The sequence below is a fragment of the Silurus meridionalis genome, chromosome 10, assembly GCF_014805685.1.
Source record: "Silurus meridionalis isolate SWU-2019-XX chromosome 10, ASM1480568v1, whole genome shotgun sequence".
In the NCBI taxonomy this organism is placed as follows: domain Eukaryota; kingdom Metazoa; phylum Chordata; class Actinopteri; order Siluriformes; family Siluridae; genus Silurus; species Silurus meridionalis.
The window spans coordinates 12,249,973-12,310,920 of NC_060893.1; the positions used below are offsets into that span (position 1 = coordinate 12,249,973).

Below are 60,948 nucleotides of genomic sequence, written 5' to 3' on the forward strand. Positions count from 1 at the left end.
TTCTGACTGTCAGATTTGAAAATAAAGTTACTGTATAATGATTACACAGCCGCATGTGATATGAGAGTGTTGTCTAATTCATATGCCCGGTTATGACACTGATCTACAAATGAAATGGCACATGATAGCTGATATGAAACAGTTTAATTTAAGAAATAAGCAAGTCATTACATTTTATCCTTTGTCCTCTTGATGAACCATTTACAGTGACCTAGGCTTAGAGCACATCTTGACTCCACATTGCTTAAATTAGACTGTCACTAGTGTGTTTGTTTTGTGGACAGCACTGGGAATGTCACACCCTGGCAGTAATAACTGCCTAACAATTATCAATGAAAGCAACTAATAATAAACTGTCAAGTCTAAAAACCAAGCTCTGGAACAGAAAAAACACTTTTCTGCTCAACCATCTTTCTGCTTTTAAAATGCTTTAATGCTTGTAATCAATAATCATGTTATTATAGTAAGAAACAGTTCTTTCATTTCTTTAATTACAAAGAACTGTATTCCATGCTTTAGTAATCAGGCAAATATTTAATATTTATATAACACGGACACTTATCAATAACTGCATGGAATAGATCAACACCATTTTAACCCTGAAAGCCATTGAACATTGTTTGTAATAGCTGAGCTCTTGGTGAAAAACATTACAGCTCTTGCTCAAACTTGGGCAATGTGGTGAGAATAGAGGGAGCAGAGATAAGAATCTTTCAATGACATGTTCCATTCTGTTGGACAAAATGGAGTGTGTATTCCGAATAAAAAAAAAAGGTTTTGTTTAACAATAATCGTTTAAAAAGCTTATGAAATAAGTCCTCTTTTTAAAAGAATAGGTTTTACTGTTTCTCAAAGTTAGGGGTTCTTAAACAGGAAAGCCATTTGTTGTATGTGTTGTCACAGGGAAAAAGAAAAATAACTCTTATGAGTTCTAGATAAAATTTATATTTAAACATACATTTGAAAATGGACATTTAATTTTTTTAAAGCGCATAAAAAGCACAAAAGTGTTGTTCTCACATAGTTAATCTTAAAAACAATTCAAATATAAACAATTCAGTTTAGAATCACATACCAATTGTATAATCGTCTGCTATTTAGCTTGAAACATATTTAAAAAAGAAGATTTCAATTCTGAACTTTCCAGAACTACATGTAGAAATTGTCCAAAGTTTTCACAGGCCACCACATATTTGTGTGTATTACTTAAGCTAGTGCCTCTATGATGTATACAGAAGACAGAAAATAACTGTCATTTACTCAAAGTGAGTTAGTGTTAAGAATGAAACAGAAATGTAAGGTGTCAACTCTAGGGAATCAAGCTCTAGTTCTGTACTGAGACATCTCTGTTTGCCAGTTCTGATAAGATGGCATAGTGCTGACTCCAACTCTCTCTTGCCGACTTTACACCCAAAATGAGCACAAACTGTCAATTAACCTTTATAACTATAAACAAGGACAGCTATTATATGCAGAAAACATTTAGGAGAAAATGTATAAATTGCCACACAAAGATCCTGTGGTAGACATTGTGCCTTACTGACTAAGAGTCATCCATCAAACGTTCATCCGTCCATTCCAGTAATTAGTTGCCATCTTGCCATCGTATTCCCTATTTTAGAATATAATGGAAAAGAAATGATGCTATTAGGCAGATGAAAAAAATATCTTGACATTTGGACTAATACATACAGGGAGTGCAGAATTATTAGGCAAATGAGTATTTTGACCACATCATCCTCGTTATGCATGTTGTCTTACTCCAAGCTGTATAGGCTGGAAACCCTACTACCAATTAAGCATATTAGGTGATGTGCATCTCTGTAATGAGAAGGGGTGTGGTCTAATGACATCAACACCCTATATCAGGTGTGCATAATTATTAGGCAACTTCCTTTCCTTTGGCAAAATGGGTCAAAAGAAGGACTTGACAGGCTCAGAAAAGTCAAAAATAGTGAGATATATTGCAGAGGATGCAGCAGTCTTAAAATAGCCAAGCTTCTGAGCGTGATCATCGAACAATCAAGCGTTTCATTCAAAATAGTCGACAGGGTCGCAAGAAGCGTGTGGAAAAACCAAGGCGCAAAATAACTGCCCGTGAACTGAGAAAAGTCAAGCGTGCAGCTGCCAAGATGCCACTTGCCACCAGTTTGGCCATATTTCAGAGCTGCAACATCACTGAGTGCCCAAAAGCACAAGGTGTGCAATACTCAGAGACATGGCCAAGGTAAGAAAGGCAGAAAGTCGACCACCACTGAACAAGACACACAAGCTGAAACGTCAAGACTGGGCCAAGAAATATCTCAAGACTGATTTTTCTAAGGTTTTATGGACTGATGAAATGAGAGTGAGTCTTGATGGGCCAGATGGATGGGCCCGTGGCTGGATTGGTAAAGGGCAGAGAGCTCCAGTCCGACTCAGACGCCAGCAAGGTGGAGGTGGAGTACTGGTTTGGGCTGGTATCATCAAAGATGAGCTTGTGGGGCCTTTTCGGGTTGAGGATGGAGTCAAGCTGAACTCCCAGTCCTACTGCCAGTTTCTGGAAGACACCTTCTTCAAGCAGTGGTACAGGAAGAAGTCTGCATCCTTCAAGAAAAACATGATTTTCATGCAGGACAATGCTCCATCACACACGCCCAAGTACTCCACAGCGTGGCTGGCAAGAAAGGGTATAAAAGAAGAAAATCTAATGATATGGCCTCCTTGTTCACCTGATCTGAACCCCATTGAGAACCTGTGGTCCATCATCAAATGTGCGATTTACAAGGAGGGAAAACAGTACACCTCTCTGAACAGTGTCTGGGAGGCTGTGGTTGCTGCTGCACGCAATGTTGATGGTGAACAGATCAAAACACTGACAGAATCCATGGATGGCAGGCTTTTGAGTGTCCTTGCAAAGAAAGGTGGCTATATTGGTCACTGATTTGTTTTTGTTTGGTTTTGAATGTCAGACATGTATATTTGTGAATGTTGAGATGTTATATTGGTTTCACTGGTAAAAATAAATAATTGAAATGGGTATGAATTTGTTTTTGTTGTTGCCTAATAATTATGCACAGTAATAGTCACCTGCACACACAGATATCCCCTAAAATAGCTAAAACTAAAACTACTTCCAAAAATATTCAGCTTTGATATTAATGAGTTTTTTGTGTTCATTGAGAACATGGTTGTTGTTCAAATTAAATCCTCAAATAAAATTAATCCTCAAAAATACAACTTGCCTAATAATTCTGCACTCCCTGTAATAAACCTTTAATTGGAAGACTATTGAAAAAAATACATTTACTGTAGTGATAAGAGTTAGTTCATAGATGGTATAATAGTTAAGCATAGAAGAAAGCAAAATGCTGGTATTTGCAATAAGTCACAGCATATTAGCTTTGCATATCATGTTTACGCAAGGACAGCTGTTACTTAATTTCCAGCACATTATAGACATCCATATTACTTTGTGGTGTGTTCCCATAAACACACACAGACACACACAGACACACACACACACACACACACACACACACACACACACACACACACACACACACACCATTACGTAGATCATTAAAGACATGAATGAGCTCTTAATGTTCCTCTACCATACAGCTGTCAAAAACACAGCGGGATTAAACTCAGTCTGTTTTTTTTCTACAGAAATATAAAAAAAATGATTTACTATAATGATTTACTGTCTCCCCGGCAGTAGCAGCGATATGAATTAGTGAGTACATTTGTTTCAGTTCGCTGATCCAATTCCTTAGGACAGCAAGAAAATATGTATCCAAACCCTCCTTGCATTGATGAAATGTTGACGGAGGGATCATTGGTGTGTGTGTGTGTGTCTGTGTGTCTGTGTGTGTGTGTGTGTGTGTGTGTGTGTGTGCATGAATAGAAACAATAATAGACATGTTCTTGTTTAAATCCATTTTCGATTAAACTGATGTAATGTACATATTTTATCTTTCAGCAGCTGAATAAAAGCATAAAAATAGAAAAAGTGTCACTATCCTTTGCTATGCTTTCAACCCCCCTCTCCTTTCTTTCTATTTCCCAGTAGTGATTTTTCTGTAGCAGCAGAGGGCAAGTGCATGTTAAAGAGAGGTCAAGGGCATGTTGAGTAGAAAAGCTTCTGCTTTAAAATAACAAATGTACCGTCATCTGTACCATTGGGGAGTCATTAAAAATAATATACTCTGGCTTTGTGCTAGGTTAGGGACTTGCCTCCACTTCACTCTCTTTTCTCTCTCTCTCTCTCTCTCTCTCTCTCTCTCTCTCTCTCTCTTTCTGTGACCGCCGGTGATTATCACAGTGGCAGTGTTCCAGCCATATGGACTCAGGCTGATCTGGGCGCAGCTCTAATACCTGGGTGGTTAATTAGGGGGCTGAATATTGGGCGACTGCATGCTGATCTGAACTCCCTCCAGATTCAGCCACACCAAGAGCCCTTTTAAGTGGCACAAGGCCTCCAGGGACAGGGCCGAAATGGAGGGCTAATTATTTGAGATAACACTGAATAGGGAAAGGAGGATTGTGCATTTGAAAGGAAGGCAGACACCAAAAGAGAGAAAGCATGAGAGTTAGCAGTAAAGGTCAATGGTTTCTCATTTTCATGTAGAGTGTCAGCATCCTGTTATGCCTTTTTAAATGAGTGACAACAGATTGTGGGTTTTTTATAAACAGATTCACAGTGGCTTGGTCTATCTAACAAATGGATCTGCATTGATAGCAGATCTCTTTGCCCAATCTGTTTTCATTAGAAAGTACCCTGATTAATACAATTTATTTAAATGCACAATGCATGTGCAGTAAATTTAACAAAATTATTATTTTATTATTAACAATATAAATTGATAAATTTTATCAAAATTTGCGCTGTTGATGGTTTTATTCTTTCTTGCAGGCTTGTGTGATCAGTGTAATGAGCAGCAGACACCAAAAAGTTTCCACCAGTGATTATTCAGTCCTTTGTTTACATCCCAGTCTAAGGTCAAACACAGCAAACGATCTTTGTAAAGGTATTGAGTGCTAACCAAATGTGGTTTCCAGTTGCCTTTCATGTCCTGTAACATCCTCCCTGCACGTGTCAGCCATAGTAAGCACAAATAGGCAAAGTGACTGATATGGAGTTACTACTGGTGATTTATAGCAATCCTCTCAAAGTACTGAATAATACCAAATCACATTCATGACTAAACTATAGCACCAAAGTACAGAAAAAATTTGTGTAGAGTGCGAATTGGAATCGGCATGTTAGTGCCTGCACAGCTTCTCTCGTGTTCGCTTTGAAATTGACATTCAGCCGTCGCTGTATCTTGAGAAACTGCAAACTGTCTAACACAGTTATATGATTACTGCTGTGTCTAGAGAAATTGTACATACTTTAATACAGTTATAGGAGGTCTTAAGCTCGCCGGCGCTAAGAGAGGCTTATGTTTCTAGAAGCACAGCAGTAATCCTATAACTGTGTTAAACTATACCGCTTAAGGCACAGCAAGCAGTCAGCTCATAACCATGTTAAACTATATTCAGTTTCTTCACCACCACACACACATCTCCCACCACATTAGGTTTTGGGCTTAGCTTTCTTCAATCACACCCACTGAATTGTTTCTCACGATGCTAAAACTCACGAGTTTACTTCTATGGTCTATATGTTTATGCTAAAAGTGTAACATTTATGCTCGTGTAAAAGAAAAACACCTGCATAATACCAGCCATCATTTACTTAATGAAAAGGAAAAGTATTTATAATAAAAATGAAACATTGTGAATGTCATTTCCTTCATCTCTTTAATTGACAAACAAACAGTGATGGATGCAAATTTGCCTGAGCAAACTGTAAATAACAGCCATCATTCAGTAAACAGTCACCAATCTGGACATTTAGTCAGGAGTGCAGACAAGGCCTGGGAGTGCCAGCTTGGCTGGGCACGGCTCATTGGTTTTGGTGCTGCCCGGGTAAAGGCCTGGCAGCAGTGCACCCATCAGTGTGATTGAGAATCAGTGCCACAGCACCACTCAATTTATATCCAGAGACAGTGAGGGACCTCCTGTTATCTTCCCTTGATTAATGCCAGACTGATAATTAGCTGTGTTTAGCTGCAGTCCTGTCTGATATTACAGAGAGAGATATTGGTATACTTGATACATTTTTGCACTCCATATTACTGGGATTCCCTATTGTGATTTGCTCATTTTCATGATACGCACTTGGCAAAGATGTACAAATGTATGTCCCTGATGCAGAATATAGCATCTACCCAGGGTTTTGGCAGCGACTGAAATGATATGCTTGGATTGTTTGTTCTCATTTTCAGCGATATCTGATATCCAGCCAATCAAAAAAGAAAGGCAATGCAAAGGCAGACACTGAGAACTGTAAAAAAGCATTCTGAATCCTGAATTCTTATGATCAGTTTAAACTCTTGTAGTTATCGAGACTTTTATAATAATAATCCCAAAGACAGAAATAATGAAAGAACAATCTAAGAGAGGTAATTGGTAAGCAAGTCAATTACTTTTCGTAAGCTGTTTTATTAAAACAACCTTGACAACTGTATCCATTCATTTCCTTATTTAATTCTTTTCCTAGACTGCCTGTCTGTCTGCCTGTCTGTCTGTCTGTCTTTCAGCAAAGGATGCAGGAAAGCACTAGGTGATGGAGGAAGACCATGGAGGATCCATTTCCATGCACCATATGGAAACTCTGTTGTGTGTACAATGGAGGTGTGTGGTAATAGTGACCTGAGCCATATGTGTTTTAGAGAATTACAAACACTACAGAGCTGTGTGGTTTCCTAACACACAACATATGGAGGTCAAGTCTGAGTTGTTGGATTTAAAAAAACAACAAAAAAAAACTCCTACTCCACACACACACACACACACACACACACACACACACACACACACACACACTGAAACACAAATAGTAGCCAGCTCACCCTACATCCAGTCAATGAATCTCAAGGGATTGCTCTAATGAATTGCTCTATTGACACACTCCATGGTTTGCTTCATTAGTGAAGATGGGAGCTCGTTCACAGTAAGGGGAACAGAGCAGTACTGAGCTTTTTGTTATAGTTTTTTTTTTTCTCTTTATGTCACATTATTATTCTGCCTTCCTCTTATTTATTATAGGATACAATTTTTCTGTAGAATGTTGTTACTGAGGCATGCAATGACTCACATTATAATGTGGACGTGTAAACTCGCCAGTCACTTTAATAGCAACACCTGTACCCCTGCTCATTCATGCAATTATCCAATTTTGTGGCAGCTGTACAATGCATAAAATCATGCAGATACAATAACGCACTTCAGTTAATGTTTATATAAAGCATCAGAATGGGGAAAATGTGATCTCTGTGACTTTGACTTTGGCATTGTATATAGTACAGAACTGTTGGGTTAGTGTATTTTAGAAACTACTAAACTCCTGGGATAACACACATTTCTGAATGAGGAAATGTCTTGTTAATAAGAGTGATAGAGATAAGACAATAGCCAGACTAGTTCAAGCTGATGGGAAGTCTACAGTAACTCATACAGGCATCTACCTGAAAGTTCAACATCTTTGTGGGTCCACCGATGCTTTTATAATCACACTCAAAAACATCTGTGGACCCACAAAGATGTTGAACTTTCAGGTAGATGTGCCACAACAGTATAAGACCACATCCAATTTCCTTGCTGCCAACCAACAACAGGAATCTGTAGGCACTAGAATCAAAGAGCTGAAAAAAAAGACAATCAATCTTCAGCTGTTCTCATTCAATGAATCATCATAAACAATCATAAATGAGGTCATTAACCTTTATCTATACATCAAGTTGAAATAACCAGTGAGTTTGTGTGAAATCAGCTATACGTTAAACACATCTGTGTGCTTCAGCGGGGAGTAAACTGACAGCCACTCTCACCACCCCACTGTGGTTGTCAGACGGTTGCGATATTAAAAAGCAGCTGGATGGGGACGCACACGCCCGTGTGTGCTGAAGCCACTCAACATTTATGCAGCTAGGCTGAGTGGGGAGTTTGATGCTGGAGATGCTACAGTACGCTTGTCATTTACAGGCCTGCACATTAACATTGGCCATGCTCCTCCTGGAGCTACTGTCACTCATTCGCCATTATCACACACACACACACACACACACACACACACACACACACACACACACACACACACACACACTCGGAGTGTTCCACATGTGAAAGATGTCTCTTTTACTACAAACAGTGAGAAGAACTGAGTCACAGTCAGCGATGGCAAGAGGAGGCACTACAGATTCAGTGCGTTTCCGTTCCGCTCAAGTGATGGCTGTACTAAACATGCTGGGTGCTTAGAGAAGATCAGTGCCTCTGACTACACATTAACACTCCACAGGAGAGTGTTTTCTGTGGAAGCAAGATTCTGGGAACACCAAGATAAATGGATGATTCATGTCATTGTTTTCTTTCATTTCTCTGATATTGCTTTGCATTCACCTTCCTTTCAGGTGTCAGTCTCACTGCTGAATGGCTACATGATCCGGAAAATCTGCAATTAATCATGAATGAATATGAAGTAGAAAAAAAATGCTAAGATACCTTAATAGAAAGTTTAAACAGGTTCGTATCCCTACCTTAATCTATATTCTTTGATCATTGTTTCAAAAAGCAAAGTGCAAAAGATATAAATATACAAATATACAATATCAGAGATGTGAACACTGGAATATATATATATATATATATATATATATATATATATATATATATATATATATACAGTGAGGAAAGTAAGTAAGTATTTGAACACCCTGCTATTTTGCAAGTTCTCCCACTTAAAAATCATGGAGGGGTCTGAAATTGTCATCGTAGGTGCATGTCCACTGTGAGAGGACATAATCTAAAAAAAAAATCACAATGTATTATTTTTTTAACTATTTATTTGTATGATACAGATGCAAATAAGTATTTGAACACCTGAGAAAGTCAATGTTAATATTTGGTACAGTAGCCTTTGTTTGCAATTACAGAGGTCAAACGTTTCCTGTAGTTTTCACCAGGTTTGCCCACACTGCAGGAGGATTTTGGCCCTCCTCCACACAGATCTTCTCTAGATCAGTCAGGTTTCTGGCCTGTCGCTGAGAAACACGGAGTTTGAGCTCCCTCCAAAGATTCTCTATTGGGTTTAGGTCTGGAGACTGGCTATGCCACGCCAGAACCTTGATATGCTTCTTACAGAGCCACTCCTTGGTTATCCTGGCTGTGTGCTTCGGGTCATTGTCATGTTGGAAGACCCAGCCTCGACCCATCTTCAATGCTCTAACTGAGGGAAGGAGGTTGTTCACCAAAATCTCGCAATACATGGCCCCGGTCATCCTCTCCTTAATACAGTGCAGTCGCCCTGGCCCATGTGCAGAAAAACACCCCAAAGCATGATGCTACCACCCCCATGCTTCACAGTAGGGATGGTGTTCTTGGGATGGTACTCATCATTCTTCTTTCTCCAAACACGTTTAGTGGAATTATGATCCAAAAGTTCTATTTTGGTCTCATCTGACCACATGACTTTCTCCCATGACTCCTCTTGATCATCCAAATGGTCATTGGCAAATTTAAGACGTGCCTGGACATGTGCTGGTTTAATCGTGCCATGCATGATTTTAAACCATGACGTCTTAGTGTATTACCAACAGTAACCTTGGAAATGGTGGTCCCAGCTCTTTTCAGGTCATTGACCCCGTGTAGTTCTGGGCTGATTTCTCACCTTCCTTAGGATCATTGAGACCCCACGAGGTGAGATCTTGCATGGAGCCCCAGTCTGAGGGAGATTGACAGTCATGTTTAGCTTCTTCCATTTTCTAATAATTGCTCCAACAGTGGACCTTTTTTCACCAAGCTGCTTGGCAATTTCCCCGTAGCCCTTTCCAGCCTTGTGGAGGTGTACAATTTTGTCTCTAGTGTCTTTGGACAGCTCTTTGGTCTTGGCCATGTTAGTAGTTGGATTCTTACTGATTGTATGGGGTGGACAGGTGTCTTTATGCAGCTAACGACCTCAAACAGGTGCATCTAATTTAGGATAATAAATGTAGTGGAGGTGTACATTTTAAAGGCAGACTAACAGGTCTTTGAGGGTCAGAATTCTAGCTGATAGACAGGTGTTCAAATATTTATTTGCAGCTGTATCATACAAATAAATAGTTAAAAAAATCATACATTGTGATTTCTGGATTTTTTTTTTTTAAATTATGTCTCTCACAGTGGACATGCACCTACGATGACAACTTTAGACCCCTCCATGATTTCTAAATGGGAGAACTTGCAAAATAGCAGGGTGTTCAAATACTTATTTTCCTCACTGTGTGTATATATATATATATATATATATATATATATATATATATATATATATATATATATATATATATATATATATATATATGTGTGTGTGTGTGTGTGTGTGTGTACTGTCACTCAGTCACTATCATCATCTCACACACACACACACACACACACACAATGTGTGTGTGTTTGCGTGTGCATGGTGCTTTGTGATAGCTTGATATGTATGTTGCATTGTATGTGTGTGTGTGTGTGTGTGTGTGTGTGTGTGTGTGTGTGTGTGTGTGTGTTGTGCTTTGGAATGGCTTGATATCTATCCCAGGGTGGGTCACTGCCTTACTCTCAGTATACCCAGGAAAGACTCCAGATCTATTGCAGCCAAGTCTTTCCTTAACAGACCTACAGGATCAGGTCTGTGCTCACGTTACCACAGTTCTTTACAGTTATGTCTTAAACTTTTTGACATAAATGCCAGAGTAGGTGAGAACATGCATAGTTGCTAATGGGAGTTGGCCTAATGCTTTCCCCACACATTTCCCATCAGTATCTAATGATTTTAATGGTTAAAAGAAACCATTAAGCTAAATCCCATTAGGAATGATTTTTTTCAGCAGAGAATCTTTAATTAATTAATGTTTACTCGTGCCTTGGAGCCATTAGGGTTCATATAGTATAAAGCCTACATTTACGTAATGCACTACCTAAAGGGCATACAAGCCGAATATGGTAACAACTAGTGATCATTGGAGTTTGAGTGTCCCTTAGATGGCACTGTTTCTGGTGGCCTTTTGTAATGTGCAATACAGTGTAGCTATGTTGCTAACCACAGTGCTAGCATAATGCATTTTCCCACAGCATTGCTGCTCTTAAAGGTTAAAGTAGGCTTCCCTCTGCTCTAGTCCTCATTACTACATGAGTGCTAGCATTGACATTTTTTGGAAAGGTCACAGACACTTTCATGTGCTCAGCTTCATGTTTACTTTAAATGTAAGTAAAGGCCAGGGAGCAGCTGGCCAGGGGGCCAAAGGAGCCAGTGGAGATCAAGGTGAGTCACTGGGGTTTATTTTAACGACTCCGTTTGACAAAACTACTCTCTCTCTCTCTCACACACACACACACACACACACACACACACACACACACACACACACTGTCTCTCTATCTCTCTCTCACACTCACACACTCACACACACACACACACACACACACACACACACACACACACACACACACACACACATACTTTTTCATAGTGGCTCATAGGAAGAATCTTATTGTGAGGGGAGTGAGTGATTTCTGTATTGAAGATGAGAGCTCAATACAGATGGATTGGGGGATGGTTGTTCTCTTATTCTTCTCTGTATGGCACAGTTTTTGTAATATACCTCAAGTAGTGCACACCATTCACAGACTGTCAGTTCATTCTCTATAACTCACTGGAAAATCCAAAAGTGTCTCCCTTTTGAATTTTTAATAAAACCTATTTGTTCAATGTTCCTGCAGGGAGATGAGATTTCGGTCTCCAAAAGCATGCCACATAGCGCCTTCCTCAATCCTCTCTTAAGGGTGGACACCAAATCACTGTGTAGTGTGACCGCAGTTTGAATCTTAAGCACATTTATGCTAAATCCAGCCTCATTTCACAGGTATATTAAAATAGCACTCACACCTCTTTAGAGGGAAAGAGAGACAGATGGAGAAAAGAAGGATGTCATCAGAGTCCAGTTTCGGCAGTGCTATGCAAGAATAGGTGGGAGAAGGATTAAAGAAAGAGAATAAGCATACTGCACAGCACAGACTAGGTCAGGAACCTAATTTCACACTGACATTAAGGGCAATTTGGCCTTGGAAATATTTCGTCAAGCCTCTATTCAGTTGAAGAGTATAAAGCTATAAGTCTGCATTTTCTGAATATGAGATAGACAGTCTGAACCACGGTCATTTGAAGTGGATATAAATGGCGGTACTTATGTGCTGCAAGAGGTTGAGAAGAAGCGAGGTGGATCATAAAAGGAAGCGTGCACACAAGAGAGGGAAAAAAACATTCGTTGAAGAGAGTGATTGTAATGTCAGTAGGAAAAGTACAGAGGGAATTGAACATCTATGAAACTTTTTTTGCACCTTACTGTTAAGCTATCATCTAATGCCGCATGTCAAAATCTGCAACAGTTTGTCTAGAAGTGAACAACTGAGTAACTCGCTTAAAAAAACACCCATTTAACATCTGAGAGAGGTGTGTGAAAGGCCCTGATGGCACTCTATGGATTATTGATTTTTTATTCCCTTCCTGCCCAGAAGGGGCTCCATTTGAACAGCACCATTACCTCCATAACGATTAGAGAGCAAAAGTTAATTATGTAATTATGAAGGCAATAAGTGGCACGTGTGTGCTTGGCTGTGCCGGTGAACGCTTTAAACATTATCTCCAGCGTGCACGTCCCGGCAGACGGGGTGAGAGGAAGAGATTAGAGCAGCCGAGAAGAAACAGACGGAGAAACCATTAACTAATCACAACAATTTCCCTCTATTACATTCACCAGTGCCTTTACACAGAGAGCACACAAACACACATGCACACACAGGCAGCTTGTGTAAATACAAGTGATAGACAGCAGACTGGAGAATCACACACATCTTCACACACTAAAACTATTACAGGATAGAGAAATGCATACAGTAATCACACACACACACACACACACACACACACACACACACACACACACACACACACACACACACATGTATATATATGCATAACCAGAAAAGTAGCTCTTTTGAATTTAGATAAACTGTTTGTGTTAAAGTGAGCTCCAGGCAAAGAGAAGATTCAAACTCTTCAATCCTCCCATCTAGATCTGTCCAAAATGAAAGGTGAGGAGAGACGAAATGAAATGGAATAAAAAGATGAGTGAGGCCAAGAGCCAGATAAATAGAGTGAATGACTATTTCACCTTGACATAAAGAGACAGGACTGCCAGAAGCACAATGATTCTCTCTGCACCCGTCCAAGCCTAAATGGCGAGAGATAAGATGCTGCGATTTAGAATATGCATGAACTGGTGGGGTGAGGCCAGAGCAGTCACTGTCCACGTTGGACAGCTGCTTTGTAAATGCAGATTGTGAATAAATAAATGTGAGATCATGTTTATTCAAGTTGTAGGAGTGAGTGTAGGAAATGGCCTGGAGCAGGTTTGGCTTATTCCCGAGTTCCACTGATGTACACACATTCTCTGAGCAAGTGTGTTTGATTAATAGACTAATTCATTCAAATAGTTGAGTAAGCTAAATTAGACGGAAGAGACAGGGGAGTCTGTGACCTAAAGCCACTTATCATAGAGTGATTAAAACAGAGGCAAATAGTTGATTTATGCACATGACTAAACACATAGACACACAAACACATGCTTAAACAGGGCATGCACAGCTAGAACTTAATGACAGTGAAAGCTGCTACACCTCAAGAGAAGGTGTTAATTTTCAGAGAGCATGAGTTGTACATTTGTGTGTGTGTGTGTGTGTGTTTGACAAAGAGAGAGAGAGAGAGAGAGAGAGAGAGAGAGAGAGTGAGAGAGCCCCTGCAGAGGTGTAAATGTGAGTGTGTCAGTAGGGGCTCTGGCTCCTGTCAGCTCTCACTGCTCGATGGTTGACGTCTGCGCCAGAGCGAGCCATCATGTCCACCGTCTCAATGTGGCCCTGCTTGGCTGCCCAGTGGAGCGCCATCTGCAACGACATACACACATGCAGACTGTCAATCAAATGGCTGCTGTCAATCACACAGCCGCAAAGACTCATACAGGCTCTATATCCATCATCCCCTGGGTGCAAAACATTTATTTTACTTTTAGTTCACTTTGTATTACTTCTACATCATGGACAGCTACATTTTTAAAGATTGTATTTAAGTTTAGAATAAGGAAAATTAGAAACAATCATTTCAGATATAAGAAACCTGCTACATTAGATGAGTAGAACAGAATCTACTGCAGATATTTTCCATTGTATTAACACAGGAGTATCTAGAGAGCTACCTTCCTGCAAAGCTTAGCTAAAAAAATATTCTAACACACCTGATTCAGCTAATTATTATCATCAGGCGCTTCTCACTATTACAGCCAAGAGTGTTAGATTACAGTTGCAGCTAAACTGTGCCAAAGTAGCCAGAATTCCCAATGTCAATGTAAGCATGTATTATATGCTTAAACAATAGACTCAACATAAGTACATATTACAATTTATCAAGGCTACAACTGGCACAAGACACAAGCGTCACTCTATTACTAACTGATAAACAATAGCTGATAGTACCATTTCAATTGTGTATTGTAATAATCTGATTCACATTCAATTGTGGGTCAGCCTTAAAACACACATAGCTCTGGCCAGAAAAGTACAGCCACACCACAAACACACACATTCTCTTATCACTCTGTATGAATCAGTGTACAAGCTGCTTTTAACTCTATCAACTCTAGCACCTATTTTCATGGAGAAAAAATAGTTAAGCAACAAAGCCATCTCTGTTAAGCTCCTCTCTCTCCCAGGTCTGTGTAATGTAGAATGACTGTGCTGATTTATCAGCCTCTTTGAGCAGCACCTCGCCTGTGCTGCATTCACGGTCCATTTGCATAAGCAGATTTGGCCTGAGCGGAATGGGCAAGCACTGCTGCTGGTCATTAGCATACAGGCTAATTCAGCACAATGTTAGCTCACTGAGGCTGCACTAAAGAGCCTGATTCAAGGACATTTATCCCATCGCCTGCACTTAGCTTTACATCCTGTCAGACAGCTTGTTATGAGGTGCACACTTCATTTTCTCTAATTTAGATCACTGTATACATGACAGAGGAGTATTACCATACACAATATTACCATCATTATTCTCAAAACTCACTATTGCTGAATCTTAATTTAATAATGAATATTAACAGACCATTTCTGACTATAGTTGACCAAATGTTTGCCTGTAAAAGAAAATTGTCCAAAATCAATATTGATAGATACAGTACATCAATAAGCGGAAAGCTTAGACACAGAATGTTTTTCTTTATTTAATTATTTTGATACAACATAATTGACAACTTTAGGATAATAATGAATAATCAGAAATTTCAATCCAATCAAAACAATTTTTTATTTGAAATAAAGTAAATTAAATAAGTATGTCTTTATTAATGCATTCATGTATTTATTTATGTATTTGCTTATTTATACAACATGCTGATTTTTATTTAAAAGCATCATTCAAATGTTAATTAATATTCAGCAAATCAATTCCTTGTTCCTTATTCCTTTCATAATGCCAAAAAGGAGCTTTTGATGATATATCTTTATATTTTGTTTTATTGAATTTAAATAGCCTATTGATTGATTGTTTGGGCTTAACCTTTTATGATTCTTTTTGAACAATGATAACAGCTGATTCTGTCCAGTCAGTCTGATTGACAGATGACCTTTTCTCAAAATAAAGTCAGTAATAAATAGAATAGCTATTTAAAAAAATAATACAGTTAATATATAAAAAACATTTTAAAATAACAGTAATAATTTGCAATAATTTATTTTATATATATATATATATATATATATATATATATATATATATATATATATATATATATATATATATATACACACACACACACAGTTGTGTTGTCTGCAAGTGTCGGTGTGTGTAGAAAGAGGGACAGAGAGAGAGAGAGAGAGAGAGAGAGAGAGAGAGAGACTGGCTAATTCTGGCTTGTCAATGCCCCTCTCCACACCACATCAGTGTCACTGACCATGTCAGTCTATTTATCCAACAATACACACAGGCTCCTCACTCCTCTCACGCCTACATTCCCTCACTGAAGACAACATCAAAGCCAGAGGTGCCCTGTTATTGTGAAACTCCTCTCCCCTTTTTTTTTTTTAAACACAATCTTTATCCAACCCAGATCAGTGCCAGCCTTTAACTGATGCTGAGCAGATTAACTGAATGCTTAAGCGCAGCCTAAGGGGAGCTATAGTAACCTGTAATCTTCAAGTGGCTGAAAAGAAACTATGTATCTTGTCACACAGGAACTGGCATACCACCTTGACCCCACAAGCCCTCTTTTTCTAAAGTCCTGACTGTGCTGACAGCTCTTTGGTTAATTCACACTGACACAGTCCATTGAGAAATTTCCTGCCTCCTCCTTGCTCTCCTCACCGTTTCTCCTGTCTCTTCACAGTCCTGCTGAGCACAGACCTTCCTCTATCAAGAGCAGGAAGAAGGTACAATCACAGAACTGTGCCCACTATTCTGCTGTAGATCAAAATGAATGTTTCTGAAAGACATGTCCACTTGTTTGGGTTTTACTTACTTAGCATATAAAGTAGGGGTGGGAGTTAAGACCAGAAAATAATATGACACAAATCTAAACATAAGTGATATGTTAACTAAACTGTGTAAAAACAACCTAAATCCACAATCTTTAGTATTAAGCATTCCTTTAATTAGATACATCATACTTTAGCAGTGGATTCAGTTAGATTTAAAGATGTATTTACAATATTAAACTTTATCAAAATATTGCAGTCACATCCTTTAGCCCTTATGTTGTGTTCTTTGTTAAATTTACAATATACAAAGTGGTATCGATTATTTTTAATATAATATAACTGAAACTGAGTTCTTGAAGGGGTTGTGGACTTCAAAGTTTGATTGGGGTGAAAAGAAAGAGAAACAAAGAGAAAGAGAGTGTGTATGCCTTTTAGTGAGGGCCAGATGGACAGTCTTTCTTTTATTGTCAGTGTGAAAGGACAGCTTAGACTCAGCCTAGCTCAATAGTAAGGCTGAGAGTGCAAGGACCACCACTACTCTGCTCTCTTTCAATGCTCAGTGTCTCTCACCATATGGACCTGTTTAAAAACTCCTGCAGCTTTGCACAAAAGAGCAACACCAGGAGCCTCTCAGAACAACTGTAGAGATATCATTCAATTATATCATGGGGAGTGCGGTAAGGCTTCATATGGTCACGCACCCTGTGTACCATAACCCTGCTTTATCCAACCTCTGAAGTGGGATAAATACGCTTCCTAAATGTGCTACTCAAAACTCATTAAGGGAATGTACCACTGTTTTTTTTTTAATTAATTGCTCTGGGTTATTTTTGCATGTTTACTGTGAAATTATTTTTGTGAATACACAAACTCCATAAAAAAAAAATAAAGAGAAAGTGAAGCAGCTTTTGTTAAAGTACAAACTTTAGCAGTTTAATCCTTTTATTTCATACCAAAACAATCATCTTCTCCAATTGTACAAGGAGTCTCAAGAGGTGTGTGCCTGCCTGTAGGCTTGCCTGAATTATGTGTGTTTGTTAATAGTTTCCGTGTAATTAGACTATAATTACACACAATGATTGTGGCACTAGCACAAACCGGGAAGAGCTGCATACCAGACACACAAATTATCATGAAATAAATACCCCATCATAACAATTATTAATGTTAACATGAGTGCAAATCCTACTCAAAAAATGCCAGAAGCCATAAAATACCATGACCGTGTTTTTTTTCTTGTTGAAGCAGCTTATTACACCATAGTATCACAATATGTCAGAATACACTGACACTTGTGTTGTGTTCTTACACTAAATGTTGTTTGCACGTTTGCACATGTGCACTATATGAAATGTCCTGTGTATATCTGTTTGCTCTAGTTTGTTTTATGTTACCTTGTGTTAATTTAGGATGTTTAATGTAGCACTTTGGTCCTGGAAGAACGTTGTTTTGTTTCACTGTGTATTGTACTGTATATGAAATGACATTAAAGATGTCATGCAAGTGCCATGTCAGATATTGAGCACGTTAAAATCAGCTTACTTTCTTAAAGAATTTACATCCTTGATGTAAGTTCATCATGGATATGATGATCAAAGACAGTGTGGAAGAAGAAAAAAATTTATTTTGTATTATATTATCACATATAAAAGTAGATGATCTAATACGCTTAATGTAATGTAGTATCACTTTATAGTTTTCGGAGCTCATGAATATTACTAATATATTTTATGCCAACAACTAAACTGATTTGATGTTAAAAGCTATATATATATATATATATATATATATATATATATATATATATATATATATATATATATATATATATATATATAGTTTTCCTCTCCTCCTTTAATATCTACCAATCAACACAAACCTCCTCTTTTAATATCTACCAATTAACACAAATTAATTATTGAATTAATTATTTTTGTAATATAATACTACTGTTCTGCTCTCAGTTGGCAAACCTATGTATCATGATTTATGTCGCATATCATGGAAATGTCTTCATGATTTTTATTATATTCACCACAACTACTAAATATTTAAGTAACCCATATTTACAAAACACACTAGGGAGTCATTTCTTTGTTATACGTTATCCTTAATAAAGATAATAAGAATAATAAAGAGAATAATTGTTAACAGTGAGTAATCGGTAATCGGGATTCAATGGGGTGTGCTGTTAGTATCCCATGAGCCTAACTACCATTCAAAGCATCTAACTACTTAATTGGCCAGGTTTATCAGCTGGTATCAAACGTCATGCTTTATCATTGCATCACAGTGCAAAAGTTTACCATTACAAAATGAGAGAACTGACCAAAGATGAGGTTAGAGGCAGAACTTAATCTAGGTACATAGATTAACATTCACAGAGAGGATTAGGGACACCTACTCCCATTTCAAAGCAAGAACAGGTTTGAAGTTTAGGGGGTGGGAGATAAGTTTAAAGGCTGATTCCAGTGGGAACTCCTCAGCCTAATCCTTCCATTCCCCCCTCTCACCTTCCCATGTTATATGATCAGAGCAAGATCAGTGTCCAGCCTGCCCATGGGGTTCTCTTCACTCTTCATTAATTTCTTTTAAGAGGATTATTACGCCCATGTTTGTTATTGTTTACAAATCTGGCTTTCCCAGGTTGTGTGTCATAGTAGTGGCATGAAGACATGACAGGTGGAACAGAACAAAGAATTGTGGGTAAATATACAAAACATACCATGGGTCTTTAAACCAAAAAGCAAGAACCTTAAAACTTGAATTGTGAACAATTGCTGTGGATGGTCCCATGTGGATACTTTAAAGCAGTTAATGCAGCAGTGAACAAGGAAAAACAGTGTGATTGATTGGAGTTCAGATAGAGAAAGTGACTTTTGTGTACTTTCAGGGACAAAGTCCTGAATGAGGGAAAAGCTATAAAAAAAGAAAAAAAGCTATAATGAGATTCCTGATATCATAGTCACATACTTTAAAACATGGTCAAAGATAGTAAAGTGCAGAATACCACAATTAAATTTGAATTGATTTCCATTTTGGGGATTCACAAGGTATCCAAAAGCATCTATTTTATGTTAAGAGAGAAGGCACATCCTTTCACTGATTAATTTGAAAGGATCTGTTATCTTCCTCTGTATCGTCTTCTGTGAGCAGAGTTTTAATCATTTGGCTGTGATGATTCACACACAAAATGCTGCCTCTCCTCTGAGACACCAATGCCAAGTTCACCACACAAAGCCTTCCAATCTGCCCAAGCAATTCCAGTCATGCCATTAATTCCACAAAAGCCAAATGTAATTGATTGATAAGCGTTCAAGATTAACCTTTCCTATGAGTTTTTGTCTCTCAATCTCGATGGTCACGTAAGATGCTGTCTATCCCATCAACACTATCTCCTTTATCAGATCCTGGTTAAGAGCATTGGCCATTACTGTTGACCTGGGGGGACTGGCAGAGTAAAAGAAGGCCACTCAACATGGCCGCCTTTGACTGCCACATCTACGGCCAGATCAGATGAGAGTGTCCTGCCTTATCTTTAAGGGCAATATAGATGGTGCTTCTGAACTGGCTTCTCCTTTGAAAAAAATGTATTGTTACCTAAAGGAGAAAACCTTGTGTGCTTTTTGCGAAGGTCTTGCACTGGTGTAGTTTAGCATTATGCACATAAAAAGCTGTGCTTTAGAATCACTGCTTGAATGCCAGAGCAAACATAACTGTCATATTGCCATGGATTCTATCTAGTGGTTTCATATCATTGTGCAAAGCAAGAGATTTAAGAGTCTGGTAGGAAATCTTTTTTTTGCAGAACATATAGCATTTCAAGTCCTTGATAAAAGCAACACTGCCTGAAAGAATAAAAGATGAAAAATCTGAATCACTTATTAAAGCTTAAGCAGAGATGTGTGTGATGATCATTCCTTATGTATTCTAAGCCTGATTTATTATATGCATTTATTATAATGGCATCAGAGTTGTTAAAGTTTACATCATTCTGCTATTATTGACTGCAGCTCTGGTATGGAAATGCCCAAACAACCGTAACATGCTTGAAATACTTTGATAAATCTAGTCCTTGCAGCAATAGCAGTAGCTACTGGGTCTGTAAGCGCATTTGTCAGTCGCTTTACGGAGGCGCTGCAGGCAACAGCACTGCCAGCCGCTCCCTGTTGACTTTACTCACCCCACTGATCCTGCAAATTCACTAAACTTCATGGAAATTTAATAAGTGCTGCTGCTTTGGGCCCCACTCCTGCAGAGTCCGAGCCTGCTGCTGCTGGGCACATATGTGATGATTTACAACCAGACACTCATCTACCACCTTCCTCTTTTTCTTTCTCTCTTCTTGGTCCCCTCCACCCTTGTTTCGGAAGTGCTTGTTATTGTAGCATAACTAGCCGAATAGACAGCCTTGGGGCCTGAGGCTTGTGAAGTTTAAGCCAAAGCAGGCTTTGCACACATCCAGGGGCCAAACAATATCTGGAAATTGTCAACATGTTTTATTTTCTTCTCTGTCCACCCTCAAAGGGAGCTGCGTGGCCTTTCAACACTATCAAGCGACAAAATGCTCCAGGTCAAAAGACTATCTTTTCTTATCTGACGCTTTTTCTTCCTCCAAAACTATGTCTTTCTCATTTTAAAATCCTGCAGTGTTGTATGCTATGGATTATATTATAACTATTATAAACATTACATTATATACATATACATTATAAAACTATAATGTAGTAGCACATATATACAGTTGATGACAGATTTAAAATTAAACCTGTTCTGTTACTACTTTAACATTTTTTTTTATTTTGTGAGAGGAAAATTATAAAATCAAGTGTTCTGCATAGTGACCAGCAGTCAAGAGGGAGGGACAGTAAAAGAATTGGAGACAGGGATGTTTAGTGGATTTTCACAGATATAGCACTCCAGGGTTTCACCTTTTTAAAGACCAAGGAGGAGTCAGCAGCAGAGAATGGCAAAGAGCTGAAACATTTCCCAGTGCTGCTCAACACAACCACTCATGCTCCACAAGGTCCATCTAAATCCACTGGATCAAAGCTGGCAGACAAGGCCAAAAGTACAGGGTAGGAAACATGCATTATGTGTCAAAAATGTCACTTATTTGCTACACTTACAATTCATAAACTCAATGCATTACTATGTATCACAAAACCTAATTTCCATCAGATACATCACACGTGTCTGGCTGCATGCCTCTCCTTCTCTTCTGTATGTAATCAGTAACAGTTGAGCCATTTAGTCTCAGCTAGCTTCGACCTGACTTTTACACTAATCTGGAATTGGTTCCTAGCGGCTTTAGCCTAAATGAAAACAGACAGGAGTCCTTGTCTCTGCAATGATCAGTGAACTGTGACTGGTCCTGGGGCCCTTCAGAATCCTCTGGCCGGCACAAGAACCCTGTTGTTAAGCCTCGCAGAATAGAAAGGGGCCCAGTATTCGGATAACGCAGGCCATGAGCAGCCAGCAGATACAAAAACCACTAATCCCCGTGCTTAGTACCTGTTTATGATATGACAAATTGAAACCCCCACCGTGAACGATTTTGACATCTTTGCAGCTATGGCACAAAACATTGATCCATCATGACAACTCAGCACAAGTGTCACAATGCTGTAAAAAGCTAAGGACATATGTGAATGATAAACTCTTGTTGGAATGCAGAACAAAAGCATAAAATAATTAGGGGCCCAGGAATGTACTAGAGGTCTCTAAAAAAAAAAACCAAAGGGTTAGTAATAACTACATATGTGTAGTGGGTGATAGGAGGAAAGAGAGAAGAAGGAGGTGGTGGGGGATCCTACAGCCGTGACCTGCTCTGACCTCTGCCCTTGTGTTAAAGGCAGAGCGTGCAGAACGGAGAAGCAAAACGGCTGCAGATCAAAAAGGCTGACAGATGAAGGGGAAGGGTCTGCTTGACCTTGACTCTTTAACGTCAGCTGTGTCTCCAGACAAGAAAACCCTGACATGAGCACCATTCATCTGCGTCTGTTAGCCATACCAAGTGCCAGAGCACAACATAAGCTGTTAATTAAGGGCAGGTCATTAGAAAGCAACCTAATACACCAGCACATTTTCATAAAAAATATAAAAGTATGAACATGCATAGCACTTCCTTCCATGACATGTACATTATAAGATAAATACCTTACTATAATTAGGTACTATGTACAGTTTGTTAATGTATTGACACTTGAAACTGCCATGAAAGAGAAAGATCGTGTAACTGGGCTGAAACCCAAGACATAAAAGAACAAAAATGGTCCCTAGGTGCAAATGCAGTACAAAAACCTTCATATATGTATCCTATAATAGCGCAGTAAAAGAAAATTCCTGCTGTGAAGGAGCAGACCCTATAACACGATCCGTACAAATATGTGTGACATCCTGTTGCTATGGTCAACAAACACTGAGATGATTGATGAAGACAAACTGCTCGACTGATGGACATTGGGAGATCATCTTTTGAAGATGACCTGTTGTTCCCTGACTCATTTTGACAAATGAATGGCTTTATTCTCTGTTTCAGACAAATCAGCTATCTAAACACTTTTTTCTTTCTAGGTGGTTTTTTACTTTTGGTAGCTTTCATCAACAACTAAAATGTCATGAAGAGGGCATAAATAGAAATGTATATATATATATATATATATATATATATATATATATATATATATATATATATATATATAAATAACTGTCTAAATAGCTGTCATTTAGACATCTAACACAAAATCATTTTGCACATATAATTTTAACAAAATGTTATAACTACCAATAGAAAGATCAATTAATTGTATTCAAAATCTGCACAGAAAACACCATCATGTTTAATCACACACTAAAAAACAGTATGCTACTTGGGACAGTATTTTTTTTTTTGTCACAGCAGCACAACCAGGTCAGTGTTAATGATTTATGATGGTTAAATGAGTCACATGTCTTCATAAACAGGGACATTGATGTGTTTGCTCTCCTGGTGCTCATACCCCAACACCACTACCACTATGTGCTAAAGGGAAAGGCCTGAATTAGACTGCTGTACATGCTGGCAAATACAGTAAATTAAAATAAAATCAGAGCTTTCCTCAATGAAATATACAACGTCAGCAAGTTCTGGGTTATCTGTATGGACATTACACCAAACTAGAGAGACCGGATCTGAATAGATTATTTAACTCTGATTTCCTAAGTGCAGCCTAAACATTGCAGAAATGTGTTATTTTTTATAGGATCTTGGGTTTTATGTCTTTATTTAGAAAGCCACTGAAATGATTGGATATATGCATATAAAGGCTTTCATTAATGATCCAAGTTCACCAAGTCTTTTGTAGGAAAATTTTAAAGTAATAGTTTTCAATTTTCACTGTCATTATATTAAGTATGTAGGGCATTTATAATCTGCATTCAACAAAACTATCCATCTACCTGTCAGAGCCTTTAAAGTAGTGACCAAATGCATGCTTCTTCAGCTCTGTCAATCTTCTAGAAAATCAAAGGCATAATAAGGCCAAATTAGAAAGTCTACATTTTGACTTGTTGAACTAACAAGGGCTCTTAAATCTTGGTTTGAAGCTTACCCTAAGTAATAATTCCAGCAAAATCACCTTTATAAAGTGAGAAGTTTCTTCTATTTACAGGAATAGGTGAGGTTGAGGTCATGGAACAGGCCCTGCTGTGAATTTATCACTTAGATATAAAATTAACAAGGTAGAGAAGCCATAATTGGGAGGCCAGTTGGTTCCCTGCCAATAAAGTTTACAGCAAAGTTTACATAAAAGTTTACAAGAGACAAACTCCCCTCGTTTATTCTGAAATTAATGTGTTTGGTGTTTTATGGCTCTGTTCTCCTGTGACTCATAGTTTCAAAGCAAAGCTCCAAGTAGCTAGTTTATGGCATGCTTTATGGTGTAGCTTCAAAATTCATGGCCATAGCCTTGCTTTCATAAATCGCTGGTGTTCAGTTCTCTTCTGAATCATGGAAGTATTTGCAGGGTCAGAAAACACTGATTTCTAATATCCTCATAGTCAAGAAATACTGTGCACTAAGCATGCCTTCGAGGTTCATGTACCTATGTCTTAGTTTGACCTTAATTAAATGATTAATAGAAATCCTGCTAATAAATTTTGAGCACAGTGATAAACCTTCATATGTTCAGTGCGTGTTGTCATATTGTGGCCATAAGCTTGACTCCTCTAGTGAAAAGTGCTTGGCAGCATTTGTGCTGTCTCTCACTGGCTCCCTATTAATGAGGTTTTGCAGTGAGCGGTGGCATGCAGGGTCACGGCCATGACGGCCGAGTTCACAGACCTGTTTACAGAGCAGGTGAGAGATGAGCAGGGGAGAGGTGTCACCTCCACGTTAATTAAAAAACGCGAGCATTCGCCGAGGGGGCTGTCCTTCAGCTGCCCGCCTGCTGGGGGAACAGAGGCTAACTCACCCTACACTCAGGCGCAGGTGTTAATATAGGCAGACGTGTTAATGCGCAGAACAAAAATTCTTTAAAGGAGTTCAATTACCTTTTAATGAAACCACCAGGTTTCTAAAAACCCAGTGAGAAAATATATATGAATGGTTACTGTAGAGTGTAATGTTGTACCATATATACAACCATGGTCATCATTAGGCTTTTTTCCTTTTCTGCACGAATATAATGAAGCCTGAAAGGTCATAATCGTGACAGAGGATGGTGTGACACACAGGCAACTTTGTCAAGGCTTTCCAGAACACAAAAACAAACAATATAGAAACTACAGTGTATAAATTCATTCAATTGTTTAATTAAAAATGAAAAATTCACAAATCACAAGATAAAAAGCACATGCATACATAATTAATAATAATGAATAATAAAAAGAATGTTTACCTTTGTAACCATCTTAAAGTTTGGACATGCATTTTTATTTCTTTTATATCACTGAAGCCATATGAAGGACTTCATAGAGGACAATGTAACACTTTTGGCATCTTCATCACTCCAAAACACATGTACAGATAGAAACTAAATGGATGATAAATAGTTGGAGCCTGGAAGACTTAAGAGCTTTCTCATGGTCCATTCACTTTCTATGCTCATCATCCCTCTATTTTACCAACTAGGCCAATCCACCACAGTCATGAAGTCAACATCTTCCTGAATAAATAATGTCTGTCTTCTCTTCAACAAAGTGACCACGTTTTAGCATAACAAAGCCCTTCCAGCCTGCCCCTTTACGCCACTTCCACTCCCCCTGTACCCCCATACAACAAAAACAACGCACACACACATACACATCCTCTCTCCTTTTCTTTTTCCCTCTCTGTCAAACAAAATGAAAGCCCTTCATACTCTGACAGCTAGAAAGCCCTGCAGCTTCAGAGTACCTTACTGTCAGCAAGGAGAATCGTCTCTGCATTTGAAACTACAACAGTCATTTTTATGAATAAATCAGTGTTTGGAGTACATTGCATTTTCCAATACATTTTTATATCTGACAAAATTGAATAAAGAAGGGCATCACGTTGTATTCTACAAGCTTTAATAAATGAAGAGAAAAATCTCTTTGAAAGATATTTACAAAAATGAAAAACAAATCAAAAAGCCTCATAAACAGTAAGTGCTTAGTGAAAATAGAATGACTGCAAAATCTGACAAAAACTTGGTGACAGACTCAATTCAGTCCTCATTCTAACAGCTGCCAAAAAAAAGGGGTTTGGGCTTCACATGCTGGCAAGTATTCAAACAGCAAATGTGTATCTAATCGTTTTAAAGGCGCAATCCAGCTTCTGAATTGGGTTACGTAACACTGTAACACATTATATGCTTGCAATAAAAACACTTGTGTTAAGTTGTTTGACCAAACCGTTTACTAAGTAAAATTAACATTTCAGTAATAGAAAAATGTTCTTTATTTCACACGGACAATAGTTTTTAAATTATTTATTTTAGTATATTTTATATACAGTGGTCCCTAGAAATCCACGAATTTTGGACACACCCTCGCAGCCCCTATGGTATCTTAGTGAATTCATCTAGACATTATGTCACTTCAATACAATAATGTGTTTTAAAATGTTTTATGAAATTTATTAGTGAAAACATAGTTTAAAATGATATTTCTAACATCCCTGAACATTCGTTCCCACAAATTTCAAATGAGAACTCATAAATTTTCTGAGCCGCGAATTATTGGGGGTTTACTGTAATATATACCATAATCTTTTTTTTTAATGCTACAAACACATGCTGCAGTGTGGATTCGTAACATCTAATAAAAAATACATTTAGCTAAAAATACATTGTAAATTCACATGTGCACATGAATTTCACTGTTTACTAATGGAAACACTCGAGTTAGTACAGGCCTAATGGGATGCCTTTCCTACTACTAACACCCAGAGACAATTTCAAATCTTGAAGAAGAAAAAGAAAAAAAAAACCTGAAAAAGGGCCTTTGATCCTTTAGGAATTTGATGGAGCCAGTTATCCTGTACAGTGTATCGATGCTAACAGCTTTGATCGTTACTTCAGGCACTGGTGAAAAATATCCTAATGTTATGATTAAAAAGCCAGAGCCAAACCTGGGAATAGTGTTTTTATACATAATCTATGAGACTTAGTAACCCATTTACATTTCTAAATGATTTACATACGGAACAGAGACCCTCTAGTCATAAATAATTTAATATCACAACATATCCTGAAGGAGTAGATCATCAGAGCTGTATTTAACTTTAATTACTCTTTTAAAATCTAATGTTGGCCCTGCAGTTATGATTGAATAATTCTGTCTGAAAGCTAAATGTTCCTCAACAGTCTACTGAGATGGAAAAAAAAAATTCAACGAAAAAGAGACCAATGTTGGGGGAGGGAAAAAGGAAGACACATGAAAGGAAAAAGAAAGGAAAAGAACTGGAAGGTGTGTGTGTGTGTGTGTGTGTGTGTGTGTGTGTGTGTGTGTGTGTGTGTGTGTGTGTGTGTGTGTGTGTGTGTGTTTACTTCTGTTACTGATTTACATGCAATTGGGGATACTTGACTAATGTCATACTTTTCAGCTGGTGGCAACAGCTGTGCTGCAATTGTTCACTCAAACATTCAAAATAGAGTTTCCTTAAAGAAAGAAAGAAATACAACAGCATTAAGTTAACATCAAATTATAATAAACTGACAGCTACAAAATAACAGAAAATGATAATCACTTCTCCACAACCGCAATACATTCCATACTTACACTAATTAAAAACCTTGAACAGCAACATTAACATATTAATTGAGGTTTCACCACAGGGCTGTTATGATGAGGATATTCAAATGAGCCTTTCAGGAACTGCACCACAGAGAAATTAAAGTGAGAGAGGGATGGAGATAACACTAGAATGAGACACACACACACACACACACACACACACACACACACACACACACACATACACCAACACCTATTGTAAATCTGACCTTATTTCGAATACAGGACCATATTTGTGTGATCTGACATGCCACCCTCTCGCTCTATCAGATGAGTATTTGAGAAATGAAAAACCCATTTACACAATGCCTGAGTGTGTGGCAGAGGGATCGCCTGTTCTATACAATGTGCCCTCACGTCGGCAAAGTGACACCACCACGCAAGGTCAGTGAAATTACGAGAGAATGTTTCGCTGCGTTTGTTCAGAAAGACAACTGATAGCGTCTCCCTGCCTCGTCGTTTAAGAGGTTCCCGCTTCCTGTATGATAACATGCTATTTCGGTGAAATTACTGGACTAGATGGGGGCCTAGTGAAACACGAGTGTAGTAGTTAAAGGATAATAGCTTGGCCGGGCCTGCCTGGCTTGCCTGAATGTCAGAACGACGGCTGATAGCAGCTGCTCAGTGTGAACCTGGGTTTAGGCCACTGATCCAAGGCTCGAAAACACTCAGACTCCTCTCTGCTGGGAGCTGTGAAGTAGTCAGGCTCTGATGAGCATGAAATCACAGGATAAAGAGAAGAATCTCTCTCGTTTCAGTTTAGATCACAACCACAGCACTTGACATAGTGTCGCTGGTTGTGAGGACTGCACAATATTGTGTATTTATTTATTCAAGGAAATTACAAGAAATGTTTACTGATATAGGCACAGTATGATACCATTCATCATCACATAAACTATACTAAGAGGTTCAAAACTGCACATTCTGACAGTGGCAGTTTTAATGGTTGGTCTTTTCACTTCAGGCACATATACATTAATTTACAGAGGGGTGACAAATTAAAGGAAAATTTGTTGTTCTTGTGCTGTAGAAAGCATTTTGGTGATATGGTTTGCCTCACGTGTCTATTTAGAGAGAAAGGTTTCTGTTAATCAATAAAAAGATATTCTGCTCACCTTTATTCTATGATGGAAGTGGTCTCTTCCAGGACAATGTCTTTATCCTTAGGACACAATGGCTCACTGACTGGCTTAATGAAGATGAAAATGTTGGATATCACATGCTAAGGCCTTCACAGTCAACAGATTTTAATTCAACACATTCAGAATGGGAGACATAGGACCAATGTGCTAGGAAGCAAGCTTCATTGTATCATTAAACGTACTTCATTAAAACACCAAATAAGAGTACATATTTTGGAAAAATGGTACTCAAACCTCCATTGCAGTTTAGCGACCTATAAAAACAATGCCAAACAACATTAAGGTTGTTCTAGCGGTTCATGGTGGCTTACCTTAGTAAGACATTTTATGATGTGTGGTCTTTGTCATGCATCTAAACTGACCATTGTGGTAAATAAGAATTTTCAGACGATATATTAACATAATCTAAAGTCTTCAATTCGCATGCTTATAGACTGCAAATTCTTTGCCGTTGATGACTGTCAGTGACCCACAGACATCTCCAGATGCTGAATATATTCCCTAGTGATGCTCTGCCAGTAATGCATTATTCCTTTAATGCATCTAATTCAATCCCTGGTTGTTTGAACAGCTTTTTGCCTCTAGTATCATCTTCAATTCAATAGAATTGCACACAATAGATTTCAGGTTGGCTAACCAACAACATTTCACTTTTCCGAACACCCCCTCCCCCTCCCCCCCTTACTTTAGAAGTATATTATGCATTATAAGCATCCTGCAAGGGGAAGCATCATTCTGAAACACTTGCTTGAAGCTACACTCTTAATTTAACATCATGCTGCCACTATGTCTAGTGGCATCATCAATAAAGACAAGGAAATCAGTTCCGCACACATGCCCATCCCATCAAGTGTCACAGATGAGGCAGCATGATTGGATCATCCTAAACAGTCCATTTAATCTCTACACTTGCTTTTTCTATCACTCTGGTAAAAATGTCCATTTTATCTGATTTAACAGTAGAATTTTATCCAAAAAACACTTTTTAAATATATGTTTAGAAAGCTGTAACCTGGAATTCTAGTTCTTTAAGCTTGTCTCCATTCTGGTGGTGGTGACTCTTAAAATGAAGTGTCTTCGAAGGTTTTTTGGATGTTTAATAGCTTTTGCTTTCTAAAGGGGTTCTATCTGAATGCAAGCTTTCTGTTCAGGATCTTTAATGGTTCCCTCAGAAACACTAACCAAAAAAGCCTTTCAGGTGCTAAATAAAATCTTGTTATATTCATGTTATTTTAGACCCATTTATCCCTGTATCTGAATAAATGTTCTTGATCTGTATGCAGGGCACCAGTCACACACTTTCAAACCGTCATTCACACATATGGCAATTTTATTATAGCCAATCTGCCTACCGGTGTGTTATTTGGAATTGAGAGGAAATTTGAGATCCTTGAGGAACCCTATAAGAACTCAAGAAGGATATGCAACGCTCCTCACAGTAACCCGAGCTCAGAATCAAACCAGGGAGCCTGGAGATTTAAGGAAGCATTGCTACCCACTGGGACACTATGCCACCACCCACAAACTAAATAAGAAGATAAAATGTACTAGTCCAAATTTAGAATTGCCCTAGTTGAGCATGTCTGAATTACCAAGATGAATGAATAAGTAAAAATCATAGCAAAATTGTCTATACTATTTTATTAACTTATTTGATCAGTCATTTAGTAGATCAGTTTGAAGAGCAGCAAATATTAGTGACAAGTGCATTTGTCAAATCAATCTGCATTATTTTGGGCTCCTATGACATTTTCCTGAATGATTAACATGATATGTTAGTAAGAATGATAATCACATTCAGAAGGGGAATTAAAAGTTGATGTGCAGGCCCCATTATTTGAAGGCACCTTATTGGATGAAAGGTAAAAAATTAAGAGTTAACTGATTTGATATGGTTCTTTACAGCACTGTTATGTAGAAAAGTGCTATAAAGCAGAGAGTAAAATCCTATTACTGCAATTTTTTTTAATACGTTTAAACAAAATCCAAAAGTGAAATCTCCCTGTGGTGTCTGTGTAAGAGAGTGTATTTGTGAAAAGTGTGTCTCCTCTCACTTTCCAAGATATAGTTATTTCACTAGGCAGAGAAAGTGAAACCTTTGAAGAAAATAAGGTCACTAGGGTTGAACTCTGAGTGTAGCTGGAGCAGAAACCAGGTTTAGTATGTGCTTTCCTGAAACTGTCTTCTACCTGCCACATGCATAGACATCTGCGAATGAGAAACACAATAAAGGAAATTTTAGACGCTACACCCAAATGATTTTATGGTACACTAGGCTGTTGACAAACACAGAACTACCCGCTGCTTCTGTTTTTAGCCACATCCATTTGTCATTAATATATTCAATAACACATCTGATACAAATCGCACTATAAACACACCCTGAATTTCTCTAAGCACATAGTGACAATTCTCAACATGATAAACAGCACAGCTATCAATTTCAATCAACCTCCTTGTTTTTCCAAATCTTCTTTTTGTGTTACAAAATTATGGTGCAAGTGTATTTTACAGCCTTTACCAAATTCGCCACTATGAAAGTTAGATTCATCCCTGCCACGGAAGAGATTAGAAAACCTTGCCGCACTTGTTGCACGCAATTACGGCCCAACAAAAAGACACAGGAGATGGTTTAACGTCTCACAGAGACTGTAATTACTCAGTAACGGCTCCAGACTCACAGCCCCATGGGATCTCATTAGTGAGACACTCTCATCATACAAACCATTTAGAAAAACACTTCCATTCACCAACAAAGTACACACTAAAAAGGTTTCAATGAAAAAGAAACATGAGGATGGCAAACCAATCAGTTTGGTTTATTTAATAAGTGGGAAACAGGGTGTCAGAGTCGTTAGATAATTACGACATAAATTTTGTCACTGCTTAAAACGTGGGGACTTCTTATTGGCCTTGCCTCATAATTAAAGTTTGCATTGTCTACATATAAATAAAAGTTTGCTACTAAGGGCAGGACACAAATGAACACTGTGAAAATATTATGTTGTATATATTGAATGTGGGTAGCACTGCCACTTCACAGTACCATGGTCCCTATTTGATCATGAGTTTGGATTATTGTCTTGGGATTCTTTCCCAACAGGATATACAGTTTCCTCACACTTCCCCAAAATATGCTCCCAGAAAATTAGCTATTCTAAATTGCCCCTATCTGTGAATATGTACATGTATAAACTTTTCTTTTATTCCCACCTGTGCTTTCATGGTAATCTCAAAATCCAGAATTTACCTATTTTTAATTATGAAATAAATAAATTATGTAATAACAAGAGAGAACCTGTTATGGAATAACCCTCTAGAGAGCATATTGTATTAAAATAACCGGTTAAACAAATTCTGTGTACTGTATATACATGCTGCTTACAAATTAAGCTTTTTGTGACATAGCCAATTACTTTACAGTTTACAGGGTTTTTTTTAAAGCAACAACACACTAAGTGAATAAGCACTGAAGGACTGCAGAAATACAAGGTTCCCAAAAATCTAGTGATCATGATATTTTATTCAGAAACTTCATCCAACTTGTACAAAATATCAATTCTAGTGTATGTCCAGCTACAGCTATGTTAGCTATTTGCTAATGAAGTAAATAAAGACCAATATTTTGATATAAATACATGAAAGATCCTTGAACTACTGCCTGATGTCTTCAGCAGCACAAAAAAAAATCTCAGTATACACATTAAATTTAGCATGAATTATCAATAGCTTTGCTCAGGTGTACTGATTAGAGTGGCACATTAACGGTTTTGATCTGAAGCATGCTGAGGACGTGTGCATAGCTAAAGGAAGGTTCAGGTGAACAGTGTGCCATATATAACCTCGCTGTAAGGGCCAGCACTTTTGCACATGCAGATCTTCTACTGATCAAAGCAACTTTCCTACGTTTTAAGATCCAAAGCGTGAACTGAAGAGCACAATGAAGACAGGAAAAGAGGGGACGTTCCATGTAAAATCACACGAGAATCTTGTGTCAACAGCGTCGCATACGTCTGTGACATATCAAAGGGAATAAACAACAGTGCTGTGATTACCGAGTAACTTGACAGGCAGGAAGGAAAATGAGAACGACAGGCGAAGCTTCCAGGTGAGACTCTGAGCTGCTGAGCTCCACTTTTTAAAAAGCGTTGCACTAAATTCGAGGCGACAACGCAGCACGAGCCTGGCATGCGAGAGAGAGGTGCTTGAGAGCTTCTCAGAAGCTGAGCTACTGCTCCGTTTGTGTTCAGGAAAGCTCAGAAGTAGTGAAACATCTGTTAGAAATTGTGCCACCCACTTTTTAAATGACCTCTGAAAGGCTGTCATAGCCACACCTCGTGTGTGTCGTACAAGCTCTCACTCCTAAACTGCTCCAAATCCTGTCGCTTAAAAGGCAGTGCACACAAAAGGATTCATACTGAAACAAGAAGTATTTCTCTCAGAAAAGGCCCTCAGAAGGACTTTTTGGTAAAACTCAGTTCTATATGGGCAACTGTTCCCTGCATTTTATGTCTAGCTTTATTACCCTTCTGGACATTTTGCATTTTGCTTTCATGAGAGAACTACAAATCAACTTTTCCCACTGTACACTAATGCTGATACTACTGAATGGTTTTGGAAATGAGTGTTTAGTGTTTAATTCGATTATCATTTTAACATTGATTACACACTTACCTCAAAATTTACATTTGAATTGTAATACTTCTTTTCTATACATATAAAATGAAAATATTATGTGAAATTATATGTAGTTCAAGAGTGATATCACGAAAATTTGATTAAACCTAGTTCATGATATGTCTGTTTCTGGCCTAATCACCTAATTTATTTCAACCGTGGCATTCTTTTTAGTTTGCATTTACATTCATTACATTTGGGAAAAAAAGTTTTTAACCAAGCAAAATGAACACATTCTTTTTGCAATAATGACCAAATACATGCACAGCAATAGCCCCTGACTGAAGAAACACATTTTTAAGTTTTAAAATTGCAATAGCAATTGAAAACTACATTACATTGTCATTATTATTTAACCATTATGCCATACTATTTAAAATGTTCAATCAATCATAGTCGGTTGAACAAAAGTGCCGCAGCTACACTTCCTTGCACTTTCCCATTTAAAACCCTGCAATTACTCTACAAATGACTTATTACATAAAAGCTACAAAAGCTATTACAGTTTAAGTGCATAGTCAGTGTTTCATAGCATGGTAACCTGGGTTAATCAAATTGATCTGGCTGTTAAAATCACTCAGCAGCACATCTGAGAAAGCAAAAAACCTATTTTGTGAGTCTTAGAAGCTGATCCTAGCTCATTTTCATTCCTTATGTAACCATCTTCAGCTATGAGCTACATCATATCAGAGACACATACCCTAGGACACATAAAACATAAATCAAACTGCTAAAATGCTGTGACTTTAGGCAATATTCTCTGGGAAAACCAGCTGTTCAAATGTGGTAGGTATAACAGCAAAATATATATCTTATGAAATACCACAGGGACAAAAATATCATACAGCAACTTAGAGATGTACACAGAGACTACTGCTGGGACTCTGAGGGAGTTGATGATTCCTATAGCAGCAGGTGAACAGTAACTGTGTGTGTGTGGGCAGTCGTGTAATGTTTAGGCTCAGTTGTCTGCTTTTAAATAGCATCTCATTACTGTGAGTGGGACAGTGAAAGTGATCAGAGATGGGCTCTCCTTTCCAGCTTATTATTTACACTTTAGATCAGTCACAAGCCCACATTCTTCAGTCCTGTAATATAACCCTGTATGAACAAAAGTAAATAGAACAAAAAAAATAAACTTTGTTGGGAATTAACTTAACCATTATGTATCTGCTCAAATGCATCTTATTTAAATATAAGGCACTTATCAAACCATGCAGATTACTAGGTTTGTCTTAATTATCCCTCTTTGGTATTTAATATGCCTTGTACACAAGTCTGGATAACCTAAAGTTGATTTCAACCCCCAACCAAATTTGACACTAAAAAGCCATGGTCTTGTTTACAATTTCAAAAATAATGAAGTACATTTGACTAGCCGGTTCTAATTGCTAACACTGTGTGAGGACAGGCACCACACTGCACACTCACTGGCATCCTCCCGTTTGCGAGAGTGCACTCGCTTCTACACACTCCATCCCTGCCGTGCCCTCAGAGCTCTAAATTGTTTATCAGACACTAATGCAGCCGTTTAATCCAATTTGCATTCATATTAGTTTCTGGGTATCTCCGTCCGAGGGGAATTACTTCTTTAGTGCTCCTTGGAGAGTCCAAAATAACTTTATGCATGATATCGGTATCTTCATATTTCTCATCCGAGGAGCCAATTGCTTTTAAATACACTCCTCTCTCACAAGTGATCGGGTAAGTCATTTGGAGAGGCTGCAGATGAGTAAGCATGCACACACACACACACACACACACACACACACACACACACGCACACCAGAGGGTTATGGAGCCTGTCATAGGCTGGCAGCCACTGAATTAAATGCCACTGCATCAGTCGTCTCTTCCCACTGAGTCCAATTCTTTTGCTGAACTGATGTTTGTGTTTAAACTGCTCTGCTCCTGCGTGTGCAACGAGTAGGTGAGGTGTCTTTACTCATTTGCACATTAATAAGCATTTTTCTTCCAAACAAAGAAAATAAGATAGTGTTTGCTTTTAATATTCTGCATTCATTATGTATGTGCTTTGCCATAAAAGGTAAATACAGAAAGGGGAGGTAGGCAGAGAAAATGCTTCGAAAAAGTGTTGTGCTGCTACTAAACTCTCAAAAAAACAGAGATGGATGAACAAACACAGCTAATGAGAAACATAGATTAATTGCTAATGTCAATGTGCATTCTAAAAGAGGTGAATTTATTTTCATTTGCCTCAACTTTTAGACATTTCAGCTGCGGTAAACAGAACAGGGACCGCTAAAGCTAAACAATAGTGTGACTGGAGTACAAGCTCTATATTTAGAGACAAAATCTATACTTTTATGACACTGAGAAATGCAGGGTTGCCAGGGGTATTCACAACAATGGAGCGAAAACAATGAGATTCTTTTGACAGTAAACTGCAGGTTGCATACAAAGAGGCAGGGGTCAAACTAAAATTGTCCATCAGCCAGACAAGCAGAACTCATTTGGATGCAAACGAGTGCCTCTGATATTCAAATATTCAATATATATGCTCAAGGCTTGGCTGAACACTAGCCACACCCACTCAGAGTACTCTCTACCAAGATATGCCTGCAAAAAAAAAAGGGAAAATATTTTTTTAAGTGCATGTATGAGTGTGTTTATATCTTGGTGGACCAAATGTCTGCAGAATGAATATCAGACAGTTTCGCAATTGTGGGTACATTTGATAAGTCCTTACAAGATAAAGCTTTTTCTGTTTGTTTTATTGTTGTTGTTTTAATATAAAAATATAAAAATAAACTTCAGCTTTTTCTTTAAAAAAAAAGACTAAATGGATTTGTTTACAGCATTTGTCAGATGCCCTTATCCAAAACAACTTATAACTGAGCAGAGGAGGGTAAAGGGCCTTGTACAGGGGTCCAGCAGTGGCAGCTTGGTGGTGGGATTTGAACCTGTGACCTGTTGATTCAAAGGCCAATGCCTTAACCATTGAACTACCACCTCCGTTTTAGCTTGGTTACGGGGTTAGAGTTATGTTAAACACATATATTGCTAATATCTATACATCCATAGCTCATTGTGTTTAATTTGAGCTTAAGCAGAAAAAAGTTTTAGTAGAATTTTAAGAGCTTTTTAAGTAATGTTAAGTTGACTGAAGAGAAAAATGTTATCATCACTCATGTAGATATCAAACCCATAATTTTAATTTTTTGAATTTCTTCCCCAAAAATGAACTACAGCTGCATACCACCATACTATGTGTCTGTGCATGGTTATAGAACACCAAGCTCCAATAGTAACAGCTTAAAGAGACAGTAAAGATTGTTTACTAGTGGTTTATATGAAAAAATAATAAGTAAAAAATAAACAAAAATCTGTCACATCTTTGTCAGCTGTTGGTGTCCCGAGCAAGGAGAGCAGTATCAGTGAGCATGGTCATTAAAAATGAGTGCAGGGTGCCATGAATTGCACAAACACAAACACATGCATGAATGTGGAGCCGTAAAGTGAGCATGTGGAGAAAAAGTGGGTTGTGACTCTGTTCAATTCTGAACACTGAGATTCGCATACATCACTCATCAAAATGATGACCTAAAAAGTCATTGTCTAGAGTTGACAAAAGTGATTTGGTCTGTTTAATTTTATGGGTTTTTTTTATTTGTGTTTAAATAATAAAACAAAAAAAGTCATTTGTGAGTTTTTCACTTCCACCTGTAAATGCAATTTAAGGCTTCACCCCCATGACAATCACATTAATCTATGAACTTTGATTATTTTCCACACTGTTACTTATATAAGATGATTTTGTTATTGGCACAGGTCTAGGTTTAACATCCATCTAATGTTGCCTTGCATCAGATATAAATTATATATATATTAGTGCAAGCACACAAATGAAATAAACACATTGAGATTGCACTGAGTGTGGGTCAGTGAGAAGTGAAAGCCTCTTCACCTGAATAAGGGTGCAGTGTAATGTATTGGAGCGGCTATCACATTAAGCTGCCGAGGCCTCTTTAAATGGGGTCCAGGGCTTAAACTGATTTATCTATTGTCTCCTTCAGGGGCACTTTAGAGTGTGCAGCTCTGCCTGCTGGCCATCAATCTCCCCCTACTCAATAGATATCATTACTTCTTATGCTAGCGCTTGAGAGATGAGAGAACAGAAAAACATACACACCTGGAAACACATGTGAATTCAATTCATCAAATGTTTTTTAAGTGTGCATTCATTATACATTTGGATGTGTACCAGAATTATACAAATTGTTTAAACTGTGTTTTGTACATCACTTAGAATTCTACACTGTACAAAAACTTTTCAATTGTGTTTTAAGTGTGAAACAAGCTCTAACAGCCAGAACTGCATTACTGGATCCTCCACTCTCTCCTCAAATCATCCATACAGCACATGAAAAAGAAATTCGCCAAGAAGCGAATACATAAATGGTTTTGCGCATCTGTAAAATACCAACAATATCATGTTCAGAGGATGAACTGTTTCATTTGCTGAGAAAAGAAATGTTTGATGAAGTACATTCAGAATAGAAAATGACTGTCAGGCAAGCTTTACACTGAATATGATCAGAGAGAACATTTACACTGAGCGCAAAGACTGCAAATATGCAAAAGAGAGAAAGTCTAGTGGAGAGTTACAGAGACAAATAGTCCTGATTCAAGGAAAAAAAAGAAAGACATCAATCACATGTAAGTGTTGGGTGGCATGATGTGTTTAAACAAGACGTATACAAATTGCAGGAATTTACATTTATTTATTTGTCAGAATTTTCTATGCACAGCTGAATCAGGTGTTATCCAACCTACTGTAAGAAAAAGCATTCTGCATATAGCATGTGATAATTTAAGATATTATAAGGTTGTAATGCAACATTAACAGAAATACGTATATATATATATATATATATTTTTTTTTTTGCATACGTTTCTTTTAGATTTGCAACATGTCCTAAGTCTATTTATACAAAATAATTGATTAAATTAATCCAAGATGTATAGGAAATAGTAAGGTTTAATAGTAATAGTGTAATAGGACAATTTGCCAATGATTACAATTTCCTTTATTGAACAATTAAATCGCTTTTTGTTACAGTCTTCTTTATTGTATTTGTCTTTTAATGTAAATACCACAAACATTTAAAAAGTAATAAACAGCCATGTTATGGAGAAACTTGGAATAACTGGAGACTTATTCTATAATTGTTAAACAAAAGTTTCAATAGAAACCTTTAACATTTTAATGATTATACATTTTTGTTTAATAATAGCTTTATTCGGTTGATTATTAGGTTTAGATCCCTGCATTTAAATGTTACTAAAATAATTATGTCATATTAAAATATATGGTTTGTGCCAGCGCTGTCATTGCTGTTATAAAAAAAAAAAAAATCAACACCTTCTGACCTTCTTGAATAGAATATAACATAGTCTTAATTCACCTCTAATAATGTTGTGACATTTACTGCTGGGACAACTCTGTCCTGTTCACACCACTCTGACATGGGAACTCACCTTGAGTTTGATGCACTCTGATGTTTTCCTTATTCCTCAGGAAAACCAAGTCTTGTGCCTCTAGTTTCTGTCCACTGCTCTCAGTGTCCATGTTGTGTCCTGATCCCTGATCCTCACCACCATGTCCCAGGACTTGTTTGCTTTCCTGCTGATCTGTCTGGTTTGTGTGGACAGATTTGTATGGACAGTCTAGGAATTGTGTTGGCGTAAGGAGTTTAACTAGTGCATGTGTCTCTAAGGGTTCTATTTGAGCTGAAGGGGTTAATTCACCTGAACATTCCTGCTGATCACAGGTCTTAGTAGGGGCTGATAAGGACTGATGGACTAGACGTCATGACTGCTGCTAATGAATAAGGTAACAAATGGCATCGTTGACATTTTCACAAACAACAAAATAGGTTTAAGTGTGTTAGAGGATTTATCTAACTATATTCATGGTTCTTTTTAAATGTAAAAGTTCTGATTATATAGCTATCATGCTGATGTGCTTGCTCTGATCATACCTATATTGACAGCTGATTCAAAAGGGCGTGTATGGTGAAATTTCCAAATAATCTAATACTAATAATAAACATTTTAAACATGTGGTCTTGTTAGACAAAAGAATAGATACACAATGACAAGGTGATGTTTTCTTTCAGGATAGCTTTTTAACTTTTATTTAGGATTCTCCAGTGGAAGTATCTTTTCCATCTCAGATTTCAGGACAGAGTACTTTCTTTGTTTTCCCAATAACTTTACAAGCTTTGTTTTTGTATTAATGACTTCAAGGAAAAAAAACAGTTTTGTGACAGAAATGTTTTTTTAAAAAAGCACAATGTATTGATTATTAGGTGATAAAAAGTTTAATTATTGGCAAATCTGCCCTGTTAAAATCCTTTGAAAATATCTGAACATACAGGTTTTAAGCCACCGTTAACCCACTATCTATTTTACATATTGTAATAAATTGTCAAGTTGAAGTTTAGAGGTACATATTTGGCTACATCCTTCACCTGATATAATCATAAATGTATAACCTCCCTATACTCCGCCCTAACCTAAAACTGGCTGACAAGCACAAATACCTTTTAGCCAAGAATAACATTTCACTCAACAGCAGCATGATTACTCTTCATTAGGCAGTAATGGGACAGTTTGACAAGTAGAGCTGCTGCTTTAGTCACCTGCTGATGTGCATGCATGGCCCAGTGGAGATGAGACCTCTCTGTAAGTGGCCATTAACCACAGTTCATCTGTCACACTTCAGTCCCGGCTCAACCTCCGCTGCACTTCATTTGGGCAGCAGAATCCCACAGGGGCTCATGCCATTTATAGTGCTGGCCATGTTCATTAGGGCCACAGCAGCAACAGTGAATATTTCTGATAGTGCTATAGTCACGAGGCACTTTAAAACTGATGTCAGTACAAAAAATCTGATCTGTGATCTATCTACTGTCAACCTGAAGAGAAAAGAATGAGATCATCCAATAGACATTTAATCATTCCTTCATTTCCACCATTTATTTACCAGTTATTTACCATGGATAGATCAGTTCCAAAGCTCCTCCACAGACTAACAAGGATTTCACAAAATTAGAAACCTCACTAAAGACTAAACCAAATCAACTCCTCTTGGGAGCCAGGGAAAACTGGAAACTGGAATGCAATCGCATGAGTTCTGTGGTTCGTACAGCGCCCACCAATGAGACGTCACATTAAAATGTCCCACAGTGCTTTGTTCATGTCACAGCTGTTCTCTCCTCCATTTCCACTGATATGTCATCTCTTTCATTAGAAAAGAATGTTTCGGAAAAACGTTTGTCCATTCAACCCACTCCAAACATCCATACCCAAGGGGTATTGGTTACACAAGGACTTGTAACAGGAGGAATTGTTTTTCTGGCTGTAATGACTGTAAGTGTAATTCAAGCTCTTGTAATTAATTAGGAATGCTGTCCGCATGTGGCCACTGATCATTTATCCCTATTTAGGCTATGGCTAATTGGTGTGTGAATAAATGAGAGCATTGAATCTTTCTGAATATTATTTTCAAAGGATCTGTTTAAAAGAACTATGCACAAAAATGTCTAATAAACAAATGCATCATCAATAAAACCATTATTTTTTTTATTACTAAAGTTTGAAACAGACATCTTGTTTATAAAGTGGAAAGAAATCTAACTGTGACACTTAACTTTCCATAAAACATACATCTGTATCTGCTAAAGCATATTTAGAAGTGCATATGCATTGCATTAAGCCAGAAGAGAGGGAGGCTTACAAACATTAAGATTTTCAGTCCACAGCTGTTTCAGACACTTTAGTTAATCCATGCTGAATAGTAAGGCTGCTTTTTAGAGTTTGTTTTGCACTAAGGACATTTGATACCTACAACACTTCAGACTATACTAAAGAGTGTAAAACCAAAAGATCCGACTGAGGTCAAAACAAACCACGGGAAAACTACGCTTTAAGCACGGTTATTGTTAGCACTAACTTAAAAAAGGATACAGCAGAGAGGGTCTCTGGACAGGAAATACCAAACAGGATTTAGGAGTGTTGAGTAAATATAAACATACAGGAATTAAACTAGTTAGTGCAAATCTTTGCTAATCTCTAATCTTTGCCTGAAGTTAAGTCTTAGAAAAAATAAAGAATCTTATTTAAACAGCACAAACCTGTTGCTTTTAATTTATCACAACTCAGTGATCTTCATTAATCCAATTTACTTTCAAGTATTAAACTGGAGTAACAAATATCCTAAAGGATATTAGTTGTTTATTGACTTAGAATTGATGGATCATTCTCATTCGCTATTCTCAGTAATTGAGAAAGCAGGAAATAACTCGCTACAAATGTTAAACAGAGGCTGTAGAAGACAGATGCTAACGTACCAAATAACAAGTTTACACAAGCAACTTCAGTGGTGTTTCCAGTGTTGTTGTTGTTACAGACTGCAACATTTCATCTCAGTACATGAGGCCATCTACCAGCATTACAGAGGAATGCTCTGAGAAAAAAAGAAGGCTGTTGAGGAGCACTGTGTGTTCACCCATTATTCAAGCTTCATTATATTCAATCAATATTCATTTAGCCACTGGGGTTATTGACTCATTCTCAAATAAAAGTACAGTCTACAGCAGCTAAGCACATTATGAATCATTTGTCTTGTCACCGACAGGAGACTAGCTTTCCACGCCATTCCAGAGCTGTAACTGTTTGATGCCACCCTGCGGTTATGATGGTAAATTATGTGCTTTATGAGTCTTCAGAAAAATCAATGCTACCTGCGGTGTGTCACTGATAAATCAATCACAGTTAATGTGATAGGAAATAAGCTGTCTTTTATTTGTTTGTTTGACAGTCTCTGTTTCGGGTACGAAGTGGCACAATCACTCTGATGCTGTAGAAACAGTGTACAGAATAGATAATAAACCAAATAACTGTGTAATATAAACATGACTGCACATGCTGTATCGTCAGCACTCTCCCATCTCACACAGTACAGTTACCTTCCTCATAACACTGCAGGCTCCTACTGCTCCAAGGAACTGACAGCTGCAAAAAATAAAATAAATAACAAACAGATGATTGACTGAGAAATGGCATTTCATCAGATATGATGAACAAATATTATTGACAGACAAATGAGGGCAACAGACAGATAAAAATCCCTTTTTTCTAGATTAAGAATTCATCAAAGATCCTATATAAATTGCATGAAATAATTTTTCCAATAACTTTCTCTCGGTTGACCTCACGCTGCACTCAGTGTGGGTCTGTTAGGCAGCGGCTCCTATTAATAGCAGCCACCAATGAGATTATTGACCGCAGTGTGTACTCAGATAGGTCGAGAAGAAACCAAAAACTTGTCTTGACAGATGCCTATTTGTGTGACATCCTGAAAAAAATACACTGAACCCTTTCTGTTCACTCAGGAAAGGTTTGACAAATTTGACCTTTCCAATAGTGAAAAGCCTACACAACACTACCCTACTAGTTCTACTCTCATTTCTAGCTGGCTGAATTAATCTCATTAGCAAAAAAAAAAACTAACAGACAACAAACAACAAGTAAATGTGGAGGGATGTGATGCAGGCCTACCTGTATGCTTGCTGGTTAAATGCTGTCTCATCCACGCTGCGTTCTCCTCACACACACACACACACACGTTTCTTGCACTGTTTTCTCGCTGGCTTTTAACTCTTCCAGTGCTGAATCCTTGTAAAACTCTTGTTCAGTTGCTATCGGCTTGAAGGAACTCGTGTTGATTTAATTTTGGTCATAATGTCATTGTTTATCCCAGGAAAGATCTTGAACACTGCCCAACTCTCTTGCGTCCTCTGCCGCTCCATTACCGCGCCGACAAACACACACACACACAAACACACACACGCCTGACAGTAAGTAATGCTTTAATTGAGAAGGAAATTCTTTAATTAATTTTAACATTAAACTAGAGCAATAATTACAAAAAACATAAGTTGCTATGTGATAACGCTGTTTGTGTAGGTAGTTCATGAGCGTGTGTGTGTGTGTGTGTGTGTGTGTGTAAGTGAGAGAGAGAGAGAAAGGGCGAGCGACAGAGAGAGAGAGAGAGAGAGAGAGAGAGAGAGAGAAAGGCAGTCCGCCAATTATCGCGATGGACGCAGGAAACTCAGCATGAGCTTTTCCTTCTTCCCTTCCAATTCCTGTCGCTGAAGATCCTGTAGCCTCCGCCACAGGGAACAGCGGAATAAGTCTTTTCATTCTTCACCCTGAGCGCTTTCCGACCCCCTTTTTATTTATTTTCATCCGACAAGTTGCTCCACATAAAGGCCATTTTATTTTTACGGTCGGATAAACGGAGACCAGAGCTAATGGAGATGATCTGAAGGAAAGCCGATTGGCAATGACCAGACGTCTTCTCCATCAATTCCATGTTTAATTCACTGTAGGTACTTGTGAATGTTCCACGTGCGCGTTAACAGTCTTCACAGCGCGCGACTCCGTGCCAATGTGACCGCGTCCGGGAGGAACTCGTGGGAAGCAGGGCAGATATTTCACTGGATCGTTTGGCTGGGATTTTCAGCATGGCATACCCTCCGGGCTACTTGTACCAGGCGTCCACTCCTCTGGCTCTCTACTCGTGTCCTTCGTACGGCTCGAGTGTGCTGGCGGCGCCGCGCGCGGATGAGCTGAGCAGAGGGAACTCCAGCTCGGGCTCCGCGTTTGCGCCGTACGCAGGATCTACAGCGTTCACCAGCCAAACTCCAGCCTTCAGTTCGCTTCAGTACGGATCAGAGCCCGCATCCGCTCCACAATTCTCCTCATTCGTGGTGAGTCCTGTAATGGCCAGAGAGAACTCCTGAGATATGATCGTGATGTTTAGAATTCCTGAAACTTTTACACACCGGTTTTTATGCACACAAATGAAAATGATTTTTTAGACAAATATATACCATGAGCTTAACTCAAACTTGTGCGTCCATTAACAGAAATAATAATAAAGTATTCGTAAAATAGAAACACTTCCCCAAACACGACATAATCTTATTTAAATGAACACAACTCTTCTAATTTCGTTGTTTCATTATCAAATAACTATTAATAAATAAAATGTCAGCACAAAGCAAAGTCTATAAAAGAGCTAAAAAAAACCCACAAAAAAACACACAATTAAAGACACCGATTTAGGATAATTGATTTAATGATATAGACTGTAGGCTACATGTTAATTTTCTACATTTATGTAGGGTTTTTTATTATTATTTTTAGTTATACAGTATTCATTTAGCCAAGCTTTGGGACTTTATTTTGAACAAATACAAAAACAAAATAATTTAAAAAATAACTACAAATAAAATAATGAATAAACTACAGGTTTAAAAAGGAAAAGTCTGTCCTTTCTGATGGTTGATGGGATCTTTAAGTGTGTGTGTGTGTGTGTGTGTGTGTGTGTGTGTGTGTGTGTGTGTGTGTGAGAGAGAGAGAGAGAGAGAGAGAGAGAGAGAGAGAGATTAAAATAATATCTATAATAATATCTTGTTCCAGGGTTCCCCGTATGAACCGTCCCCGGGTTTGGCCGCCTCTCTGGGTTACGCGCACCCGTACGGTGCGCCGCTGGGCGCGTTCCCGCTTGGGGACCCCGCGTATCGGAAGAACGCCACGCGGGACGCCACCGCAACGCTGAAGGCCTGGCTGAGCGAGCACAGGAAGAACCCGTACCCCACCAAGGGGGAAAAGATCATGCTGGCCATCATTACCAAAATGACCCTAACCCAAGTGTCCACCTGGTTCGCCAACGCGCGAAGGAGACTAAAGAAGGAGAACAAGATGACTTGGACCCCACGGAACAGAAGCGAGGACGAAGATGAAGAAGATAATATCGATTTGGAAAAAAATGATGACGAGGAGCCGGTTAAGGCAGCTGAAATGGCAGAGTCGACCAAAGAATTAGGTAAATCACGATGTGTCAAAATGCTTAAATTTGAGTACAGTATTATTATTATTATTATTATTATTATTATTATTATTATTATTAAACACTTCTTTCATTTTCTTTCAGGCCTCCCGGTTAGTCCAGGATTAATCACGAGTGAGAAGCACACAGAACACACTGATGATGAAGCGGACTGTCTTACTGACTCTTCCGCTCGGAGAGACGCAGAGCTGCGGGCAGGGTGCGAGTCTCTATTACCCACTACCTCCTCTCTCCAAAGCGGTCCGGAGAGAGTCGGGCCAGAGACGCCTGTAGATCAGGGAGACTCCCCGAGCGCGGTAAAGCCCCCTGGAGAGAGCGGCCTTGGAACATCTGTCATTCACTCTACGAACCCGGCTCCCAAACCCAAACTGTGGTCTCTGGCCGAGATCGCCACGTCGGATAAACCTAGTGGTGAGCGGCTCCAAACATGCGGAGCTGCTCAGAGTCCGGTTATCATCAGCACGGGCACGTTCTCGCCCTCCAGGTCGCCCACACGGGCTCCTCTCCTCCCCAGGCACTTCTACTACGCTTCTGCTTTTTATCCTGCGTTCACGAACTACAGCGCGTTCGGACCGGCAGCTCGCGCCTCCAGCTCGGGATTAAGCGAAGCGGCGCTGCACAGAGCGGCCAGAGGAAACACAGCTGCCGACTTGTGCAAAGAGCTGGCAGAGGCCGAGGCGCACTCCAAGCGCTAAATATGCCTCTTAATCGGGTTTACTCCGTTTTATTTATCCTCTCTGGGATGAAAAACTGGATTTTCATTAGATAAGGGTAATAATGAGAAAATCAGCCGGTTGCCGTAGAGCCCATACGTGACTGCAAATCTTGTATAAATGAAGCTTTTTGTATTCGGAAAGGGAATTTTATGAAATTTTATGTTTGAATTACTATAAAGTAAAAACTATTGCTTCTTTGCTAATCCATCCACGTGAAAGCAGAGCGGCGGAAAAGGCCAAAGTTAATTCACACCTTTACATTTCTAGAATTTACTCAGCGTTTGTAAAAAAAAAAAAATATTAGGATATCATTAATTCCCCATCGAATTTAAGCAAACGTACACTTTTCCGGTCTGACAGATATTATAGTGTTGTTTAAGGTAGGCTATTTTTTATCATACAGGCAATCGAGTGGAATGTCCGTTCAATTATGGTTTTAATTCACAATTGTAATATTTGATTTTATTACAGAGATTTTGTGTGGCCAATAAATTATATATGGTTTGATTTACAGTGCTTTCCCTGAGTGTTAACAAATCATAGTGTGGACAGTAATTTTGTTGATTTACCAGGGAAAGGTTAAGATATCCAAGATACTTTCACTTTGGGTTTCTATTTCCATTTGCCTTCAGCAAGATGTGATTAACACCTAGACTAAGTTACAGTTGAGAAACTTGAGCACTGGTAGCTTTTTTTTTGTGTTGGTTATTGAAACTTATACTAGATGTTTAGCATGAAATTCTGTCACACAATATCAAAGTACATAATCTTTATATAGTGGAAAATCTTTAGAAAATCGAAATATTTCCACAGTGTTAGAATCACCACATTCTTCAGAGACTGTTTTATTTCCAATTTGCTTTCAGGCAAAACACTAAATAATAAAAAAAACTGCCCTCCTGTTCATAATGTAATAGGTGAAGCAAGAGTTTTAATACACAAAGTGCAAATTTATAATCGAGAGATTATGGCACATGGTTTAGTGGACGAGATATTAAATTCACGCTCCACAAACCATCTTCTTATAAAAATATGTTTTGCTATATTCTATCAGTATAGCAACAGTAAGGAGCTAAAAATGCCAAAGGCAGTTTTAAAAGGGATTAAATGTGTAAGTTGAAAATGTAGTAAACTCTACAGAAGAAAGATGCGATTACCTCAGATTCCCTATTACCACTGGCATTGCAGGGTCCAACAGCAACAAACATCAGAGAATCGTCTCAGGCCTCTTGGCTTACAGAGGTAATGCCACTTTTCTGCTCACAAAGCCCTGAAAAGGAGCAGCAGCATCACAGAAAAAGACATAATCCCTAGGGTAAAATCAAAGTTGGAGTCTGGTATATAAACATGGTGAAGAGATATTTTTCAGTTCTACAGGTACAAAAAAAGCGTAATGGAAAAAAGCCGACCATATACGTTCCTTCTAATATTACACACCAAATTATATCTTCCCACTTCTTTTACTCTTCCATGTTTACCCTGATACTCTAAAAAGGTTTTTCTGACAAGGATATTTATTTTCACTCAAGGCTATATTCAGAGACACATTAGTGCATTCAGTGCATTTTTAGAAACCTTACTGCAGATGTCAGGAATGCAAGCAGCGCTGGTAAGCACTAACCAAAACAAATCCCAATGATGAGCCATCTGAAAAATCTATGTGTGCTTATTCCGTTTTCTTCCACTCTGTTACCACACAAAACCTTCTAAAATTCCTTTGACGTACATATCAAATAACCACTTTAACCTGTATTAATTGAAGGGCGTATATTTTGTCAACATATTAAATGAATCCTAGACTGATATTTAAATCTTCAAAATGTCCAGTGATGTGGTTAAGCCCACATTGCAAGGTCAGATTAAAGATCTTGAAAAGTTATAGTTTTAAATGAACCTGTTTTTTTTGTTTTTTTGGAAAATGTCTTGTAAAGATGAAGTCATAGGAAAGCATTGATGGCAGAACTGTAAGAACAGATAGAGGACAAAGTCTTCATCATGGCAGTGAGTGAATAACAGTCAGTATGGATATAATTTATCGCTCTCCTTCATGGTCTTTCCTGTAGCACAGGAAAGTGAAACCAATTATGAGGCATTAAAACAACATTTTACAACAGAGGAAAAATATGACATTAATGGAAATGGTTATTCCATACCTTGAAAAGTCAGACGAGCGGAAAGGAAGAGTCAGTGTGAGAAAAGAACACTGTCCATCCCTCTTTCCTCTCACCACCTCCTCCTTCTAATCAATAGAGCCAGGTCAGAGCACAACATGCACGCTTTGGCTCGTAACTAAAGAGTGTGTAAGGCTTTTAAAAGCATTGATTCTTGACCGATCGATAGCGACTAAGGAGACTTTTCCTGCATAGTGAGAAGGCACTAACGGCCAGCTGATGGGCAGGATGGCTGAATTGCAAAGGTGTTGTTTATATTAACTTGTGGATTCATTGGTTCGAGGTCAGACTGAAGGGAAGATTATCAGTGTGATTACTTAAAACTCTCACCTTGATTCTATTTGTGATGAAAGTTATACGGGAGAAATTCAAGCATTGCATTATTTTATATTTACCTTCTCTGACACTAAACTGTAGCTGATATATTCTTTAACAGATATTTCAACTGCACTTACAATAAGCCCTCCTGTGTATTCTGTTTAATCAGTCTCACTGCTTCAAATGTGCAAGTCCTCCAGGCATTAGCAAATAGATTTCATTTAAGGCCCAAAATGTCCAGAGACACTGATGGCTCAATTTACTCAATAATAGATGGGAGGCGGTCTTTAAAATAATATTGACTTAAATGCCGCAGCACAGCACAGCAGCGCAGACAGGCGTTACGAGATGGAGGTGTTTTAAGCAGGCAGCTGTGTGAGCGCCTCAGGGTTTCTATCTAATTGAAAGGATCATTAGAAGCAGGAGTTGCCTCTGTGTCCCTCAGCAGTTCCTCTTCAAGCACACAAATATGCCATGCACCGCAAAGCCACTGCAGCTAAACACAGGACTGCTGTTGTCACATGCTCCATGTGATAAGTATATCTGGTGAAGGGATGATGGTAGTGCAAAGGATGACTGGCTAATTAAAAGCTACCATCTTGGATTGTCTTTCTGCTCAAGGTCTTGTTCAGCCTGAAAGAACAGATAGACCAGGAAACCAACATATAAGCTAACTTGTAAACAAGGAAGAGTTTCCTCATGATAAACTGTCACATACAGTGAATAAGTTTCATACTGATTACCCTATCAAATATTTCTGGAAAATAACTGAAGCATAATCACTGTGATAAATCTTGGCTGTCATTGTTTTGTTTTCTTAAAGTGTCCACTTTATAGACATTAACTGTAATTTCAAAGTTATTATGTTGCTCTAAATCTGCTTGTAAGAATATATTAGAAATTATTTCAGACATTGTATATTTCTGGAAATAATAAGGGAACAGCTTTTTTTTTGCACTCATGTCATCTCCTTCCCGAGGCACTTGGTTAAGGTCAAGAGAAGGGAATATATTTGGGAAATTGGACCAGTTTGAATAGCAGTGCTTGAAGGCTTAATAGCTCCGTATAACACAGCGTGCCTAATCTTTATTGTACTGTGCCCTCTGAAAACAATTGACAAAGAGTGCCTCTGTATTCACTAGGGCAGCCTTGAGTTATCATATTTAAAATACATTTATTCTAAGTCAATTTCCAAGATTGTTTAGCAGCACTGGAAACAATAATATCACAGAGCACTGCATACTCCTGCCAACACCCTGGGGTGGCACTATATTTCTTTTTGATGTGATTAAAAGACAATGATAAATATGTTTTGTTTTGTACTTGAATAATGCGTAGGATACCAAGACTGGCAAATATCGCTTTTGTGAATGAGCTCCTTCATTTCAAATAGAAAGGCACAAATATAGATAATTGCATTTTTCTACTTTGAGCATTTTTTGGTGATTTATTTTATATCTCATATGGTAAGGCCCAATTTATTTCTGCACATAGGCATCCTGTATAGGTGTTAGCTTATTTGTATTAAGACGACCACCCAGACATTACAGTAATTATTGAACTGAATTTGTAGAATAAATTACTGTCCCACCATTTTTTCCGACTCATGCAATATATACATATATATTGTTCGTTCCTTTCCTCGCAAATCCCCCAATACCTCGAGTGTTTGTGTGTACTGTGCAGAGGTGACAAGGAGAGTCTGCTCAGCAAACAAACCAGACAAGAAACCACACTGAGCCAATAATCAAAAGCTATTGTAAGCAGTCAGGCTGACGTCGCCACACCAGTGACAGCTTTGCCACTTGCTTTGAATCTACATAAAAGAAGAAGAAGTGCTGAAAGGAGGCATGTCACACCTATACTAGTAAACTTGGTTGGAAAGGAGGTATGTGGCATCCACAAAAGCTAGTTTTACCTGAGAAGCTCGACTGGGACCTACTTAAAAAAAAAACACACAAAAAAAAAAAACTTAAACTGAGCAATTCAGAGAGTGAAGGGTAAATCACAAAAAGAGTGTCTGTTGCACACTTTATTCAGCACTCACTGAAGACTTTAACAGATTCCGAAATCCAATATGGTATAAGAGCCCACTGAGGCAGTTTTAGAAACATACCCTAGCCAGCCTGTCATGTTACTTTGTCAGCATGACTTACAGGTTTAAAAATTAATCAATTTTTTTTCACCATCACAGCAGATATAAAATAACCCCCACATGAAAATGTTCCTCCTGCTATCATGAGTCAGTTTGTGGTACGAGACTCGTGTCTGTGTGTGTAGCTCCTGCTGAGGAAAGCCTGAGCTCCAACAGCTGTCGGGATCAGTGCTCAGGCACCCAAGCCTCTCACCTCACTCCCTCTCTGGCTCCTTATCAGCCCTTTAATCCGCCTAAATTGCACTACCTACACCCCTGCGGCCTGTTGCCCCTCCTCCGGTAACACACTTGTGCGTGTGTACACACACACACACACACACACAAACACACACACAAACACACACACACACACACACACACACACACGCACGCACACACGCACGCACGCACACACACACACACACACACACAACAATAAACCTCTTAAATCTGCTGTCACTTTGGTTGTTAAACACAAACACACAAACAAATACACAATTATATAGACACACCACCCCAGGCCCCCTGCTCTTCCACCCCATGTCTCCATCCAGTATTTCCTAGCGGCATATGTGTTCCTTCCGCCACTTCTCCAACAGTGCCAATCCAACATATGCATATGCATGCTTGCACACACACACACACACACTTCCATGTAGTCCACAGGGTACTTAGGTAATAAATTATGTCCTGGGTATTATCCCTATCATCTTGTTCATACCAAATCATCACATCACTGTGAGCTTTTACATGTAAATATGTAAAATAGATAAATCATTAGGCATGTATCCAATGGCAACACACACGCAAACATGCAACAACCTTGCAATTAAATATTCACTCAATTACTTAAAGGTTCCTAGTAAGAGTACCTTTATTGATAAATGGTAAACATCTAGATGGTAGAAAACAGATGATGGTATTTAAACAATGAACCTACATGACCACACTGTTTTTCATACACATTTAACAACTCATTCAGTCTTCCTATTTTTAGTGAATACTTTATCCTGGTCAGGGCCATGGTAGATCCAGAATCTATCCTGGGATAGCCACACTGGCAATGAGGTGGGAATTCATCAAGAATGGGACACAAGGCCTTTGCAGGACATACACAGGTTCACCAATCAGCATGGTTTTGGAGGAAATGGACAGAGGACAAAGGATGAACAGAGGCAGTAACCTGAACAGGGTCAAAATTGAGACCCTAGAGCTGTGAGGGTGGTTAATAATAAAATATAAATATTGATATGTCGTCATGGTTCAAGTGTTAGTAAAGATTTTTGACTGTAGCGTGTGTAGCTGGACACAGTCTTTAACTCTCACTCTTTTATTCCTCCCAGCTGTCAAGTTTCAAACATTCAAATAGACAGGCAGAGTGTGTGGGTGTTACCCTGTAACAGCTCCCTTGGCTCCTCATATTTACATCTAAAAAGTGAATCTTTAATGAGGAATATCAAAGAAGTGTGGATCAAAAAGATTTTAATAATGTACTAAATCTGTGCTGAGATAGAAGTCCTCATGTCATTGAGCTCATGAATTCCGAATGAAGAGGGGCTGACATCTATCAGCACATATTCACCACAACAGTGTAAAACTCCTGATTTCCTTTGATAAAAGAAGGAAGTACTTTAGGAAATCAAGCTTTTTAGGTGTAGTAATACAGTCAGTGACACTTATCTGTGATGTGTTTGAAGAACTTTTGAGAATTATAGATGGGTCACATTTTACGTTTTTTACCCTTCAACAAGTGCTTTTAGTTTGAAGCATTCTATTGAGCATTACAGTGATATCTCCGTACTAAATAGTGAGCTGCATCCACTAGCTGGTCTCTTTTTAGCGACAGGGATTAAGCTGTCCATTTCTGAAGATGGCACAGTGGGGCTCAAAGCCATGGGCAGCATCAGGGTACATGGCTATAATGTGGCCAGTTGTGTCTACTTTCTCCTGCTGGCACAGGTATCACCATAAATCTCTCATTTATCTCCAGTTTATTTTACCACTTTTACCACCAAATGTTGGCTATGACACACAAAGATTGAACAGTAAAGAGTTAGCCAGAAAAGCTGATCTAAAATTCAGGTATATAAAGGAAACATTCTATGCATCTGGTTAACACAGAAAAAAAAACATCAAACTAAGGAGCTACTAAATAAAAATTAGGTGTGTCTGAAATGCACTCATCCTTTCACTGTGTAATACTGTACTTTTCAGCACTGTTCTGGAGCAGCAGTAAGTGAGACATCAGACTGATCATGAATACTTTGGGAACCAGCATTTTATCCTGCAATTACAAAATATTTTTTATATTTATGCCCTTTGGCAGATATTCTCTTACCCATGAGACTTAAAATTATTCTCATTCTCATTTATACAATGAGCAGTTGAGGGTTAAGGGCTTTTCTTAAGGGCCCAGGAACAGCAGTTCTGGTGTTTGACTTTCCAATAAGAAGTCCAGTATTTCAGCTAAAATACTTTGCCATGCCTCTTGTTAAACTTCTTTCTGATATTGCAATGCAATTCATCCTAGAGCAGTTCAATAGGATTTAGGTCTGGAGACAGGGCAGGCCATTCCATCATAGATAAGACTCTAGCTGACTTCTTGCTCTCTAAATAATGCTTACTGAGCTTGGACAAATGCTTCAGGTTGTAGTATTGTTGTATGGTGAAGTGGGTTCCAATTAGCTGCAGTCCAGACTGAGTTACATGGCGTTGAAGTATGGAATGGTAGCCATGTTGATTTTGTGTCCTTTAACCTTCATTTATTGTTCAGGTATATGAGTTACCATGTTCTTCAAATATAAACAAAATATTGTGAAGTGGACTGTAACATAACTATATGTATTTAATCCAAAACCTACTGTTATTGCTTAAGGTGAATGTTTGATTAAAATTATTACTGTTAAATTATCTATCTTGTTGCATATGAAAAAAGGAACATTCATGTTTCCCAAATAGAATTATATAAGTTGGGCACTATGGCATCCATCTTGACAAAAACATTTTGAATAATAAGTCACCGTTATGCATTGTACTTAGTGTGGAAGTAGTGCCTATCAGCTGTACACCACAGGATTTCTGGGTAATTATTGATAATAATATAATTAACTATTCAGTAAATACAATCTGTCCACTGAGAATTCAGATAGCAAAAGGGCACCCAAATAATGCAATAATCCAATAATGGTAAGCAGGGAATGAATTCAAAAAGAGGAAACCATCTTTTCATGTTACAGTGTTCATTATTATGAAGACTCATGCTGTTCTCTCTTATTAGTTTGAGGATCATCTCCACCTGTTTCTCCAGCCCATCTGCACAGTAAATGTAAAAGTGAATACTGATTTTACAGTCTACTGTGAATAAAAATATGAACTGCAATAAAAACCAACCAAATAGGTAATCTCAGAAAAGACGACAACCAACATCGTCCCTCAATTAGTACTGTCTGTCCAAAGGTTCAGAGGCAAATAGACCAGAGCAGGCATGCCCAGACTGGGCACAGGTGTTACTTAGCATGGGGTCTGTCATGCACATCAAAAGGACACCCAGACACTCCACATAACTTACAGATCCTTATGCTGCCACCAGAATGCGAGAACAAAAGAATTGGCATGAAAGAGCAAATCAATAAGCATATGGCAATTAATAAAACATTTTCTACCTGAATCAACTACAAAGGCTTTTCTTTTGTTCTTTGACTTTTCCAGAAGCCAAGATCTGTAGAATAAGAGACAGGACCAGAAGGATCACGGAGTGTTGGTTAAAAATGCCACTTTCCTGTTCAATCAAAATTCTTATCAAAAGAAGTATCTGTCATGACAATCTAGCAGGCTTTTGGCTTTGGATACAAAGCTGGGACAAAAACTGGCAATTGGAAGGATAAAGAGAATGATAATAAGAGGCATGAGACAAAAAAAAGGTGCTGACAAACATTTGACTTCAGCTTACAACAAATGATTCAAAGTAACTATTCGGAGGTAGCTTTCAAGAGCACACACATATACACACAAACACACACCCATCCCTGTGACTTATCCAGCATGAGTCTCTGCTGCAGGGAAAAGCTTAGGATAAAGCTAATCATGCATATAATTGAGTTTAGACTCTTGTGTCTAAGGGGGCCTGACCCATGGTTTTCAGGATGACTGGGCCATCACCTGTGTGATTAATACATGTAAATGAACAAAGGCCATAATTATTGAGGATGTTCAATCTCTATATCCAGATCAGTCTAGACTCTTGATGGACTCTCTGCTAAATGTTAGATCCAACACCATACTGGAGCAAAGGCCTGAAGGAGTTTCTGTGTAAAACTACTAAGACACACACTTAACGGAAAGGATCACCTGAACAGGAAGCAGAGAATAGCACAAAACTATAGGTGTGCAGACAACAGCTGGAGGATGTCAAGGCCAAAAAAGCACTCAATAGGAGGGAATACAATGCAATGTGTTTGGGTTTTGGACAAGGGCACACTGTCACAGCTTTCATATTTGAGCAGAGGCTTCACAAGCATTTTAATTATGAATCACAAGCTTGGGCTGTACAGGAGCTTGACAGCAGCGCAGCAGACTGAGTACCTCCTGCATAATTTACCACTTAAAGAATGCTTTGCCAGTGACTATGCTGAACTAAAGTGCGCAGCATCAGAAGGGTTATAGGATTACTACATTGTTCTAGAGGCAGTGTGACATTATTATATTTCTTTTGTATTCCTCAATGGGATAATGATATCTAACATGTACAACAGGTGTAGCCAAACAGTTATAAAAGAGGACCTTTTAAGTGGACACACACACACACACACACACACACACACACATACAACATATACGTTTTGTAAAAATGTGCTCTTAGGATAATGCTAGCAGTTTGAATCTCAGCTGTCAAATATATAATATATGCACTTATTTATTTATTTATTCGCTGTGACAATGACTTCTCTAACATAAAGGAAAAGTGTTCAAAGAACAACACCTGCCTCACAAAAAAGTTTTGAATACAAGCAAAAGAAGACATATGGAGACCTTGCTTTAATAAAAACCATTACTTGGGTTCACCTTTCAACATGTTTTATATATACAGAAATGCTCTGTATACTATTACTACAATTCTTATATATATATATATATATATATATATATATATATATATATATATATATATATATATATATATATATATATATATAAAATAAGAAATAAGAAATTTCCCCACTGTGGGATGAATAAAGGTATATCTTATCTTAATTTTAGTAATAGTATACAGAGCATAAACCACGGACCCACACCAAACTGGTTATAATTTTTTTTTTTAAGAGGGGGGTACTAAACTATCAGTCCTTGTCATTTGTACCTTTATTAGAAATCTTTAGCAAAAAATGTGAATACAGTTTACCTTTAAAGATTAACACTAAAAAGTAATTATAGTACAATTATGCACCTTATTTTAATATTATCATGTGAACAGCTTCATAGCTTGGGCAGCTAAAGTGGTGGGTTGTGATGGCCTTGTAATGCAATGATAAAGACAGCAATCTCATTAATTAATATAATTTGATAAAAACGTTCTGCCCACAATGGTGGTTTATTGTGGTTAGTTTATTGGCTCAAAACTAAACCAAGATAAAGATGATCACTACCTCCTCCTAGGGCAAGGAGAAAGAGCTAATTGTACATGATAATATAAATTTAATTTGAGCAATGGCCCACCCAACAGCTTTGCAGCCCAATAAGTTGGAACTCACTGATATAGACTGACACTAGTGAAACAGGAGCTGAGATGGCTCTCTATTGAAATATTTTGCATACATAAATAAAACACGTATCTAATCAACCCAAGCTTTGGTTTGAACATATGGCAAACACAAAATATCCAGTGGAAAAAAGGGCCCACGTGACTGATTGTCACACCATGAACAAACCAAAACCGAATCCTCGATTATACTGAACAAGCTCTGAAATCTTTCATCGTCTCATAATTGCCAGCAGCATAGCCGCATCCGTTATGAGATGTAAATCCTGCCACCCTCTTGTCATGGAGGGAGCTAAAGGAGCAGTGCAATCTGTTTGTTGTCCTGTTCCCGTCTGGCGAGCTTTGACATTTCCCCCTTCTGCTTTTGTCCCCTGTGCTCTCTGAGGGCCCAGCTCCCCTGGCCCTGCTCAAAGCCTGCATTAAGTATGCATCTCTCCCAGTACTCCCAGCTAATCTCATCAGAGTGCAGGATGCTGGAAATGTATGTAAATCTACATCTGTTGTGTCCTCAGCAGGCAGAAGCGGCTAGAGCACCCACTGAGTACAATTTCCCAGCTCACTCCCAGTGAGCAAGCCTAGCACACGACCCAACTCGGTGTGTAAACATACAGCCATTCAGCCACACACACATGCACACACACCTCTGGTGTCTCTGGTGCCCCTTTCCCCAATTAATTAGTCAACATCTTCCGTAGCCCACTGGAGTCCTCTGACACAAATCAGACATTGCAGAGCAGTTGGTTAGCTGCATCTCTTCCATGCACAAGTAAGCCAGGATCTTCAAGCATGTACAGTTTTCCACATAACACACGTTGCTGACACTACTAAAAATTAATTGCAGCTTTAACTGACATTTCAGAATGAGGCTCAATGAGTGCTCCAGTGCTTGTTCTCCATTTGGAAGTGTAGCATGCATACTGACCAAACTAAATAAATGCACAACCCAGATTAAACCATTGAATGTCTCAGAGATGTCAATCTCTTAATCAACTTCATTCTACTCTTAAACATTAAATAAGGATTCTCTGGTCCGAGTTGTTGCCGATTGGGAGTAGGTCCAGTATCTACATTAGACTTCATTGCCAACATGAGTACAGAATTATTACAGCTTGTAATTGGATGAAGTTTGAATACGGTTTTGAAAAAAATGTTCTGATTGGACAGCGAGTTCACTTGTCAGTATATGAGACAGAGGAAGATGATAAGAAGAGAGGGATTTTATTAACATTTGACCCATAGAGAATGTAATTGCTGGAATTGCTGTGTTTGGCGGAAGAAGATAATTAAGATAACAGATGAAATCACAGACAGTTCACCACTCAGGAAAAGTTTCTTAGACGTATAATATTTCATTCAAATTCCTGCATTAGTCCTCAAATTATAGCTTTAGTACATTTGATCAAATCTGTCTTATATCGACCCTGATTCAGCCGGAAATGGTTTGAATCAAATAAAGCGAATCTCACTGGTGGGATTGTATACCATGATTATTTATTTATGTTGAGATATACCATTTTCAATAATTGCAATATGCAGAACTACTCTAGGAAGACATGTCTTTGACTTTGGCAAACTTGCAGCATAACATGTTTGCAATCAAAAAACACATACACGCCCATCCAAAGCACTTTTTGAAATCCAAATGCAAGCACAATAAGACCAACTTTAAATAACTGCATTAGATTTCTTCAATAAAATAAGAGCAAATGGTTCTGTGTTTAAATTTATTAAAATCAACTAAATCATGTATTGATGTATGTATGTAATCACTACAGCATCACTGTAAAATTCTTGAATTTGTTTCCTTGGCCACTATTTACAAAAAATACTGATCAAAAATAGTAAACTTTTTTTTTTTTTTTTTTTATAACACTGATGCGAAATGCAGATGCTTCTTCAATGCAGACTCGCTGTACTGTTACTTTTTGACCAGGCAATAATTTTTTGAGGCAACTATTATATTTAAATGAGAATCGAATGAACTTAAAATGCATATTGTAAATAATCTAAAAATAAATAACTGGAATATAGAAATAAGATTCTAGTCTTTGTCAATGAATGCCTGCAATATAATTCAAAGAAAACTTTAGTGTATGATGGGTGTTAAAACCAAAACAAAAGCCCTAATGATGTAGTTAGTTGAATACAAAGCTCCTGAGGCCTAATTAATCCTTGGTGTGGTGTTGGCACACTTCATGGTCATTATAGGACAAAGAATATGTTCTGATACTGACAATTCAATAACAAGCCAGATTTCCACCAAGCACTAAAACATGATAATGCCTTCACATTTTAAATGCCTTTGGTGCATCATATTTAACAAAAAAATAACAACCATTAGATAGTTAGATAATCATTACAGCTCAGCAAAAAAAACTAAATATTTATGTCTAATCCTAAAGGAATCCAATCTGCATAAAATATGTCTACAGTAAAATGTGTTTAGTATTTCAGGTACTCGTATTTTCACATGATGCACAGCAACGTTTTTTTTCTTTCTATGAAAGGGCAAAAGTCAAATGCAATTGAAGACCAAGGTGGAAAGTAAATGTTGCATTGTACCAAACATTATATTAAAATTAAGGTTCCTCTCATTAATGAAATCATAAAATGTGATTAGATTAGATAGATTAGATTAGATTAATAGATAGATAGATAGATAGATAGATAGATAGATAGATAGATAGATAGATAGATAGATAGATAGATAGATAGATACACCACTCACTGTAAAACTCATTCAGTGTTAAATTGCTTCGAAATCCAGTGTAGAAATGGAAGTAATGGAAACCGGAAGCTGTGAATCCGAAACCCCAACATGCAGTGCAGCTACATGACACGGGGGTACTGAGTTAGAAGGCTCAACTTGTTAGCTTTCATTGAAATTGACGAGATCTGTTTATACTGAGTAGATAAACTTTAACTCCACAGAGAAAGTGTTAAAGCTCAGCAATTTCCTAGAAAAGAAATCCTGAAGATGGTAATTTAACAGGCTAATATTGAATTTGTTAAGGGTGGACTTTCCGTGGACTGAGGTATCAGATCACGCCAGGAATGACCGGCCACAGAAAAGCGTGGGAGAGAGAGAGAGAGAGAGAGAGAGAGAGAGAAGAAGAAGAAGAAGAAACTGTAGCAGTGTGCGTGTTGAGGCGGATGCGGCGGGTTGACAGAGACTGAGGTGCGATTGATTTCCGGCGCTGTAAACGCACTCAGGGGAGACATTTGAGAAAAAAAAGTCACTCTCACATCGTCAAACACCTTTAACCATCCTGACATATGCAGCTCACCCTACATAAACAAGAATTTTCCGACAAGCACTGTGTCTATTTTTAAAATGGGATAATATCACGATCATGGAGGGAAAACATAAAAATGAGGAAAAACAGATCCTTGAATTAAGTCAAGTTTATTTCTTTTCACAGTGGACATTGTCTCAAAGCAGCTTTACAGAATTTAAGAGTGAAGGTGAACGATGTGTATTTATCCCTGATGAGCAGCCTGGGGGCGACTATGGCAAGAAAAAACTCCCTTAGATGACAAGATGAAGAAACCTCGAGAGGAACCAGACTCAAAAGGGGAACCCATCCTCATTTGGGTGAATCAGAAATGCAGACCCCCGCCCCCACACGCACACACACACGCACACACACACACACACACGCACAAATAATTTACAAAAATTCAGTTAACCCATATAATAAAAAAGTGGTATGAGTCCTCTAGGTTGTGTAACAGGTCGACCTTTCGTGTGTCTTTATCCTGCTGTTCGTATTGCAACTTACTGTAGCTTTTTCTCTTTCAGTTGTAGAAAGCTCTACAAAATGACTATTGATTAAACAATTAAACTCCTCTCTTGATCTTCAAGGGAAATGGGCACAACCATTATCTGTAACATATGCAGATGAGAGTAAAACACTTAACCTTGTATAAATCTATCTTATGTCCTTGGCTAGTCCTTATTTGCACTAAAGTGGATAGCATACATTTAAGAATAATTAAGTGACCACCTCTTATTCTGACAATCTCTGCTAAACACTGAATAAAAATAAATATACACGAATACACACACACACACACACATACACTATTGGAAAACATTTGTATTTACACCATCTCCCAAAGTCATTTTTGCCTTGGGTACATTTCAGAAGCTTTGAACTTGTCTGTGTGGTTGTGTAAGTAATAGGAAATCAATGGAAGTGGCAGAAATAATAC

General features: G+C 38.2%; 1 protein-coding gene and 2 long non-coding RNA genes across 3 annotated transcripts; 1 reads left to right on the top strand and 2 right to left on the bottom strand.

Moving 5' to 3' along the window:
* Nucleotides 1-42,494: 42,494 nt before the first annotated feature.
* Nucleotides 42,495-43,417, bottom strand: LOC124391875. The gene is made up of 2 exons (XR_006927053.1): nucleotides 43,281-43,417; nucleotides 42,495-42,734 (listed from the first exon to the last, which is right to left on the bottom strand). It is a non-coding gene; the product is annotated as an uncharacterized LOC124391875 (long non-coding RNA).
* Nucleotides 43,305-46,866, top strand: irx5b (iroquois homeobox 5b). The gene is made up of 3 exons (XM_046858547.1): nucleotides 43,305-44,494; nucleotides 45,210-45,615; nucleotides 45,724-46,866. The coding sequence occupies exons 1-3, from the start codon at nucleotides 44,249-44,251 to the stop codon at nucleotides 46,332-46,334; spliced, it is 1,263 nt and encodes a 420-aa protein (XP_046714503.1). The 5' UTR covers nucleotides 43,305-44,248; the 3' UTR covers nucleotides 46,335-46,866.
* LOC124391876 lies at nucleotides 44,365-59,855 on the bottom strand. The gene is made up of 3 exons (XR_006927054.1): nucleotides 59,462-59,855; nucleotides 47,513-47,625; nucleotides 44,365-44,501 (listed from the first exon to the last, which is right to left on the bottom strand). It is a non-coding gene; the product is annotated as an uncharacterized LOC124391876 (long non-coding RNA).
* Nucleotides 59,856-60,948: the final 1,093 nt, after the last annotated feature.

What these genes read in the sequence shown, in the direction of transcription:
- irx5b (XM_046858547.1), top strand. Translation starts at nt 44,249, where the DNA reads ATGGCATACCCTCCGGGCTACTTGTACCAGGCGTCCACTCCTCTGGCT. An exon ending in CACAATTCTCCTCATTCGTG is followed by an intron (nt 44,495 to 45,209) that starts GTGAGTCCTGTA and finishes ATCTTGTTCCAG; the next exon opens with GGTTCCCCGTATGAACCGTC. An exon ending in AGAGTCGACCAAAGAATTAG is followed by an intron (nt 45,616 to 45,723) that starts GTAAATCACGAT and finishes ATTTTCTTTCAG; the next exon opens with GCCTCCCGGTTAGTCCAGGA.